This window comes from Scyliorhinus canicula, chromosome 1 (genome assembly GCF_902713615.1).
Source record: "Scyliorhinus canicula chromosome 1, sScyCan1.1, whole genome shotgun sequence".
NCBI classification, from domain to species: domain Eukaryota; kingdom Metazoa; phylum Chordata; class Chondrichthyes; order Carcharhiniformes; family Scyliorhinidae; genus Scyliorhinus; species Scyliorhinus canicula.
In genome coordinates this window covers 117,814,201-117,886,110 of record NC_052146.1, presented here as the reverse complement: position 1 = coordinate 117,886,110, position 71,910 = coordinate 117,814,201, and the positions used below count along the sequence as shown (strand labels likewise).

Here is a 71,910-nt window from a genome sequence, read left to right as displayed (position 1 = left end):
GCTGCCTGGAAGAGGAGAGAGGGAGAAGGGGGAAGTTTGTGTGCCTGCCTGGGGTAAGAGTGTTTGTCTCACTGTCTGCCTGGAGGAAGAGAGAGAGAGAGAGTGAGGGGTGAGTGCTGTCTCCCCGTTACTGCTTGTCTCCCAGACTACCTGTCTGGGGAAGGAAGGGGAGCGAGGAATGGAAGGGTGCCCTGCCCTCCTGAGTCCCCTCATTTTCTTCCCTTAGTAATATCTCTCCTTCCGGCGCCAGGTCATAATCCGCCAGGTCCAGGAGGATGAATTGGAGCAGTCCGCTATCAAGGGGAGACCCTTTGCGCCTTCTGGTCCGCGGATGACGTGCGGTGCCACGGTGCAAAGGGGTGGGGCACATCTGTAAATGTTGCCCTGCCTCCATGACCGCCGCATCCACCAAAGTGGTTACAGATTGTGTCGCCACCCCTTCTCCCTCCACTGACCATGCAACTGCGCCACTGTTGGAAGGGGGCCACGCCAGCACCTACTGACACCTCAGCCTCCGGCATGGAGGTGAGGGAGCACACGCACGGCCAGAAGCTGTGGAAGAAGACACATAGGACAGTTAGACAGCGGTCAGGTCCAGATATCCCTGACCCCATCAGCCTGAAGGACCCAGGGCTCCTGAACATCAGCTCAAGTGCTGCCGTTACACCTTGTCCCACTGTCACCCTGCAACATCCCCAGCCTGTCGACGCCCTTTTGAGCAGGCCCCTGAGAGCGGCGTCAGTGAGGCCCATGACCCCGAACTGGAGGGAACTTTTTCCCGTCCACAAATTTGGGGGCAGAGCATCGAGGGGAAAGCCTGGGGAGGCTTCCAGAGACAGAGGTCATCCCGGTGCATGACCCTCTCCCCTGTAAATAACATGACTCCATGGAGTGGGGGGGGTGGGGGGGTGAGGGGAGAGATACATTCCCCCCCCCACCTGAGTGTGGGTGACGGCCCAATTCATTCCCCTCGATATCATGCCCAGCCCCCGAAGAAATGAGACAAGGGGATGGCGAGGAAAACCCGTACGCTGATCCACGAGCAGGGCAATTCGGGGCCGGGTGCGGACGGGGACGCCCGAGAGTTCGTTCTGACCGGAGACCCCAGACTTGTTCATTTTTTCAATACCAGGGGCAGGGGTGGCTCCCTGCTTCTAGGGTTCTGGGAAGGTAGTGGCATGGAAGGCCCCCTTCCCTCTTACCATCGACGTCGGGTGCCTCAGCCCACCATCCTGGAGCTGTTTCTGGAGTTGTTTCTGGGACCTTCTGATGACCTGCCATCGGGGAAGTAGCAGGGGTCTATGTCACCTCCTCACTGTGACCCGGGACTTCGGGAGGAGCCCGAGAACAACCTGCTTGCCAACGATCGTGGTGGTGGGATTGAGGCAGGCACAGGCCTAGTCGTCCGCCACACTCAATGTGATGGAGGACTGGGCCCAAATGGTGACTGCTTGGAGGAAGTCAGCTGCTCGGTGGCGGGAGCGGAGGATGCATTTGAGGCTCTCGGCAACATGGTAGAGGGCTCACTTGTGCCCGAAATCGGGTCTCCCCTCATCCCTTCTGGGGGATTCCAGGACACTACCACATTTTGATTTGAATATTTTTTAATGCTTCCGTAGATAATTCAGGCAGTGCCTTATTAAGGCCCCCAACGTCTTCATCCCCCCACCCCCTTTTTTGCTTTGTTCCCCCATTTACTTTCCTTTTGTTTGCTTGGTGACATTCCTGTACATTTGCAGGTAGCTGCAAGTGGTGATCACTGCTCATCCCCATTGGTGGCCATCGATGCCTGCAGGCCACGTGTGTGTTTGCTTCACCTGTTCTATTGCCGTGGCCTGGAATGAGGATCGAGTCGGGGTGAACTGACCTGATGACGGCGATGGGGCAGACTGACCGAACTGCGCAACGCGGCGGGGGCATTGGAGGAGTGTTTTTGCTGATTGTTACTGTCCTTTTGTATTGTTGCCTGTCCTATATCCTTGGCCTGGAGGTCAAAGGTTTGTTTGGTCCTCTGCTTCTGTAGCCTGGAATGTGGGAATTGGGGCAGTGCGATGTTTTGCCACTGACGTTGGAACAGAGGTGAGGATATCCGGTCTCTCCTCTGGGCACACCCTGCATCATGTGGCTGTCCAGTGTGTTTTTTTCCACTGGGAACTGCCGAGGGGGAGCAGGAGGCTGAGTGAACCAAAAGGACATCTTGATTTGGGGATTGCAGGCACGCCCTTGCGGTCTGCTGTTGACCTTGTGTTGTTGCTGACTGTTTACTGTTTAACATGTATTGGGTTTTCTTTGCAATGGTGCCTGTGTTTGAGTGGCACGGTGCCTCATCGGGTGCTGTAAATAGTTTGGTTTTGTCCACTTGTAATGCTCACCGTTTAATAAACAAAATATTCTCAGTCCATGAATCACTTTTCATTGATATATTTTGCAATTGGCTCAATTTAAATAAATCATGTGATCAAAATGTTTCTTGGCTAATTATGAAGGATTAACATCACCAGTGCTGAACCATGAGCCATGGGAGTCTTGGTAAATTATGGTCAGAGGCACACAGAACACTTCCCTCAGTCTCCCCTTTCTCCTACAATCCTCTGGCTTTTAAAACGTAAGCTTATCATTATCTGATCACTAATTCTTAATTAATTCTGATTTCATTTTAACTGAGTTATTCAAAATCACGAGGGCTGGACAGAGCAGATTGGGGAAATCACTCCCACTGAGAACAGGGTTAAGAACTAAAGGGCACACATTTAAGATAACTTGCAAAAGAAGCAACGGAGACATAAGGAGAATCTTTATCCTGCAGCGAGTAATTAAGGTCTGGAATGGCATTGCCTGAGAGTGCGGCGGAGACAAGTTCAATTGAAGCATTTCAGAGGGAATTGGATTATTATCTGAAAAAGAAGAATGTGCAGAGTCACGATGAGAAGGCAAGGGAACGGCACTCGGTGCACTGCTGATTCGGAGAGTCGGTGCAGACATGACAGGCTGAACAGCAATTTTCTGTGCCGTAATAATTCTGTGATCCTGTCATTCTTTTCAAACTTGTTGGTGTGCTGCAGTATGAAAATTGATCTTTCACCTGGGTTACTACTTTTTCCCTACTTTTGCCAAACTGTGCACAGGATTTCATAGAATTTCAAGCATTGACACAGGTCATGCAGCACCACTGGGCCAAGTGGTTTACACTCCGCACAAGTCTCCTTCACCCCCTTCATTCAACCCTAACTGTTCTATTCCTTCTATTCCATTATCTCTCATGTATTTACTTAATTCACAAGATTAATGACACAGAATATACTACCTGAAAGAGTGGTGGAGTCAGATTCAATGGTAGCATTGAAGATATTTAAATAAACACTCGAGGGCGAATACTTATAGGGCTATGGGGAAATAAAAGAGTGGGATTAATTGGATAGCTTTACCAAAAACTTAACAGACACAAGGGGCCAACCAGCTTCCTGTGCTTTATCATTCTGATATCCCTTAAATGCATCCATGTTATTTGTCTGAACTATTCGTTGTGTGGAGGGAAAATTGGACTTTCTGTTCTGAAACACTTTTGAAACTCATTTTGAATGTTTCTCTCAAAACAGGATTCGTGTTGATGTGATGCCTTGTTATATTACAAAAGGGCCATCTGTGTTGAGTTATTTCAAGGTCATTCTTCAGTAAGCGAGGGGAGAATCTAGGCATAAAATAATCTTTTATAATTAGTTCAGCTTTCTGCCATCCTTCATTTTACATTCAGTTTGCCTCATGGGATATTGTCCAGGAAATCCTTTTTAATGTAATAAAACCATTATAAGCTCCATCACTATACCAATCTCCGTCTAAATATAATTACTTTGTGTCTAGGCACTGGAAAAGACAACAGCAAAACCAGCCCTATCGATCCTGCAAAGTCCTCCTTACTAGCATCTGGGGGCTTATGCTGTAGCCATCGAAGAAGGCCACCTGCAAACGACCATGAGAATTATGGCCAACCCAGGACTCAGACAGATACAGAGCTTCTGTGTATTTGAAACGCAGGTAGCTAGACCCGATTGAAACTCCCGCTCGTTTGCATTTTAATGGCCTGTTCCCCAGAACAATAGGGCTCCAATCAAGAAACCGGTACAGCCACAGACTGATCGGCGCCACTCCCTTTACTCAGAGAGCCCAACTGCCAAGGTCAGTGACCGCTAAGGACCCGCCCAGCTACCAAGGATCCCGCCTCTTTATTGGCTGAAATTGAAGGCATTGATCAGAGACCTGTTGAACTATTGGGTCTATGGTTAAGGACTGCCCCAAAGAGCGCAAAATCCCAGAGGGATAAAAGGGGGACGCAGCCATGTGTTCTGCTTCTTTTGGGCCCAGCCTGTGCCAGCCTCCTTTGAATCCGGCCTGTGCCAACTGCAGCATAACGACCAGACAGCCAAGTTCAAGACCAACGATCGCTACCTGACAGATGAGCCCAGCAGAGACAGAGCCACTTCTTCAAACCAGCCATGTGAGATCAGGATAAAGGCTTTATCCACTTGCCAGTCGCCTGAAGTTAAGTATAGGTTATTGTAGTTGATTGGTTAGGGTTAGGGTTAGGTTTAGGTTTAACTTGTAGTACATTGTGCTTGCATGTCGAAGTAAACCTTGTATGCGAATAAACCATCTTTGAACTTGAACTGACTAACTGGTTGTGTGGTCATTTGACCGATATACGGGAAAGCTTTGTGGTTCAGTAAGAGAAATAGAAATACCCACAGTATTGGCGATGCTTTTGGGACATAACATCATATCATAAAGAGCAACAGTGCCTAAATTGGGAGAGCTGTCTCACATACTCGTCAAGCAACAGCCTGACATAGTCACACTCACAAAAACATACCTTACAGACAATGTCCCAGACACCATCATCATAATTCCTGGGTATGTCCTGTCTCACCGGCTGACAGATCCAGCAGAGGTGGCGGCTCAGTGCTATACAGTCAAGAGGGAGTTGCCCTGGGAGTCCTCAACGTCGACCCAAAAGAGGCTGAAGAAGGTGGAGGATCTGGAGAAATGCTCCAGAAGGGAAAATCTGCAGATCGTGGGGATGCCCGAAGGCATTAAAGGAGCGGATGTCGGCAAGTATGTGACCAAAATGCTGGAAAAGCTGATGGAGGATGGACCTTTGACTGGCTGCTGGAGGTCAACCGAGTGCACAGGGTGCTGATGAGGAGGCCGCAGGTGGATGTGCCGCTGAGGGCGATGGTGGTGTGGTTGCACCGATTTTTGGACAAAGAGAGGATTCTGGGGGGCGAGGCAGATGAGGAAGTGCACCTGGGAGGGGAACAAGCTGCATATGTACCAAGACCTGGGCACTGAACTGGTGAAGAGGAGGGCTGGGTTTAACCGGGTCAAGGCTGCCCTCTTCAAGAATGGGCTGAAGTTTGGAGTGCTGTAACCGACCCACCTCTGGGTGACTTTCCAGAATTGAGAATACTAGTTTGGTACGCCAGAGACGGCGACGGAATTTTTGAGAGATGATAGACTGGCAGGAGAAGGAGAACATTGAACTTTTGAGGAGGTGTTTTCTTTTGGTGGTTGCTGGAGGGCTTTTTCTCCTTTGAAATGTTTGGTTGGGTTTGGTGGCGGGGTGCTTGGAGAGCTTCATGGGTGAATGCACCTTTTTCTGTTTCTTTCTTACTTGAGGAAGTGCGGATGTGGGGAGGGGAATCTGGGGGTAGGAGGCTTGGAGGCCTTGTATGGGGGCTGCCATGCTAGTTGGGCAGGCTAGTTAAAGGGAGCGCAGTGGGAGGTGGCCAGGTGATTGGTACAGGGTTGGGAAGTGGGGTTTTTGTTTTGTTTGGGGGAGGGGTGAGGGGCGGATTGCTGACAAGGGTGTGGGCATGGTGGCACAGTTCGAATGGGGCGATGGTGGTGGACATCTGAAGGTGTACTGGAGGGTCACGTGACACGGGCTGTGGCAGGCTCAAGAAGGGATATGGTTGATCGGCAGGGGAGGGGGCGGGGAGCCCCCCAACCAGGCTGATCACGTGAAACGTGAGGGTGCTGAATGGGCCAGTCAGACGGTCACATGTTTTCACGCACCTGAAGAGTCTGAAGGCGGGATGTGGCTTTTTTTACAAGAGACGCATTGAAAGAGAGGGGAATCAGATAAAGTTAATCAAAGGATGTGTAGGGCAGATGTTCCATTCGGAACTGGGCATGAAGACGAGAAGGGTGGCAGTGCTGATAAACAAGTGGATGGTGTTCGAGGTGGGGAACACAGTCGCAGATTCGGGGGGAGGGTTGGTGGGGTTTGTGATAGTGAATATTTATGCCCCAATCTGGGATGATGTGGAGTTTATGAAACAGGTGCTGGGGAGGATTCCTGACCTGGACTTGCACCAATTAATCATGGGGTGGATTTTAATCTGGTCATCGAGCCAAGGTTGGACTGGTCGAGCCCGAGATCGGGGAATGTGTCTGTGGTGGTGAAGGGGCTGAAGGGGTTTATGGAGCGGATGGGTGAGGGGGCGGACCCTTGGCGTTTTGGGAGGCTGAGGGCAAATGAGTTTTTGTATTTTTCCCATGTACAAATGGTGTACTCCTGGATTGACTTTTCGTGCTGGACAAGGCGCTGTTGGCGGGGGTGGTCGACTTGGAGTATTTGGCGATTTTGGTCTCATACCATGCTCCACATTGGGTGGATTTGTGAATGGACTGGGATGTTGTGGGGCAGCGCCCAGAGTGGAGGCTGGATGGGTGTTGTTGGCGAATAAGGAGGTGTGCGAGCGGGTGTGGGCCACCATCCGGGGGTATGTGGAGGTCAACAATACGGGGGAGGTCACAGTCACCACTCTGTGGGAGACACTCAAGGCAGTGGTTATGGGGGAGTTTATTTTGATTTGGGCACACAGGGAAAAGCCGTAACGAGCAGAGATGGCAAAGTTATGGAAGAGATTCTGAGGCTGGACCGGATGCATTCGAAGGCCGTGGAAGCGGGGTTGTTGAGGGAGAGGCAAAGGCTCCAGATGGAGTTTGGGTTGGTGTCCACGGGGAAGGGCAGTTGCGGAGGGCCAGGGGGACAATGTACGAGTACAGGGAAAAGATGAGCAGGATGCTGGCCCATAAATGTAGGAAACAGGAGGCGGCGAGGGAGATTGGTACAGTGAAGGAGGGGAAGGGGGGTATTGGACCTGGTGGGGGTGAATGGGGTGTTTGAGGAGTTTTATAGGAGGTTATATGAGTCAGAGCCACCGGCCAGATGGGAAGGAATGAGGCGGTTCCTGGGAGGATTGCAGTTTCCCAGGGTGGACGTGGAGCTGGTGAAGGGACTGGGGGCCCCCATTGGGTTGAGAGAGGTGTTGGAGAGTATGGGGGTGATGCTGCAGGGAAGGCCGTCGGCCCAGATGGGTTCCTGGTGGAGTTTTATAAAGGTTTGGGGGGATCTGAGACCACTGCAGGTGAGGCCATACAACGAAGCAAGGGAGAGGGGGATCCCCCCTACACTATTGCAGATGTCCATCTCCCTGAAACAAGAAAGATAAGGGTCCGAAGCAGTGTGGATCGTACCTCCCGAAATCGTTGTTAAATGTAGATGCTAATTTGCTGGCAAAGATGTTGGCGTCACGAATTAAAGATGTGCCTGGGGGTGATAGGCGAGGACCAAATGGGGTTTGTGAAGGGGAGGCAGTTGTCGGCAAATGTGAGGAGGCTACTGAACATGATTATGATGCCCCCAAATGGGCAGGAAATGGAGGTGGCAGTGGCAATGATTGCGGAGAAGGCTTTCGACCGGGAACATTAGTGGAGTGGGAATATCTGTGGGAGGTGTTGGGATGGTTTGGGTTTGGGCAGAGATTTGTGGATTGGGTCCAGTTGCTGTATAAGGCACTGGTTGCAAGTGTGCGGACTAATCGGGTGAGTTTGGGATATTTCAGGCTGCTCAGTGGATCAAGGCAGGGATGCCCACTCTCCCCGTTGCTTTTTGCCTTGACGATAGAGCCATTGGCAATGGCACTTAGAACATTGAGAGGTTGGAAAGGGATTGTGCGGGGAAGGCCGAGCACAAGGTTTCGCTGCATGCGGATGACTTGTTGCTAAATATTTCAGACCCATTGGGGGGCATTGGCAGAGTTATGGGAATTTTGGTGGAATTCGGTCGGTTCTCCAGATACAAGCTGAACATGGGAAAGAGCGAGGTGATCCTGATTGAGACTAGAGGGCAGGAGAGGAGGTTGGGGGAGTTGCCGTTCAAGGTGGTGGGGGCAGGTTTCAGGTACTTGGGCATCCAGATGGCACGGGGCTGGGCACAGCTACATAAGTTAAATTTGATTTGGTTGGTGGAACAGGTGAAGAGGAATTTTAAGAGGTGGGATGTGCTGCCATTGTCGTTGGCGGGACGGGTGCAGACAGTGAAGTTGATGGTGCTGCCAAGGTTCTTGTTTATATTTCAGAACCTCTCAATCTTGGTTTTGAAGTCATTCTTTAAAAAGATCAATGCATTGATCTTGGGATTTGTGTGGGTAGGGAAGAGCCCGCGGGTCAAGAGGGCTTTTTTGGAGCGTGGGCAAGGAGGAGGGCGGGGGGTTGGATTTCCCGAATATAATGAATCACCACTGGGCAGTTAACATCACTCTGGTTAGGAAATGGGTAGTGGGGGAGGGGTTGGTATGGGGACGGATGGAGGTGGCTTCTTGCAGGGGAACGGGTTTTGGGGCATATTTTATTATAAATTTAGAGTACCCAATTTTTCTTCCCAATTAAGGGGCAATTTAGCATGGCCAATCCACCTACGCTGCACATCTTTGGGTTGCGGGGGTGAAACCCACATAGACACGGGGAGAATGTGCAAACTCCACACGGACAGTGACCCAGAGCCTCGAACCCAGGTCCTCGGCACCGTGAGGCAGCGGTGCTAACCACTGCTCCACCCTTGGGTTTAGGGACAGCCGTTCTCGCCGGCGAAGTGGTGGTGTCGGCCTTAAGGGTATGGGGGGGGCAGTACGTGAGACTGGAGTGCGCCTCGGTGTGGGCACCAATTTGTGATAACCATAGGTGAGCACCAGGGGAGCTGGATGCAAAGTTTCGGGGGTGGCGGCAGACAGGGATTGAGCGGTTTGGGGATCTGTTCATGGGGGGGCAGCTTTGCGAGCTTACAGGACCCGGAGGAGGAATATGACCTGCCCTGGGGAAATGGTTTTCGGTAATTACAGGTCCAGGATTTTGTGAGGAGGGAGGTGCCGTCCATTCCTGGGTTGGTGCCCTTGGGGCTGCGGGGTCAGGTGTTGTTGAGGGAGGGAGTTGGGGAGGGGGAAGGTGTCCAAGACTTACAAGGAGCTGAAGGACCGGTAGAGTGCCCCGATAGGAGATGTTAAACAGAAGTGGGACGAGGAGCTAGGGGGTGGGGGGCTGGAGGCCGGGACGTGCGAGGAGGCTCTGCGGAAGGAGGGGTGAATGTTTCCTCGTTATGTGCAAGCCTCAGCCTTATTCAGTTTAAAGTAGTTCACTGGGTGCACATGACGGTGGCAAGGATGAGTAGGTTCTTTGAGGGGGTGGAGGATTGGTGTGGGCAGTGTGCGGGAAGGCCCGCAAACCATGTCCACATGTTTTGCGCATGTCCAAAACTGAAGGGGATCTGGCAGATGTTTGCAGATTTTTTTTTAAAAGTAATTTTTACTGAAATTTTTACAAAATATAAACATCTTAACTCTATGAACAAAACAACCGCGGTAACACCCCAAGAACAATACCCCCTCAACTTCAAAAGCAACTGCAAACAAAATGACCAAAAAAAACAAAAGAGCACCCAAACAACAAAAGGGAAAGAGATAGCACCCGCCACATCCCACAAACCCATGTACACAGTTCTCCCCCCCCCCCCGATCACAACCCCCCCTCCCTCCCCCTCCCTCCCCCCCCCCCCCCCCCCCCCCGCCCCCCCCCCCCCCCCCCCCCCCGCCCCCCCCCCCCCCCCCCCGGGTTGCTGCTGCTGCCGGCCTATTTCCCTATCATTCGCCAGGAAGTCCAGGAAGGGCTGCCACCGCCTGAAAAACCCTTGTACTGATCCCCTCAGGGTAAATTTCACCCTCTCCAATTTAATAAACCCCGCCATATCATTGATCCAGGCCTCCACGCTTGGGGGCCTCGCATCCTTCCATTGGAGCAAGATCCTCCGCCGGGCTACTAGGGACGCAAAGGCCAGAACCCCGGCCTCTATCGCCTCCTGCACTCCCGGCTCCACTGCAACCCCAAAAATTGCGAGTCCCCAGCCTGGCTTGACACTGGATCCCACCACCCTCGACACCGTCCTTGCTACCCTCTTCCAAAACTCCCCCAGCTCTGGGCACGCCCAAAACATATGGGCGTGGTTCGCTGGGCTCCCCGAGCACCTAGCACACCTGTCCTCGCCCCCGAAAAAAACCTACTCATCCTCGTCCCAGTCATGTGGGCCCTATGCAGCACCTTGAACTGTATGAGGCTAAGCCTCGCACAGGAAGAGGAGGAATTCACTCTCTCCAGGGCACCCACCCACATCCCCTCCTCGATCTCCTCACCCAGCTCCTCTTCCCATTTACCCTTCAGTTCCTCCACCGAGGCCTCGTCTACCTCCTGCATTACCCGGTACATGTCCGAAATCCTCCCTCCTCCAACCCACACCCCCGAGAGCAACCGATCCCCCACCCCTCGTGGGGGCAGCAAGGGGAACCCCTCCACCTGCTGCCTGGCAAACGCCCTCACCTGCATGTACCTAAACATGTTCCCCGGGGGGAGCCCAAACTTCCCCTCTAACTCCCCCAAGCTCGCGAACCTCCCCTCCACAAACAGGTCCCTCAACCTCCTAACCCCTGCCCTGTGCCAGCCCAGAAATCCGACATCAATGCTCCCTGGGACGAACCGATGGTTTCCCCTTATCGGGGCCTCCATCGAGCCCCCTACTTCTCCCCTGTGCCGTCTCCATTGCCCCCAAATTTTGAGGGTAGCCGCCACCACCGGGCTCGTGGTATACCTCGTTGGAGGGAGCGGCAACGGTGCCGTTACCAGCGCCTCCAGGCTCGTGCCCACACAAGACGCCGCCTCCATCCTCTTCCATGCTGCCCCTTCCTCGTCCATTACCCACTTATGCACCATCGCTGCATTGGCAGCCCAATAGTACCCACAGAGGTTGGGCAACGCCAGCCCCCCCTATCCCTGCCTCGTTCCAGGAACACTCTTCTCGTCCTCGGAGTCCCATGCGCCCACACAAATCCCGTGATACTCCTGTTGACCCTCCTAAAAAAGGCCTTTGGGATAAGGATGGGAAGGCACTGGAACAGGAACAAAAACCTCGGGAGCACCGTCATCTTAACGGACTGCACCCTCCCCGCCAGTGACAGCAGTAACATATCCCACCTCTTAAACTCCTCCTCCATCTGCTCCTCCAACCTTGTGAGGCGGGGGGGTGGGGGGCGGAGGGGGGGGAGGAGGGGAGGCGGGGGGGGCCCCGAGGGGGGGGAGACCGGAGTGACCACCGGCGAGCCTGGATCCATCCACCATGTTTGTGCGGGGCGGCCTGAGGGAGGGCGGCCACCGCGCATGCGCTGGTTGGCACCGGCCCAACTGCGCATGCGCGGGACCCGCACTCCTTGATGGCGCCCCCTAGCACATGGCCCCCCGGGCGACTGCCCGAGTTGCCGGTACCTTGAGCCGGCCCTGACTCTTGCCCAGGTTCAACTTATACCCCGAGAAACCCCCGAATTCACTAAGAATCCTCATCACCTCCGGCATCCCCCCCACCGGGTCCGCCACATACAGCAACAATTGTCCGCATACAGCGACACTCGATGCTCCTCCCCACCCCGCACCAGGCCCCTCCAGTTCCCTGACTCCCTCAATGCCATGGCCAAGGGCTCAATCACCAACGCGAAGAGCAAGGGGGACAGGGGGCACCCCTGTGTCGTCCCCCGGTACAGCCGAAAGTACTCCGACCTCCTCCTATTCGTGGCTACACTCGCCATCGGGGCCTCATAGAGCAGCCTCACCCACCGGATGAACCCCTCCCCAAACCCAAATCTCTCCAACACCTCCCACAAATACTCCCACTCAACCCTATCAAAGGCCTTCTCCGCATCTAATGCCACCACTATCTCCGCCTCCCCTTCCACAGCCGGCATCATGATAACGTTGAGGAGCCTTCGTACGTTTGTATTCAACTGCCTTCCCTTCACAAACCCCGTCTGGTCCTCATGAATGACCCCGGGCACGCAATCCTCTATTCTAGTGGCCAGAATCTTTGCCAGCAGCTTAGCATCGGCGTTCAGCAGCGAAATCGGCCTATATGATCCGCACTGCAGAGGGTCCTTGTCCCGCTACAGGATCAAGGAAATCAGTGCCCGTGACATAGTTGGGGGCAAAGCCCCCCCCACCCCCCCCGCCTCGTTAAAGGTCCGGACCAACAGGGGGCCCATCATGTCCAAATACCTTTTATAAAATTCCGCCGGAAACCCGTCTGGCCCCGGCGCCTTCCCCGACTGCATGCTCCCTATCCCTTTCACCACCTCCTCCAGCTCGATCGGCGCCCCCAGTCCCTCCACCTGCTCCTCCTCCACCCTCGGGAATCGCAGCTTGTCCAAGAAGCGGCCCATTCCACCCCCCTCCACCGGGGGCTCCGACCGGTACAGTTCCCCATAGAAGTCTCTGAAGACCCCATTAACATCTACTTCCCTCCGCACCACCTTCCCAGCCCCATCCATTACTCCCCCAATCTCCCTGGCCGCATCTCGCTTCCGGAGCTGGTGCGCCAGCATCCTGCTCGCCTTCTCCCCGTATTCATACACCGCCCCCTGTGCTTTCCTCCACTGAGCTTCCACCTTTCTGGTGGTCAATAGGTTGAATCTGGCCTGAAGGCTACGCCTCTCCCCCAGCAATCCCTCCTCTGGGGCCTCCGCATATCTCCTATCCACCTGCACCATTTCCCCTATCAGTCTCCCCCTCTCCCTCTGCTCCCCCCTCTCCCTATGGGTTCGGATGGAGATCAATTCCCCCCTCATCACCGCCTTCAATGCCTCCCAGACCGTCCCCACTCGGACCTCCCCGTTATCATTGGCCTCAAGGTACCTCTCGATACACCCCCGAACCCTCCCGGCCACCTCCTCATCTGCCAGCAGCCCCACCTCCAAGCGCCAGAGCGGACGTTGGTCCCTCTCTCCCCCCAGCCCGAGGTCCACCCAGTGCGGGGCATGATCTGAAATGGCAATGGTGGAGTATTCCACATCCTCCACCCTCGACACCAACCCCCTGCTCAGGACAAAAAAATCGATCCTCGAGTAGGCCTTATGCACGTGGGAGAAAAACGAGTATTCCCTGGCCCTTGGCCTCGCAAACCTCCAGGGATCCACCCCCCCCCATCTGGTCCATGAATCCCCTCAGCACCTTGGCCGCCGCTGGCCTCCGATCCGTCCGGGACTTGGATCGATCCAATGGGAGATCCAGTACTGTGTTGAAGTCCCCCCCCATGATCAGGCCCCCCACCTCCAGGTCCGGAATGCGGCCCAACATACGCCGCATAAATCCTGCATCGTCCCAATTTGGGGCATAAACATTCACCAACACCACCCGCTCCCCCTGCAGCTTGCCACTCACCATCACATATCTCCCGCCACTGTCAGCCACCACATTTAACGCCTCAAACGTCACCTTCTTCCCCACCAGGATCGCCACCCCCCTACTCTTCTCATCCAGCCCCGAGTGAAATACTTGGCCCACCCATCCTTTCCTCAGCCGAACCTGGTCCACCACTTTCAGGTGTGTCTCCTGGAGCATGGCCACGTCCGCCTTCAGCCCCTTCAGGTGCGCAATTACCCGGGCCCGTTTGACCGGCCCATTCAGCCCCCTCACATTCCAGGTTATCAGCCGGATCAGAGGGCTCCCTGCCCCCCTCCCCTGCCGATTAGCCATAACCCATCCCCTGCCCACCACTGGCCAGCGTCCCACGCTCTGCCAGTTTCCCACGGCGGCAACTCCCCCCCTCCAGCACCCCCTGCGTCCTCCAGCTCCTTCCTGACCGTTTCAGCAGCAACCCGGTACCCACCCCCCCTCCCCCAGGCTAGGACCCCTCCTAGCCGCGCCCCTCCCTCCACAGCACTCCCGTGAGCCATCTAACTTCTGCTGACCCCGGCGACTCCCGCCCTACCTTCGACTCCTCCCCACGTGGGACTGCCCCTCCTCCATTGTGCCCGTCAACAGGCCCCCCCCCCCCCCCCCCCGCTCTTGCGCGGGAAAAGATAACAGCCAGCAACGACCCGCGCTTCTCAGCCCCTGCCCCGCCCCCACCATCTCCCAGCGCGGGAAACCCGCAGAGAGTCCGCACTTTCGCCCTGCCCGGCTCCGCCTCCTCCAGGGCTACTCCCATTGTCAGTCCCCCCCACCAGCTCCCCAAACTCCCCGTTTACCCCTCTGCCCGAACCCGTCCACCAGACCCCTACAGAAAAACCCAGATGGAAAAAACAAAACGACATCCCTCCACCCTCCCTAAGGCCAACCCACATCTTACACTAAACCAAGCAAATACAAATACAAATACAGTATTATACAGCATCCCCCATCCTAGACCCTCAGTTTGAGTCCAATTTCTCGGTGCCGATCCTTATAGGTGACCCACAGACGCGCCGGCTGCAACATGCCAAACTTCACACTCCGTCTGTGGAGCACCGCCTTCGTCCGGTTAAACCCGGCCCTCCGCCTCGCCACCTCCGCACTCCAGTCCTGGAAGATCCGCACCTCCGTGTTCTCCCACTTGCTGCTCCGCTCCTTCTTGGCCCACCGGAGCACACATTCACGATCCACGAACCGATGAAACCTCACCAGCACCGCCCGCGGCGGCTCGTTCGGCTTGGGCCTCCTAGCCAGAATTCTGTGGGCCCCCTCTAACTCCAGGGGCCCCTGGAAGGACCCAGCCCCCATCAGCGAGTTTAGCATAGTCACCACATAGGCCGCTAGGTCCGACCCCTCCAGCACCTCCGTGAGGCCCAGGATCCGCAAATTCTTCCTCCTCGACCGGTTGTCCAGCTCCTCGAACCGCTCCTGCCATCTTTTATGGAGCGCCTCGTGCATCTCCACCTTCCCCGCCACGGCCACGGCCTCATCCTCCCTTTCGGAGGCCTGCTGCTGCAGCTCCCGGATCGCAGCCCCCTAGGCTGTCTGGGTCTCCATGTTGGTTACCTTCAGCGACTCCAGCAGCTCCAACTTAAGCTCCTGGAAGCAGCGCAGCAGAATCGCCTGCTGTTCCTGAGCCCACTTCCTCAGCTCCTCGAGGCCTCCGTCAGCCGCCATTTTGTCTTCCTTCCCCCATTTTTTCAGGGGTGCTGACTCCTGTTTCTTCCTTACCCCACTCCTGGTCCGGACCATAGGACCGTTTGGGTCGACTCCTGACCTCTTCCCCCGTCGGGATTTGCCGCTACAGCTCCGTTGGGGGCCCTGAAAAGAGCCCCAAAGTCCGTTCTCAGCGGGAGCTGCCGAATGTGCAGCTTAGCTCCTCATTGCCGTCACCGGAAGTCCGCCAGATGTTTGCAGATGTAATGTCCGAGGTGCTGAGGGTGAAGGTGCTCCTAAGCCTAGAGGTAACGATATTTGGGGTGTCGGAAGACCTGGGAGTCCAAGGAACGAGAGAGGCCGATGTCTTGGCTTTTGCCTCCCCGACAGCCCTGAGATGGGTTTTGCTTAGAGGGACTCGGAGCCGCCGAATGCGGGGGTGTGAGGTTGGAAAAGATCAAGTTCGTCTTGAGTCAGTTGATGGGTTCGCTCAGAGGTGGAAGCTGCCCATTGACTTCTTTAAGGAGGATTGAAGTGTCAGCAGAGGGGAAAAATGGAGGAGGCAGGACAGGAGGAGGGGAAGGGCAGGGGGCTGTGCATGCTGGCAATTTATTATTTTGTCCAATTTTGCTTATGCTCTTATTTGTTTTGCTTATTGTTTATGTAAATGCCTTAATAAAATATTTAAAAAAAACATTGGTACGTAAACTTCCTGCTGATTACAACGTACTGTCCCCCCTCAGCTGATAAATCAGTACTCCTCCATGTTGAACACCACTTGGAGGAAGGATTGAGGGTGGCAAGTATGTACTCTGGGTGGGGGACTTCAGTGTCCATCACCAAGATTGGCCTGGTAGTACCACCACAGACTGAGATGGCTTGGTCCTAAAGGACATAGCTGCTAGACTGGGACAGCAGCAGGTGATGAGGGCACCAACAGGATAAAACGCATTTGACCTCATCCTCACCAGCCTGCCTCCCACCGATGCATCTGTCCTTGACAGTGTCAGTAGGAATGGCCACTTCACAGTCCTTGTGGAGTTGAAGTCCTGTCTTCACATTGAGAATACCATTGTACTGGGTGGTACAACCACTGTGCTAAATGGGATAGACTTCAAACAGCTCTTGCAGCGCCAAACTGGGCATCCATGAGGCACTGTGGGCCATCAGGAGCAGCAGAATTGTACTCAATCACAATCTGCAACTTCATGGCCCAGCATATCTCCCACTCTACCATTACCACCAAGCCAGGGGATCAACCCTGGTGGAAGCAGAGTTCAGGAGAGCACGTCTGGAGCAACACAGGTCTGCCTAAAAATGAGATGTCAATCTGGTGAAGCTACAAAACAGGACTACCTGCGTGGCAAACAGCATAAACAGCAAGTAAAAGACAAAGCTCAGCTATCCCACAACCAACGGAGGAGATCCAAGCTCTGCAGTTCTACCACATCCAGCTGTGAATGGTGGTAGAAAATTAAACAACTCACCGGAGGAGGAGGCTCCACAAACAATCCCAGTGTCAATGATGGAGGAGCCCAGCACATCAGTGCAAAGATCAAGGCTGAGGCATTCGCAACAATCTTCAACCAGAGGTGCCGAGTGGATGATCCATCTCGGTCTCCTCCAGAGGTCCCCAGCATCACAGATGCCAGTCTTCAGCCAATATGATTCACTCCATGTGATATCAAGAAATGGCGGAAGGCACTGGATACTGCAAAGGCTCTGGGTTCTGACAGTACTGAAGACTTGTGCTCCAGAACTTGCCGCACCCTAGCCCAGTTGCTCCAGGATAGCTACAACACTGGCATCTTCCCGGCAATGTAGAAAATTGCCCAGGTGTGTCCTGTACTAAGAAACCGGTAAAATCCAACTCAGCCAATTACTGCCCCATCAGTCCATCTCGATCATCAGTAAAGTGATGGAAAGGGTAATCAACAGTGCTATCAAGCGGCACTTACTCAGCAATAACCTGTGCACGGACACCTTAGTTTGGATTACACTAGGTCACTCAGCTCTTGACCTCATTAAGCCTTGGTTCAAACATAGAGAAAAGAGCTGAATGCCAGAGGTGAGGTGAGAGTGACTGCCCTTGACATCAATGCAGCATTTGATCGAGTAGGCATCAAAGAGCCTGAGCAAAACTGGACTCAATGGGATTCAGGGGGGAAACTCTCCGCTGGTTGGAGTCACACCTGGCACAAAAGAAGATGTTTGTTGTGGTGGTTGGAGGTCAATCATCTCAGCTCCAGGATATCACTGCAGGGGTTCCTTGGGGTAGAGTCCTAGGCCCAACCATCTTCAACTGTTTCATCATTGACCTGCCTTCCATCATAAGGTCAGAAGTCGGGATATTTGCTGATGACTGCACAATGTTCAGTATTATTTTGAACTCCTCAGAAGCTGAAGCAGTCCATGTCCAAAATCAGCAAGACCAGGATCATATCCAGGCTTGGGCTGACCGGAAGCAAGTAACACTCCCATCACAGAGGTGCCAGGCACTAACCATCTCCAACAAGAGAGAATCAATCTAACCATCACTGTATCCCCTACAATTAACACCCTGGGGGTTACCATTGACCATGAACTGAACTAGCCATATAAATACTGTGGCTCCCAGAGCAGGTTAAAAGCCAGGAATTCTGTGGCATGTAACTCACCCCCTGATCCCGCAAAGCCTGTCCACCATCTACAAGGCACAAGTCAGGAGTGTATTGAAATACTCTCCACTTACCTGGGTGAGTGCAGCTCCAACAACACAAGAAGCTTGACACCATACAGGACAAAGCAGCCCGCTTGATTGCTCCCCCTGCCATAAACATTCAAACCTCCACCACCGATGAACAGTGGCAGACGTGTGTACCATCTACAAAAAAGCACTGCAGTAACTCACCAAAGTTCCTGGGACAGCACCTTCCAAACCTACGACCACTACCATCTAGAAAGACAAGAGTAGCAGATACCTGGGGACCCCAGTACCTGGAGGTTCCCCTGCAAATGACTCACCATCCTGACTTGGAAATATTTTGCCATTCCTTCACCGTCGCTGGGGCAAATTCCTGGAACTCCTCCCCCCCCCTCCTTCAAAGTACTGTTGGTGTACCTACACCTCAGGGACTCCAAGGGTTCAAGGAGGAAGCTCACCACCACCTTTCCAAGGGCATTAGGAATAAATGCTGATCTAGTCAGTGATATCCACATCCCATAAATTATTTTTTTTAATGAGTCCTTCCCTCCTGTATGGGCCCCGTAAGGTTGAGTACTGAGCCCCCTTTTATCCTCCCTATACACATCACGACTGCGTGGCTAAATTTGGCTCCAACTCCATCTACAAGTCTGCTGATGACATAACCATAGTGGGTCGGATCTCAAACAGTGACGAGTCAGAATATAGGAGGGAGATAGAGAACCTCGAGGAGTGGTGCAACAACAACAACCTCTCCCTCAATGCCAGCAAAACTAAAGAGCTGGTCATTGACTTTAGGAAGCAAAGTACTGTACACACCCATGTCTGTATCAACGGGGCCAAGGTGGAGATGGTTGACAGCTTCAAATTCTTACATGTGCATATCACCAAAACTCTGTCCTGGTTCACCCACATCGACGTTACAACCAAGAAACCCCAACAGCATCTATGCTTCCTCAGGAAACTAAGGAAATTCGGCATGTCCACATTAACTCTTACCAACTTTTACAGATGCACCATAGAAAGCATCCTATCTGGCTGCATCACAGCTTGGTATGGGAACTGCTCGGCCCAAGACCGCAATAAACTACAGAGAGTTGTGAACACCGCCCAGTCCATCATCCGAACCTGCCTCCCATCCATTGACTCTACCTACATCTCCCACTGCCTTGGGAAAGCGGGCAGCATAATCAAAGACCCCTCCCACCCAGCTTACTCACTCTTCCAACTTCTTCCATCGGGCAGGAGATACAAAAGTCTGAGAACACACACAAACAGATTCAAAAACAGCTTCTGCCCCGCTATTACCAGACTCTTAAACGATCCTCTTATTTTTCATAGAATTTACAGTGCAGAAGGAGGCCATTCGGCCCATCGAGTCTGCACCAGCCCTTGGAAAGAGCACCCTACCCAAGGTCAACACCTCCACCCTATCCCCATAACCCAGTAACCCCACCCAACACTAAGGGCAATTTTGGACACTAAGGGCAATTTATCATGGCCAATCCACCTAACCTGCACATCTTTGGAATGTGGGAGGAAACCGGAGCATCCGGAGGAAACCCATGCACACACGGGGAGGATGTGCAGACTCCGCACAGACAGTGACCCAAGCCAGAATCGAACCTGGGACCCTGGAGCTGTGAAGCCATTGTGCTATCCACAATGCTACCATGCTGCCCTGTGCTATGGACTGATCTGATTAATACTACACTCCTGGATGCTTCACCCGATGCCGGTGTCTATGTATTTACATTGTGTACCTTGTGTTACCCTATTACGTATTTTCTTTTCATGTACTAAGTCACCTGTTTGAGCTGCATGCAGAAAAATACCTCGGTACATGTGACAATAAAGAAATTCAATCCAAATCTAAGTAAAATAAAGACCAATAATTTTAATGTGACATGAACAAGTTGATGATATATAGTCTTCATTGTGGTGCTCATCAGTCCCTTCCACTGTTTATGTCCTAAACACACACAGTTCAAATATTCAATCCATCACACATCCGGCCTTAACCGGCTTCCTCCTACTCGAGGCCTCCTATTGCTTTTTTCCGAGCCTGTTTCCTCTTCCTGTTGTTTGCAATGAAAACTGCTGTCTGGAATTGAACGCTGTTTTTTGTAACAAATTTATTTTTGCTCTTTATTTTCCCATCTGGCTAGGTGTAGATTTTAGCTAATTAAAATTCCAACGAATTTCCTTCAGATGCAAACCGTAATCATTAAGTCGCACCCTCACTCTCCCCTCTGGTGAAATGTGGTCTGTGCTAATTTTATAATCTGTGTTTTGAAGCAGCGTGCAAAGACAGCACACAAAGGAACTGCTTGTCGCTGTCTCTGTGTTGGCTTGCCTGCTGCCGTCTCCTGGTGCTGCACATTCACACCAATTACATACCCAACAGTATGTTGCCATGGTGACTAAGGGGTCAGTCACAACTCTGAAAGCTTCACAGTAAGTAAGCGGCACGTGTAAACCTCTTGTATGTCTGCTGCATGTTAATCACCTGCACATTCGCGTGTGTGTGAATGTCTGAACAGGTGTGAATATGAGTGTGAGCACGTCTTTCACTGAATGCATCTGCCTGAATACCCTGCTGTGTGTTTGTGTGCCTGACTGTCCACGTGATCAATTTTTCCAACCCCGTTGTGGCAAGCTTGAAGATGGGAGGGGTAGTCTGGAAAAATAAAGGTGAGCCACATTAGGATAGCTCCCCAATGCATTCCCGCCCCTGCGGAATCTTCTCAAGGGTGGGCTGGGAAATGGATCTGCCACACAATCTCCGGAGGCAGGCAGCCAAATATCATTGTTAAGGCAACACTTAAGGACGATTTTGCAACTGTGCCAACATCTTGACATTTGCAGCGCCAACCTCCTCACCACACGCAGAGGCCAACACTTCAATGAAGACCTCCTCCCTGCCGCAGACTTGGGGTTGTTATCAGAGCTAGAGGCTCACTGCCCCTGTAATGAGACTGTGGGCAGATCCATACGAGAAACCATCCACCAGAGTGCTTTCCCCTCCACTGCAAGGTGCCCAACAGCTTTACACTCATAATTAGTTAAATATGCACCTCTGAGGGTGCCTCCGTGTTGAGGTGTTCTAGCAATCACTGCCTTGCCTCAGCAATTCATATCTTTCCCAGTGGGACTGCAGAGACTCTAATACTGCCCACCCTCTGGCATGACTGGCAGCATTGAACGCCCACCCACAGTACTTTATAGGATCGTGATCACAAAGGCAGCCAGTTAAGAAACCACCTCTGGAAAAACTGCGCTGCCAGTAAATGCAGGTTCGGAACTCCCATTTATCCTAATGTTCGGTCCCAAAGCCTGTGGGGAAATCAGCCCCATCTCTCTGTGCATCTCTCAGTTAATGCCCCTTCTGTGACTAGTCAGTGCATCTCTCCTGTGCATCTGTCTAAGTTTGAGTCTCTCTTGGCCTGGTGTGTCTTGGGGTGTGCATGAATTTGTATCTGTTGAAAAGTTAATGGCACTAGTATATTCAGCAGCTCATAAATGGGCACAACATCAGGAATCAGAGACCAAATGGGTTGTATTCTGGTTTGACAGATCTAGCCCAGAGCGACAGGATTGACCGAGAGAACTATTACATTTTATACTTTTAACCCTTTGGGAACTTAAAGCTAATTAGCTTTCTGACAGCTGTAGAAAGAACTATTAATATTTTCATTTTGCTTCCCAAAAATAGCAATTAAAAATGCAAATTACAAAAATGTAAAGATCATGTGCAATAAATTTCAAATCAAATTAAGACCAGTGTTACATTATTTGCAGTTGCAAAGTAAAGGTTTAATAAAGGTTTATTTTTTTGTTGAGTTAAAATGATACTTCACCTTCACTACTTCTTCTGATAGCTCGCTCTGTCACTTGGAAGAGGCTGGCGTCATGCTGGAGTACAGTTCAATGGATATGCTTTTGTACCTCACCCAAAAGTAGCTAGTCTTTAGATATAAATTGAGGCGACGTCTCTGCAAGCTATTCAACCATGGGTGACATCACCTCAGAGCCTGAACTGCCCTCAAACTTAATCCACACTTGAGCACTTTATATTCATCCATTCATGGGTTGTGGGCATCGCTGGCTAAGTCAGAACTTATTGTCCATTCTGAATAGTCCTTGAGCAGGTGGTGGCATGCTGACTTCTTGAACCACTGCGGTCCATCGGAACACCCAGAGTGCTGTTAGGAAGGGAGTTCCAGGATGTTGACTCAGCGACAGTGAAGGAATGGCAATATATTTATCGTGGAGAAGGCCTATAGTGTGTTAGCGTTTATTAACAGGGGGCTTGAGCCGCAGGGTTATGCTGCAACTGTACATGACCCTGCTGAGACCACATTTGGAGTATTGTGTGCAGTTCTGGTCACCTCACTATAGGAAGGATGTGGAAGCATTGGAAAGGGTGCAAAGGAGATTTACCAGGATGCTGCCTGGTTTGCAGGATAGGTCTTATGAGGACAGGTTGAGGGAGCAAGGGCTTTTCTCTTTGGAGCGGAGGTGGATGAGAGGCGACTTAATAGAGGTTTATAAGATGATGAGGGAGATAGATAGAGTGGACGTTCAGAGACTATTTCCTCGGGTGGATGTAGCTATTACAAGGTGGCATAACTATAAGATTCAGGGTGGGAGATATAGGAGGTATGTCCAAGGTAGGTTCCTTACTCAGAGAGTGGTTAGTGTGTGGAATGAACTGCCTGCTGTAATAGTGGAGTCGGACACTTTAGGAACTTTCAAGCGGTTATTGGATAGGCACATGGAGCACACCAGAATGACAGGGAGTGGGATAGCTTGATCTTGGTTTCGGACAATGCTCGGCACAACATCAAGGGCCGAGGACCTGTTCTGTGCTGTACTGTTCTATGTTCTATTTTCAAGTCAGGATGGTGTGTAACTTGGAGAATTTGCAGGTGGTGGAGTTCCTATGCATCTGCTATCCGTGTGTTTCTATTGGTAGAGGTCACAGGTTTGCAAGGTGCTGTTGAAAGTGCCTTTCTATGGAGAGCAGCCAGTCTGGTCATGAAGCCTGCTAGCTTAAAGATGTAAGCAGTCATGGAAAAGGTCATGGAAACTGCCAGAGAGTGAAAGCTTTGAAAAAGGATTCTGTAAGAGATGTTTGAACAAAAGGAAGATTGCTTCTTAAATCAACGTGTTGCCTTTGCCTGGATGTGTAAATGGAAAAAGAGCTGTATTTTAATTCCAAATGTTGTTTAATGGAACCTTGTATGTTAAAGTTAAGAAACCTCATATAATGTTATTGTAAAACTGTGACGTTAGCACTGCTGCCTTACGGCACCGAGGACCCGGGTTCAATCCTGGCCCCGGGTCATTGTCCATGTGGAGTTTGCACATTCTCCCAATGTCTGCGTTGGTCCCACTCCCACCATCCAAAAAGATGTGTAGGATAGTTGGATTGACCACACTAAATTGTCCCTTAATTGGACAAAAATAATTGGGTACTCTTTAAAAAAAAATGGAATGATGATGTCTTATTATTTATATATAAACCATCCAAAGCCTTCGATTAGATTCCAGTCTATAATTCAAGCCTGGTTACTTGTTATTTCACGTTTATATCTTAGTTAAAGTTTGGAGTAGATTTACAATGAATTCCAGCAGAACTCAGAAAGCAGAATTGCCAAATTGTGTTGCTAAATAACCAACCTATTCACTGCTGTTTCACATTACCCAACTTCAATTTATAAATAGGTAGCAGATGGGCTATCAGGAGGTAATGGTGACTGGAGACAGAAACAGAAACAACCCTGCCCAGTAATTATAAGCTCATCTCCATGTTAGTATTGCAACGGGAGTCTGCCATTAAGCTCAAGTCTTCTGCCATTCAACAAGATCAGTTGATCTGCAGCCTAACTCCTTGTCTTTGCCATCAAGTCCCTTAACATCTTTGGTTAACAAAAATCTATATCATGTATCTAAAAGTAACAATTAATCTAGCATCAATTGTCTTTTAAGATAGATTTTTACCTTTTGTATCCAGAAGTGCTTTCTAGGGCCTGATGTTTGCCATTATGGCAGGAAGCAAGTGAATTTTCCAACTTGGCAGACCATATAAATGCCCCCCCACACCACCTTATTTCTGTTACATGGAGGTGGGGGCAGGATCGAGCCAGGCCCACTGAGCCTAGAAGCAATTTGAATGTGGCCAGAGGCAGTAAGTGCCTTAAGTGCCAAATTGAGCTGGTTGGCAGGCCCACCTCAGTTCCCTGTATTAAAAGCTGTTCAGTCCTCTAGCCCTCACCAACTCCCCATGCCACCGCCATGCCCACTAACTCAGGATACACTTTACAATGGCAAGTCTTGAAATGCCGATAATAAAAACACACATTCCAAAATCTGCTTTGAAAAAAACCCTGCTGCTTGTCCTTTGATCCATTCTTTTAAATATCTGTATGTTTATTTCGGCAAGATTAAGAGGTGCAAAGTGAGATAACATTTCTGTTATTGATACTTTAATGGCTCAGTCTGATGCCAGATTTATAGGGTGTAAATGCAAATTTTTTTCAAGGCATTTTTCTGAATGGGTGTTCTTCTCTATACCAATCAGTATTTCAAGGCTTGCCATTGTTATATGGTATTGTATGTAGTGTATACTGGGTGAACGGCCATGGAGGTAACTTTGGCACATTGGAAGGGGAATGAAGGTGGCATGGAGCCATGGAAGGGTCTTGGGTAAGACTTTTTAAAACTTACTTTTCAAAGGTTCCTGAATCCAGACACTGAACCACATGCCCTCAAGAAACTCAAATTCCAACATTAAAATAGTCAGTCTGAGGAACATTTTGCAATTCTAATATATGAGCAGTGCACTGCATAACCCTGTACCAGTTACCGCTGGACACAGCAATGAAATGCCAAAGAGAAATTTTCAAAAATAACTTATATTTAAAAAATGGATTTTATTACCAACGTGTTTCAAAACAAGTTACAACACATACACCCCAGGAAACATACTTCCCAACAATCAACTCTACAGATTGTACAAATGTGTTCCCATTTTTCACCCCTTAACTCATACTTTATCTTCTCCAACCGTTGGAAGTCGTACAGGTCACCCAACCCAAGGGCAATTTAGCATGGCCAATCCACCTAACCTGCACATCTTTGGACTGTGGGAGGAAACCCACGCAGACACAGGGAGAACGTGCAGACTCCGCACCCAGACAGTGACCCAAGCTGGGAATCGAACCTGGGACCCTGGACTGTGAAGCAACTGTGCTAACCACTGTGCTGCTGTGCCATATACACTATCCTCCTGCATACACTATCCATCCCACACGGTTTAAACCCATGATTCTCGCACAGCGGCGTTAACACTAACATCCCTTCCACCCCAAAATGCCTCAACTGATTCCATATCTTCAGCATGGGCTGCACCACCGCACTCCCTTAATACCTGCTCGGAGCCATTAACAATGCTGCCGCTACCATAGCCCTCAAACTAGACCCCTTACAAGATTCCTCCCCATCCTACCCCTTCTCCTTCCCATTATTGCCGTACCTTATCCAAATTCGCCATCCAATAATAATGCAGTGCCGGCAACGCCAAACCCCCCCCCCCCCCCCCCCCTCTCCCCGCTCTGCAGCAGGATCCTCCAGACCTTTGCCACCTTCCCCATCCATACAAAGTTCACTCCTTCGATCTCCCGAATCTGCGACCTCTGCTCCTCCAAACACTTCTCCACCCGTTCCAACAAACTCTTCAGGGGTGCCACATCTCCTTCGATGGTCTTCAAATGATCCTCCCCCATTTCTTTCCTCTGCTAGCGGAATTCCTCCTTAATAAAAGTCATCAACTGCTCCATCTAGGGCCTTCCACCTTGCACCGGCCCTTCCCCCTCAGTCATCCTTACACTGGCTGCTGCAGCACAGGTTTCCTCTAACTCTTTGGCCAGGTCTCTCACCGTCTTCTGCCGGACATACCACTCCTGGGGAAACTATTCCTCCAACCTTCACCTACGCCTTTTCATCAAAATTCCACCCAGTATCAGGTAAAAAGCGCTCTTCTCTTGCTTTCAAGCAGGAGTTGCCCTGTGTGCAGCAGCTCACACCATGGCCGCCACCAGAAGTCCTAAAAATAACTTTAATATAAAACTGACGAGGGTCATATCACCCTACATTCCCGAAAGCAGAAGTTGCTGCCATTGTCCATTGAGAAACATTTCCATTTCCTGAGACTCATCAGAGGTTCTTTCTATAATTAGTTTGCACAACAATGAAAGCACGTGAATATTATGTTTTAAAAATGTATTCGTGGAATGTAGACATCGTTGGCTGTGCCTGCATTTATTGCCCATCCCTTATTGCCCTTGAACTGAGTGGTGTGTTAGGCACAGAGGTCATTTTTCAGAGGGCATTTAAGAGTCAACCACATTGCTGTGCGTCTAGAGTCACAAACAGGGCAGAGCAGGTGAGGATGCTCGGTCCTTAAAGGACCTTAGTGAACCAGATGGGTTTTCACGACCATTAACAAAGGTTTCACAGTCATCATTACTTCCAGATTTTTACTGAATTCAAATTTCACCATCTATCATTACCCTATGTCTCTAGATTACTAGTCCAGTGACAATACCACTACACCACCATCTCCTAGAGCACAGACTATTGCTGGGATTCAGATCTATGAATGCCTGCATCAGCCATATCTGAATGAGCTTAGATCCATGATGTCTGGTCTAGTCAACGCTAGCTCAGGCCCATGTCAGAGCACTGAAGGAGGACGATTGCAGGGTAAAGAGAATGATTTGATTATTCTATACCACTCAACCCAAGTGGCTTTACTTTGTGAGGGAGTTCAGACTGTAAGTGCAGGCAGACTATTCTACCACAGAGGACATCACAGCAGAGAATGTTCCCTTTGTCACCTAACTCAGGGGAACAAATTATCTCTGGTTCTCTATGGTTTGCTAACCTAGCACAGATCAGCGAATAATTCTGGGTCTGTATGATCTGTACCACTCAGTAAAATGCTGGGGGGGTGTAGCTATTCATTAAGTCTTTGGTGGGTTGCACCGTACTCATCCCAAACACTCATTCATTATCATTCAGGAAATAAAAGTGCTTTTTTCTTTTTATAAGTACGGATTGTTTTTTGCACGCTGAATATCTGTTTGCATGTTTACGAGGGAATGGATGGATTGGTCAGGATGCACGCTGAACACGGTCATATTAGTGCTGCATGATGTGTCATTTAGGATCCTCGACACAAGATTGGAGTATTTAACCTTTGGAAATCCAGCCACTGGGGCACAATTTCATCAGCCTCCGCGTTAAAAAGCAGTGAATTCAGTATCAAACATCAGGATAGTTTAAGTCTGAGGATAGGATTCACTTTACGAGAATCACATGATGGCCATCCCCTTCCAAAAGCGCATCCCACTGGTCGAAGTCCTTTTGTAGACCTAAAAAAGTGGACAGAAAACATAGAATAAGTTCCTAAGATTCTTTGAGCAGATTCTCTGGACAGACTGGGGATACCAGCCACTTGGCTCGAATTACCTGTTTTGGTTACTGCCCATTAGAAATCACTGGACAGGAACCCAAAGTAGATAATTCGGGGTAAATCTTTTTGGCTGTACTCCGTGATCCCACAATTACTGGGAAGAATGGTGTTGGTTGGGTTATTTCCCCTACCAATTATACCTGGAAACTGCATTTCCTCAAGTGACTGGAATTGATTTTACGCACATTTGTATTATGTAATGATCCTCCAGTCACTGCATTTTGTTGGGGAAATAACTCTGCTATTACCACAAGATACTGCTGCATCATGAGACCAGATTGCTGCATTTATAAAGGTTATTTTTAAAGAGACAGTTTTCTGATTAAATAGACTTTTCTGTGAAATAGACTGTTTGCCGCAAGTCCTGCCCATCCCCTACCCTTTGGCTCACACTGGTGTTGGGTTGCCCCTTCCCAGCCTAAAAAGTGCTGTGGCCAAATGCAGCACTCCAACAAGGCTGAGATCAACTGACTACACACCCAAGCCCCAGGGGCAATATTGGCATAGCAGCTACCAGAGTCACGAGACTTAAATAGCATTGTTTAATTGTGTGGTGTGTTGTGAGGGTTAATCAGTTCTGAGGATATGAACATTATTGGCAATGCCAGCCTTTACGGCCCATCCCAGTTGCTCTTGGGAAGGTGTTGGTGAGCCGTGATGTTGTTAGGTAACATGTTTCAGGATTCTGACCCAGCAACGATGAAGGAACAGCTAATATATGTCCAAGCCAGGATGGTGAGAGACTTGGAATGTACCCAAGAGTGGATGGTTTCACATTGCATCTGATTCCTTTGTCCTTCTAGGTGCGAGATGTTGGGGGCTAGAAGGTGCAGTCAATAAAGATAGTTTGATTGAGTAAACAAGCAAAACTAAGTTTTTAATGATAGGAGGATTAGTAATCAGAGGACAGAGATTTAAGGTAATTGGCAAAAGGACCAGGGGGAGAAGAGAACATTTTTATGGAGTGAATTACAATGATCTGGAATGCATTGCCTGAAAGTTTCAACAATGGCTTTCAAAAAAAAGGATAAATAATTAAATAGAAGAATAATTGCCGGGCTACTCGGAAAGAACAGGGGGAGTGAGTGAATTAATTGGATTGCTCTCTCAAAGAGCCAGCATAGACACAAAGGACCGAATGGACTCTTCCTGCGTTATAAGATTCAAGGCAATGGTATTTCAGGGCTGTATTACCCAAATGTCTCTGCAGGAAGGCCAGAGAGGCCTTGTTGGTGATGTCGAGGCCTTCAACAGGATCTATGCTTCCCTTTGTTTCAAATGCCATGCCGAGCAACTGACCAGTTAGTAGTGTAAAATCCGTCTGGCTCTGATGTACCGACCCTCTATAACAAAACATTGATAGGAAAATTACTGAGAAGCTTTAATCACCCTTAAAAAAAAGGACTTGCATTTATGTAGCTTCTTTCACAACCACAAAATAGTGCAAAGCACTTAACAGCCAATATAGTACTAATGAAATGCTTTCAATGTTCCTTCCAATTTCACTTCGCTGTGAGCAATTTTCTGTCCCTCTAAGACTGCTGCATGGCTACATGCGCACAAGGGGCTGCTTCTTGTGTGTGGCCTGTTTGCCCCCTGCGCTCTTAAGTTCTCTACTGCTGCGCTGCTTCATACGATGCAGCTTCAAGGCAACATTGCTTCAAACCTCCAGCTTGTTCCCCAGGTACCTGGAACTCTTTCCTATGGTAAACTATTTGCCTAAATTATTTGTAAGAACATAATAGGTGCAGGAGTAGATCATTTGGCCCCTCAAAAACCCACACTGCCATTCAATAAGATGAGGCTGATCGGATATTGACCCAATTCCATTTTCCTGCCTGTCTCCTTATACCCCTCGACTCCCTTGGTTCAAAATGGATAAAGTGCGAGATCAAAAATCTATCTAACTCAGCCCAGAATATATTCAATGACCCAGTCCCTTCTGCTTCTGTACAGAAGGTTAAAAAAAATTAATTTACTGGATGAGGGCATCATTGGCTAGACCAGCATGTATTGCCCATCCTTAGTTGCCCTTCAGAAGGTGGTGACGAGCGACCTTCTTGAACTGCTGCATTCCCTGAGTTGTAGGTATACCAACAGTGCTGTTAGGGAGGAGGTTCCAGGATTTTGAACCAGCAACATATTTCAAAGTCAGGACGGTGAGTAACTTGGAGGGGACCCTCCTGGTGGTGGTGCTCCCAATACCTGCTGCTCTCGTCCTTCTAGATGGTAGCGGCTGGGTTTAGAAGGTGCTGCCTAGGGAACCTTGGTGAGTTCCTGCAGTGCACTTTGTATATGGTAGACACTGCTGCCATTGTTCATTGGAGGGATTAACTGTTTGTGGAAGGGGGTCACAATTAAGCGGGCTGCTTTCTCCTCGATGGTGTCAAGCCTCTTGAATGTTATTGCAGCTGCACTCATCCAGGCAAGTGGAGTGTACTCTTGACTTGTGCCTTGTAGATGGCTTTGGGGAATCAGAAGGTGAGTTAGCAGGAATCCTAGCCTTTGACTGCTCTAGTAGCCTAGCCTTTGACCTGCTTGAGTAGCTTAGCCTTTGACCTGCTTTGGTAGCCACATATTTATATATGGCTAGTCCTTCCCTAAAGGACATTAATGAACCAGATTTTTTTTTTTTACTACAATCGACAATGGTTTCATGGGCATCATTAGACTTTTAATTCTTGATTTTTATTGAATTCAAATTTCACCATCTGCAGTGGCAGGATTGAACCTGGGTCCCCAGAGCATTACTATGGGTCTCTGGGTTAAGCAATCCAGTGACAATGCCATTATGCCACCGTCTCCCCATTCTGCGATGAATGTCAAGGGACGATGTGGTTAGATCCTCGCTTGTTGGAGATGGTCATTTCCTGGCACTTGTGGGGCACAAATGTTATTTGCCACTTGTCACCCCAAGCCTAAATACTGTACAGGTCTTTCTGCACTTGGACATGGACGGCTTCAGTATCTGAGGAGTTATGAATGGTCTGAATATTGTGCAGCTGAAGATGGTTGGGCCAAGGACACTACCTTGAGGAACTCCTGCAGTGATGTCTTGAACTGAGATGATTGCCCTCCAATCACCATAACCATCTTCCTTTGTGCCAGGTATGACTCCAATCAGTGGAGAGTTTTCCCCAATTCTCATTGATTCCAGTTTTGCTCAGGTTCCTTGATGCCATACTCCATCAAATGCTGCCTTGATATCAAGTTCAGTCACTATCACTTCACTTCCTGCATTTCGCACTTTATCCATTTTGAACCAAGGCTCAAATTTAAAAAAAATATTAATTTAGAGTGCTCAATTCATTTCTTCCAATAAAGGGGCAATTTAGCGTGGCCAATCCACCTACTCTGCATATCTTTGGGTTGTGGGGGCGAAACCCACACAAACACGGGGAGAATGTGCAAACTCCACTCGGATAGTGACCCAGAGCCGGGATCGAACCAGAGACCTCGGCGCCGTGAGGCAGCAGTGCAAACCACTTGCATCACCATGCTGCCCCAAACACAGGCTGAAAGGATGTCAGGAGCGGAGTGATGCTGACAGAACCCAAATTGAGCATCTATGGTCATTGCTGAGTAAGTGCCGCTTAAAAGCACTGTTGATGATGTCTTCCATCACTTTACTGAAGATAGAGAGTAGACTGATGGGGCAGTAATTGGCTGGGTTGTATTTGACCTGTTTCTTGTGTGCAGGACACACCTGGGCAATTTTCCACATTGCCGGGTAGATGCCAGTGTTGTAGCTGTCCTGGAACAGCTTGACTTGGCTTCAGTACTATTGCCGGAATATTGTCTTTGCAGTGTCAAATGCCTTTAACTATTTCTTGGTATCAGGTGGAGTGAACTGAATTGACTGAAGATCGACATCTGTGATGCTGGAGACTCTGGAGGAGGCAGAGATGGATCATCCACTCGGTACTGCTGGCTGAAGATTATTGTGAATGCTGCAGCCTTGTCTTTTGCAATGATGTGCTGAGCTCCTGCATCATTGAGGATGCACCATTTCAGACAATTGATATTAGGAATCTGGAAATCTCACCCCCAAAGCATGTTGATGATGGACAACTGGAGCTTTCAAGACCAATTTTTGGTTTTGTCGGAATCAAGGAATATAGAACCATAGAATCCTTACAGTGCAGAAGGAGGCCATTTAGTTCACTTGCGTCTGCCTAACCCCATCTAGGCCCACTCCTCTGCCCTATCCCCGTAACAGTAAGCCCACCTCACCTGCACATCGTTGGGCACTAAAGGGCAATTTTAGCAAGGCCAATCCACCTAACCTGCACATCATTGGACTGTGGGAGGAAACCCGAGCAGTGTTTAGCATTGCTGCTTCAGAGTGCCAGGGACCCGGTTAAATTCTGACCGTGGGTGACTGCTTCTGTGGAGTTTGCACGTTCTCCCAGCCCCTGCGTGGTTCCTTGCAGGTGCTCCGGTTTACTCCCACAGTCCAGTGATGTGCAGGTTAGGTGGGCTTCTAAACATTGTCTTCTATATGGGCATGTGGACGCTCTTCCCCTCCTCCCTTGGGTTGTGAAGGAATTCAGCTATAAAATTACTAAACATAAAATAAACTATCTAGAGAATGGTAATATTCTCTGGTGGTTCCTACTCTTTGGACAGAGTTAAGTCATTTCCTCAGACCCATTTAGGTTTCTATGAGACCTGTCTTTCTCAACCTTAAGTGAGGGCAATCATTGCCAGAGTATGCTCGATCCAGAATAGTCCCAAAAAGGAGCTAGGATTATAATCCACTTCTGGATGCCAGAATTCCCAGTCTGTGCTCATGTTCACATCCACACTCTCCCTTCTGATTTGCCTGAGCACACATCCACACCCACTCTCATCCTGTTGATCTCAGGTAGCCAGACACACATCCAGGGTCGCCCACAGATACCAGTCCTCCCAGTCCCAGCTTCTTCCACCCCCCCCTCCACCTACCTGTACTCACAGTCACCTCATAACCCTCTGCATGAAGAACTTTCACCTGCCCTTTGTTCTAAATGTCTCACATTTAATCTGGTATCACGAGCCCCGGATTATTAACTTTAAAAGCTTCTATTATATTGCCCTATAATCTGCATTGTTCTAATGGGGGAAAAAAAATCCTTTTTAAGAATTTAAGTATTTGTGTTTCCTCACTGCAGACGGCACACCAGAGAACCTACATTAGACTCTCTTTAAAGCCTCTGCTCATTCTTTAGTGCGCATTTCAATTAGGCCACTCCTCTCTTCACTTACACTATGGTGATGATTTTGATCTCATTGTCAGTGGAGTACAGCCTCTTCATCTTATTGATGCTGTCATCGGTCTGGAATTTCTGAGAGTTCACGAAGAACACAGGACGCAGCACGCTGGAATAAATATCATCGGTCAATGGAAACATCCAACTGTCCAGAGCTACCGCACACCTGCAGGGCAAGAATATACTTATAGTCAGCAAACCAGGCCAACTTGTGAAAGACGGGCAACACACATTCTCACAAATAAGGGAGGACTATTAGATCCCAAAGGGCAGATTTCTCAATGCTGCCACTGGTTGGATGTGAATGAACATCTCTTCTGGAGGGATGCTATAGGAGCAGCACACTCGCTTACCATGTACCCACTTGAGCTGGTTTATAAATCTGATTTGATGCATCCCCTGCTTTTTCACGATACTTTCCTCAATGGCTTCCCCCAAACTCAACCTCCATCATGGAATTTCTCCAGTGATGAAGACGGAATGGGTGATATGCACCCAAATCAGCTTGGGAGGTAAATCTGGAGTGAGTGTGTTTTCATCTACCTACTGCCCTTGTAGGTGGAAGAGGTTGCAGGTTTGCAAAGAAGCCTCAGCGAGTGGCTGCAGTGCATCCTGTTGATGGTACACATTGCAGCTATGGTGTTCTGGTACTGGAGGGAGTGGATGTTTAAGGTGGTGGATTGGGTGCTGATCGAGCAATTGTTTATTCCAGGATTGCTTTGAGCTTAAGAGTGTGGTTGCAACACATCTGTACAGGCAACTGAAGAATATTCCATCATATCCCTAACTTCTGTGAAGTAGTTGGCTCTGGGGAGTCAGGAAGTAAACTACCATCGAGTTTTCAAGGCCAATATGACATATGGTCATCTCAGGTTTTATTTAAGCTAACTTTTACATCTTTGCTCTTAGATGCTACATCTTATGAAACTACTGGCACCACAGAAATCAGTCTCTCTGGGTGTGAACACTCAGATTTGCATTTGAATCATTCCATGGCATTAAGTCAACATGCCTCGTCATGTTACTGCATTATCAGGATAAAGTATTCCTGCTGAAAAATTTCCTTGATTACATTTCCACTAATATGAATACTGGACTGAAGTGTTACATACCTGAACCGCTGGTCTTTAGCGACCGCCAAGATCGCTGTGGAGCCTCCAAATGAGTGACCCATCACCGCAACTTTCTGCAGGTCAAAGCAGCCCTGTGTGAATGAAGACCACCATCTCAGATTTAATACCATTCTGATCTTTTCCCACCCAATGCACCCCCAAGCTCACTAACTTAGACCACTGAGGTAGCTAGTCTCAGCTGAGGCTGTTTCCAGCTGCCATTGGTTGCCAGGATCATACTGTGGATATTTGCACTGAATGCCATTTGTCAACCTTGGGCCCACTTACCCAATAAGTCCAAATCCATTTGTAATCTATTGCCTCCTTCTAAAGTCAATGGTGCTCATTTTGCTAGAACAATAACAGTGTTAAACAGTGTTAAAAATAATGCTGTTAGTATAGAATTATAGAAGCAATGATGCAGCACAGGAAACCATTCAAGCCAACATGTTGGCTCCTTTGTAGACCTATTCAATTAATTACAACCTTGCAATCATTGTTCCTTCAAGTATTTAAGAAGTATTTAACCAATTCCTATTTTGCATCTATTTTCACCATCCTTTTAGCAGTATGGTAACCCTTTGGGCCGCAACTTCTGAGCTCCCGGACAGTGGAACTACCTGGTACACCAAAGATGTGCTGGGGAACCCCAAATATCTCCTCTCTATGCAACTCCCCCAATCCCAGCTACCCCTCTACCCAGGCCCAACCCGACATGATCTGTCCCCGACGCGCGCCTCGATCCCCTCCCTGTAACCGCCTTCGCCCCCCGACAACCGGACCCCCGACTTGACTGCCTAGATCCCCTGTCCCCACCCCAACCTCTCAGACACCCCCACTCTACTCTCCCAAACCTGGATCATTACCCCCAACCACCATGACCCCTCCTCTCCTCCGCTCCCCCTAACCCAACTGCCCAGAACCCCCGACCACTATGCCACACCTGACTGCCAAGAGCCCTGACCGCTGCCGCCCAAACTGCCTTAACCCCTGACTACTACCCCCCCCCCCCCCCACCCCCACCGGTGACTCTCCTGCATTGTCCTCCCAATGCAACACCTCCCCGCACATGTGGAAATGTACGCTCCTGTTGTTTGGGTGAATAGTGGCAGCACCAGGCTCAGGATTTAGTTGAGAGGGGGGCATCTAGCTCCCAATGTACCCACCTTCATAACGGAGAGGTGAAAGTCGCCAGGAAGGACGTTTTTGATGAGCATCCCATTGTTAATTTCTGCAAGCAGGTCCAAAGCCCGGCTACATTCCTCCACTCGCAGATGCAACTGGGAGAGAGAAGGGGCAACAAAACAAATATATCTATATATAAAACTTTGCCCAACTCATTTCTCTGCTGTACCTTATTTTCTTCTTAAAACTAGGGTGGCACAGTGGTGCAGTGGTTAGCACTGCTGCCACACAGTGCCGAGGACCGGGTTCGATCCTGGCCCCGGGTCACTGTCCATGTGGAGTTTGCACATTCTCCCCCCCTGTCTGCATAGGATAAATGGATTGGCCACACTAAATTGCCCCTTAATTGGAAAAAAAATGAATTGGGCACTTTAAATTTATATTTAAAATATTAATATTACATTTATATTTAAAAAAGTGAGAAACTAGAAACTGTGCAAAAACCAAGGAGGTTTATGTCTGCGGATAACTAAAAGCTGGCATACTGGTGCAGAAGTAATCAAAAAACTAGTGGAATTTGGGATTGTAGCTCGAGTGTGTTAGAATACAAAAAGGAATAAATTGTGCTTTAGTAGTACATATTCTTGGTGAAACTCCCCAGAGGTAGTGAGTTCAGTTTGGGCATCACACCTCAGGAAAGATTGGAACAGAGGAGCAGAAGTAGGAGTTTGGCTGTTCAGCCTTCTGCACTATTCAATAAGATCTGGCTGATCTGTTTTGGCCTCAACTCCCTTCCATAACCCCTTACCTAACAAGAACCTGTGTAACTCAGTCTTGAATCAATTCAGTGACCCAGCCTCCGATACTTTCTGGGGAAGAGAATTCCACACACCACTGACCATTTTGGAGGGAAAAAAAGATTTCCTCATCTCTGCCTTAAAAGGGAGTCAGTCCTCTTATTTCTAAACAATATCCCCAGACTAAAGATGTGTAGGTTAGGTGGATTGGCCATGGGGAAAGGCGGGGGAGTGGGCCTAGATAGAGTGCTCCTTCTGCACTGTTGGGATTCTACGGATTGTATAGTCTCCCCCACAAGAGGAAACAGCCTTCGGGTATCAACCCCATCAAGTCCCCTCAGAATCATTTTGGTTTCAATAAGATCACCTCTCATTCTTCTAAAATCTGATGGGGATAGGCTTGACCTGTTTATTCATAAGGCAACCCATACATACTAGGAATGATGTCCAGTGAACCTTCTCTAAACTGCAACTGATATTTTCCTTGAAAAATATTTAAGTGCCTGGAGAAGAAAGATTGTGGGATGAGGCTGCATGGCTCCTTTGAAGAATATATTGATGCAAACTTGACAGGCCAAATGACCACTTTCCATCCTGCAATATCCCATATCAGCTCCGCATTTCAGTATGCTGATACAGTACTGGGATCAGCCACCAGAGGTCAGGGATGCTGCATTTCTTGCAGATTCGTCTCCATTAATCTGCCCGGCCTCGAAGACTATTGTAATTTTTAAATTTTGGATCACATAAAGATCACCTCAGGGAGATAGATGGTCAAGTTTCCAGCTGTCCTAAATGTACGGTGCTTAGGATTCATCAAATTTTGTGTCACCAGTTAGACAAGATTCACCAAATGATATCAGGGCTTAAAAGGTTAAAATACGAAGACAGTTTGCTTTGTATTCACTGGAGTCCAGCATATTGTGTGCTTCAGTTGAGATAACTAAAACATTTAAAAAGTCCAAGGGTCAGTTACAGAGAAACTATTTCCTCAGGTGGAAGAATAGGACCAAGGGGTATAATTTTTAAAATCAAGGACATTTTCTTCACACAAAGAGCCGTGGAAATCTCAAACTCTCCCCCAAAATGCTGCGGATGTTGGGGGCCAAATTTCAAGACTTATAATGATGGATGTTTATTAGGTAAAGGTGCCATGGGGTATGTAGCAAAGGCAGGTGAAGTAGAAAAACAGAACAGGCTCACGGGGCTGAATGGTCTCCATGGGCAGAACGGTAGCACAATGGTTAGCACTGTTGCTTCACAGCGCCAGGGTCCAGGTTCGATTCCCAGCATGGTCACTGTCTATGTGGACAGACCACGTTCTCCCTGTGTCTGCGTGGGTTTCCTCCGGTTTCCTCACACAAGTCCCGAAAGATGTGCTGTCTGGGGCTGTTTAGCACAGGGCTAAATCGCTGGCTTTGAAAGCAGACCAAGCAGGCCAGCAGCACGGTTCGATTCCTGTAACAGCCTCCCCGGACAGGCGCCGGAATGTGGCGACTAGGGGCTTTTCACAGTAACTTCATTGAAGCCTACTCGTGACAATAAGCGATTTTCATTTCATTGTTAGGTAATTTGGACATTCTGAATTATTCCTGTGTAGCCGAGCAGGCGCCGGAGTGTGGCAACTAGGGGATTTTCACAGTAACTTCATTGCGGTGTTAATGTAAGCCTACTTGTGACAATAAAGATGCAACAGGCTTGTATTTTTTAAAATCAGAGCCAGCTTCTCACCAGATCCTTCAACCGTTTCTCTCTGCAGAAACAGGTGTCTTGAACCCATTTATTCTGTCAGCTTCCATAATCTTCTTGATTGATGCATTCCAATTCTCAATTAACCCTGGTGAAAACATTTCACCTGACTGCATATTCTTACTCTCAACTTCTTAATCGTTAACACCTCTGTCATTTGTTTTATAAACGCTCAATTATAATAGACAGAAAGTAAAGAAAGAGGAAATTAGCAAATCTCCTGTGGAATAGCTTACAGTAACTCGTACGAAGAACGAAAGAAACAGCAGCAGGAGTCTCCCATCCCAACTTCTCTAGCCTCCTCCACTATTCAGTAATGGCTAATCTTAGACTTCAACTTCACTTTTCTTTCCGCTCACCACATATCTTGATTCTCTTAATGTTCAAAATTATGTTGATTTCAGTCTTGAATATTCTCTGGTAACGGGAATTCTGAAGATTCACAACCCTCTTTCACCTCATTTCAGTCCTAACAGGGTTATGCTGCAGCTGTACAAAACCCTGGTTAGACCCCACTTGGGAGTATTGTGTGCAGTTTGGGCACCACACGTTAGGAAGGATATTTTGGTCTTGATGGGAGTGCAGCGTAGGTTTACAAAAATGATACCCGATCACAGGGGTTCAGTTCCAAGGAAAGGTTACTCAAATTAGACCTGCTTCCGATTCAATGTATAAGGTTATGGGGTGTTCTAATCAAAGTATTCAAGATATTAACAGGGAGAGACAGGATAGATAAGGATAAACTATTTCCACTGGTCGGAGATTCTAAAACTAAGGGGCACAGTCTAAAAATTAGGGCTAGACCATTCAGGAGAGATGTAGGATGGGCGTTTTCACTCGAAGGACGGTAGAGTTTGGTACCCTCTCCCACAAACATCAGTTGAAGCTAGATCAGTTAGTAATTTTAAATCTGGGATAGATAGATTTTTGTTCAGCAGAAATATTAAGGGATATGGGCCAAAGTCAGGTATGTGGAGTTAGGTCACAGATCAGCCATGATCTCATTGAATGGGGGGGACAGGCTCGAGGGACTGAATGGCCTCCACCTGTTCCTATTGTTCCTAAATGACTGACGCATTTGGCAGACTTTATTGCTCCTTTAGAGATTGTTTTATATCTGTAACAAAACACCTGTCTCTTTTTTCAAGTCTTCTTCAATTTGTAGTACGAGTTTTATTTATATATATCATCCTTAATGGAGCAAACTGTTCCAAGGTGCCTCACAAGGCCATTAAAAGACAAAATTTGGCACCAAGTCATAGAAGGTAATGTTTGGGCAGATGACCAAACATTTGATTGAAGACTTAGGTTTAAGGAGGAGAGGAAGCTCTAGAGACAGAGTACTTTAGGGAGAGAAATCAAGAGCTTTGGCACTTTGGAAGCTGACAGCCATGATAACCAATGGTGGAGTGAGTGAAGTCGAAGATGGTCAAGAGGTCAGAATTACCAGAGAGCAGCTATCTGAAGGTTGTGGGGTTGGAGGAGGTTAGAGATGCAGGGAGGGACAAGGCCACGGATGGTCTTGAAAATGAATATGAATTTTAAAATCAAGTCATTGCTTAACCAGGAGCCATTGTAGGTCAGTGAGCAATGGGGGAATGGAAGATTAAGTATATCAGTGTTACTTGTGTCTGAGAAGGTTTGCACTCTGACTTGAGTCAGAAGCTTGTGGATTCAAGTCTCATTCAAGAGACTGCAGCACAAACACCAGCTTGATACTTCATTAAGGTAGTGCTACACTGTTGGAAGCAAGGTCGTTAGGTTCAAAAGAACCTAGATCACTACTTCAAAGAAGGTAAGTTTTCCCTGGTATCATGAGCCACAATTTAATTCTCTATCATCATCAAAGATCAGTGGTTCCCAACCTGTGGTCCACGGGGGTCCTGCCGGTGGGCCAAGAGGCCAGTGAGGAAAAAAATAGTCAGTGGAGAAAAAATAACGAGTACCTCGTGTGTAGCATTATATTCCCTGTTAAACTAATTTTCACAATTATTGCCAGTATTATATTAATCTTTGCAATTAAAAAGTGTGGTCAGAGGCAGACTTTCAACGAAACACAGCGCTGTACTGCGGGGCCCTGGCCAATGGGGAGACGCCCATTTTGGGAGGTGCTGTTGTGCTGGGAACACCAATCAGAACCTTGGGAGCTCTAAATTTGCTGATATGCTTAAGAAATTCGAATGAGCCGACCAGCAGGCAATACAGAACAACATTGTGCTCTGATTGACGGACCCCCCCTTCAGAGTGGGGAAAACAGTTTGGCAGACATTGAGAGGTGGTGGAGATTAAAGGAGCTCAGACACGGATCTCCTGAATTGGTGTGAAGTTTCTCAACTTTCATTCAGTGCAAAGCAGCAGCCAGGTTTCTGGCATTTGGTCTGGCGAGCAGCCGGAGGCGAAAGGAGGTGGCGCTGGCTGGCCAACAGCCATCAAGGGGAGCAACAGGGCGATTCAGCGGCCAGCAATGTATTTGTGAGTGCTCATCATAAACTATTAGAAATAGCTGCGCTGGGGACTTCCGGTGACGGTCATGGTGTGAGTGGTTGCACATTTAGTGGCTGCTGCTCGTGGCGGTTTTTTCGGACCTCTTCCCCGGTTAACGGGTGGATGAGTGAAGGAAAAAAGGTGCAGTAGTACTGGTAGGAGAGCGTGACCCACCGGTGCATGGAGTCGAGGACCAGAAGCAGCCACAAAAGAGGGGAACAGATAGCAAAAGGTGGTGCAGTGCCTGCGACACACGTGGAGATGGCGGAGGGGTAGAGAGCGGCCCTGCCAGCTCAGTGGTCAATGAACCAGCTGATGAGCTTCCTGAATGGGAAGTTCACCCAGCAACGAAAGGAGAATCTGGAGGACCTGGCCAGGGCGGTGGACTCTATTAAGGCGGTGATCGACAGTGTGGTGACAAGGCTGGAGGCTCAGGGTCAGGCAATCCAGAAGGTGGAGGAGGTGGCGGGGGAACACGAGGAGCAGGTCGCCCCGATGGTAGCGGAGATGGGGTTGATGCGGGATCAGCAGAGGTGGCTGCTAGAGAAAGTTGAGGACCTGGAGAGCCAGTCATGCAGGCAGAATCTAAGGATCATGGGCCAGCCGGAGGGAAGCGAGGGAGCAGACGCCGGTACGTATGTGGGTAAGATGTTGGAGAAGCTGCTGGGAGGGAGCATTCGCACAACCTCTGGAAGTGAATCACGCGCACAGGGTGCTAATGAGGAAGCCGCAGGGGAAAGAGCCGCTGAGGGCCATAGTGGTGCCATTGCACCGATTCCTGGACAAGGAGCAGATCTTGAGATGGGCCAGGCAGACGAGAGCAGTGAAATCAGCATATATCAGGACCTGGGTGCCGAGCTGGCCAAGGGGAGAGCGAGCTTTAACAAGGTCAAGGGGGGGGGGGTGAAATTCGGTATGCTGCACCCATCATGGAGCTGGGACATTGTGTTTGGGGTCACTGTTTTGCTCTGGGTTTGTTTCTGTTCTTTGGTGGGGGCTGCGGGGTTGTTGTCTTCGAATGGGCTTGGGGTGGGGTTGTTTTGTTTGCACTAGCAGGATGGATGGGCGGAGGGGGAGAAAATCAGTGGGTGGTAGGATGCTAGGCGCCACAGGCTGGTTCACGAAAGCACAGTGGGGGGTGAGCAGGTGGTTAGTGGGGGATGGGGTCGGGGTTGTTGTTCTGGGGGCTGGGCGGGTGGGGTGATAAACTGCTGACAGGGGAAGGGCTTCTAAAAAGTGGTAGGAGGAGGATCGATGACGGTGGGCGCCCAAGGAGGTGCAAGACATGGGCTGGAGGTGAGCCCAAAAGGGGTTATGGTCATTCGCCGTGTGGTAGCGGGGGGGGCGGCAGAGTGACCCAACCAGGCTGATCACGTGCAATGTGCGAGGGTTGAATGGGCCGGTCAAGAGAGTCCGTGTGTTCGCACATTTAAAAAGATTGAAGGCAGATGTGGCTATGCTAAAAGAGACTCACCTGAAGGTGGGGGAACCAGACAAGACTGAGGAAGGGATGGGTAGGGCATTTATTTCACTCGGGATTGTATTCTAAAATGAGGGGGGTGGCGATTTTGATCAACAAGCGTGTGGAGTTTGAAGTGGGAAGTATAGTTGCTGACTCGGGGGGCGGTACTTTATGGTGAGTGGGAAATTGGAGGGCATGCTGGTGGTATTAGTGAACATCTATGCCCCAAACTGGGGTGACGTTGAATTTATGAGGCAGGTGATGGGGAGGATACCCAACATGGACTCCCATTGGTTAATTATTGGGGGGGGGGGGGGGGGGGGGGGGAGCGAAGTGGGTTCATGGAGCAGATGATTTGATTTTGATGGGGGTAGATCTATGGAGATTTGGGAGACTGACGGTGAAGGAATTTTCATTCTTCTGCCATGTGCACAAGTTGCACTTCGATAAGATGCTGCTGGTGGGGCTGGTGGATGTTGAGCACTCGGCAATGGTGGTGCCAGACCATGCCCTGCACTTGGTGGACCTGCAGGTGAGTAAGGGGGTGGTGGGGGGGGGGGGGGGGGGGGGGGGCAGCGCCCGCAATAGAGGTTGGACATGGGGTTGTCCGTGGAGGGAGAGGTGTGAGAATGGGTGAGGAGGGCCATCCGGGAGTATGTGGTCCCAGGTTCGATTCCCGGCTTGGGTCACTGTCTGTGTGAAGTCTGCACGTTCTCCCCGTGTCTGCGTGGGTTTCCTCTGGGTGCTCCGGTTTCCTCCCACAAGTCCCGAAAGACATGCTATTAGGTAATTTAGACATTCTGAATTCTCCCTCTTTGTACCTGAACAGGCTCCGGAATGTGGTGACTAGGGGCGTTTCACAGTAACTTCATTGCAGTGTTAAGTAAGCCTACTTGTGATAATAAAGATTATTTTAAAAAAGATTAATGATACAGGGGATGTCTTGGTGGGTACGTTGTGGGAGGCACTGAAGGCAGTGGTCAGGGGAGGAGTTTATATCAATTCAGTCACATAGGGAGAAGGTGGTGCGGGCGGAGATAGAAAGGCTGGTGGAGGAAATTCTGCAGGTGGATAGGAGGTACGCAGATCTCCCAGAGGCGGGGTTGCTAAAGGAGCGGCAGAGACTGCAGATAGTATTTGTGCTTCTATCTACGGGAAAGGCTGTGAGGCAGTTGAGAAGGACCAGAGGGACGGTGTTCGAGTATGGGGAAAAGGTGAGCAGGATGCTAGCGCACCAGCTGAGCAAGCAGGAGGCTGCGAGGGAGATCCAGGAAGTGAAGGACGCAGGAGGGAATACGGTCTTGTACCTGAAGGGGGTGCATGGGGTGTTATGGGACTTTTACAGCACGTTAGATGAGTCGGAACCCCTAGCTGGGGCGTAGGCAATTTTTAGAGCGGTTGGAGTTCCTGAAGGTGGATGAGGAGTTGGTGGAGGGCCTGGGGGCCCCAATTGGGCTGGTAGAAGTGGTGGAGGGGCTGGAGGCGATCACTTGGAATGTCAGAGGACTAAACGGGCCAGTCAAGAGGGCGCGTGTGTTCGCACATTTGCGGGCTCTAAAGGTGGACGTAATCATGCTGCAGGAGACACATCTGAAAGTGACTGACCAGACCAGACGAAGGAAGGGCTGGATTAGCCAGGTCTTCCACTCGGGCTTGGACTCTAAGTCCAGGGGGGTGGCAATCATGATCAATAAACGGGTTCAATTTGAGGCGGAGGGCACATTTGCAGACGGAGGTGGTAGATTTCTTATGGTCCGGAGTACGCTTGAGGGAGTGAGGGTAGTCCTGGTGAATGTATATGCTCCAAATTGGGACGACGCTGACTTCATTAAAAGGGTGCTGGGGAAATTCCCAGACTTAGATTCACGCAAACTGATCATGGATGGGGACTTCAACACGGTCCTCGACCCCGGACTAGACAGGTCATGCTCCAGAACGGGTAGGCTCCCAGCGATGGCAAGGGAATTAAGGGGGTTCATGGAGCAGATGGTGGGGGGGGTAGACCCATGGAGAGCCAGACAGCCGACGGGAAGAGAACATTTGTTCTACTCGCATGTGCATAAAGTACACTCTAGAATCGATTTTTTTCATCATGAGCAGGAACTGTGTAGGCAGGGTAAAAAATACGGAGTACTCGGCGATCACCATCTCGGATCATGCCCCACACTGGGTTGATCTGCAGGTCTGCCAAGGGAGCTACCAGCGCCCACAATGGAGGTTGGGCGTAGGATTGCTAGTGGAGGAGGGGGTGTGCGGGAGACTGCGGAAGTGGATACAGGACTACCTGCAGGTTAATGACACAGAGGAAGTCTCAGCAGCGACCCTGTGGTAAGGGGGGGAGCTGATTTCAATTCGGGCCCACAGAGATAGAACGGACAGAGCGGAGATGGACAGACTGGTCAAGGAGATCCACCGGACAGATAGGGAATACGCAGAGGCCCCGAGGGAGGACCTACTTAGAGATAGACGGAGATTGCAGGCCGAGCTGGGGGTGTTGTCCACAAGCAAAGCAGTGGAACAACTCAGGAAGGCAAAGGGTGTGGTCTATGAGCATGGGGAGAAAGCTAGTAGAATGCTTGCGCAGCAACTCGGGAGGAAGGAGGCGGCCAGAGAAATAGGCAGGGCTGTGGACGGTATGGGGAACAGAATGGATGACCTGTCAGGACTGAACAAGGTGTTTCAGGAGTTTTACAGCAAGCTCTAAACCTCGGAATCCCCTGGGGAGTCGGAGGAGATGAAGTGTTTCTTAGACGGACTGACCTTCCCAAAAGTGGGTAGGGGGCTGGTAGACGGACTGGGGCCCCGATCAGAGCTGAGGAAGTACTGGGGGGCTTGAAGGCTATGCAGTCGGGTAAATCCCCAGGGCCGGATGGATACCCAGTGGAGTTCTACAAAAAGTTCTCGGAGATAGTGGGGCCAGTGATGACTAGGGTATTTAACGAGGCGAGGGACAGAGGGATTCTACCCCTGACGATGTCACAGGCTACCGTCTCGCTGATATTAAAACGGGATAAAGACCCGGAAGCGTGTGGGTCATACAGACCAATCTCCCTGATCAACATCGACGCCAAGCTCCTGGCTAAGGTCTTGACGCTTAGAATTGAGGACTGTGTCCCGGAGGTGATTGGGGAAGACCAAGCAGGGTTTGTGAAAGGCAGACAGCTGGTAGCCAACTTGAGAAGACTACTCAACGTGATCATGATGCCCCCGGAGGGCAGAGAGGTAGAGGCAGTGGTGGAAATTGATGCCGAGAAGGCCTTTGACTGGGTTTAGTGGGACTATTTGTGGGAGGTACTCGGACGGTTTGGGTTTGGGGAGGGCTTTGTTGACTGGGTTAGACTATTGTACCAGTCCCCAAAAGCTGGCGTGAGGACGAATAGGACAACATCAGAGTACTTTAGACTACACCGGGGGACCAGATAGGGATGCCCACTCTCCCTGTTGCTGTTCGCACTGGCCATAGAACCGTTGCCAATTGCCCTGAGAGCTGCGAGGGGGTGGAAGGGAATGATTAGGGGAGGGGTGGAACACAGGGTATTGCTGTACGCGGACGACCTGCTCCTGTACATGTCGGACCCGCTGGCTGGGATGGACAGTATACTCGGCATATTGAGAGAATTTGACAGGTTTTCAGGGTACAAACTGAACATGGCCAAGAGGAGATGTTTGTAGTACAGGCGAGGGGCCAGGAGAACAGGTCGAAGGGGCTGACATTTAGGATGGTCGGAGAAAGTTTCCGATACTTAGGGATACAGGTGGCACGAGAATGGGGCAAGCTGCATAAGCTAAATTACTAGAGTGGTGCAACAAATGAAGAGCGAGTTCAGGAAATGGGATGCACTCCTGCTATCACTTGCGGGGAGAGTGCAGACGGTAAAAATGACAATCCTCCCAAGATTCCTGTTTATTTTTCAGTGCCTCACGATTTTCATCCCGCGGTCCTTCTTCAAAAGGGTCAACAAGATTATTATGGGCTTTGTCTGGGCGGGGTGAAGAAAGCGGTGCTTGAAAGGAACCGTAGTGAGGGGGGGCTGGCGCTGCCGAACCTCAGCAACTACTACTGGGCGGCCAACATAGCCATGGTAAGGGGTTGGATGGTGGGTACAGGGTTTATTTGGGGGCGAGTGGAGGCGGCTTCATTCAGGGGCACCAGTTTGGCAGCCCTGGTCACGGCCCCCCTACCGCTCCCGCCGGCCAGGTACTCCACCAGCCCGGTAGTGGTGGCAGCCCTGCGGATCTAGGGCCAGTGGTGGAAGCACGTAGGGGAGGTGGGAGCATCGGTCTGGTCTCCAATATGTGACAACCACCGATTCGCCCCTGGGAGTATGGATGGTGGATACCGAGCGTGTCGGTGGGTGGGGGTGGGGAGGATGGGCGATTAAGTTCTTGATGGGGGGGGTGGGGGGGGGGGGAGCTTCTCGAGCATGAGGGCCTTGGAGGAGAAATTTGGACTAGTAAGAGGGAATGACATCCGGTACTTGCAAGTACTTCATACGTAGATAGGTCCCATTCTTCCCACGCCTCCCGCCAAATGGGATCCAGGACAGAGTAGTGTCTAGGGGAGAGGTGAAAGTCTTGGATATTTACCGTGAACTTATGAAAGGGGAGGAGTCCCAGACAGAGGAACTGAAGCTCAAGTGGGAGGAGGAACTCGGCGAGGAGATGGAGGAGGGGGTATGGGCGGAAGCCCTGAGTAGGGTAAATTCAACTGCAACATGTGCTAGGCTCAGCCTGATTCAGTTCAAGGTCATCCACTGGGCCCACATGATGGTGGCCCAGATGAGTAAATTTTTTGGGGTGGAGGACAAATGCGCTAGGTGTGCGGGAGGGCCAGCGAAACATGTCCACATGTTCTGGGCATGCCCAAAACTTAGGAGATACTGGGAGGGATTTGCGGACGTCATGTCCCAGGTACTGAAAACTAGGATGGTGATGAGTCCAGTGGTGGCAATTTTTGGGGTCTCGGAAGACCCTGGGCTCCAGGAGGAGAGGGAGGCCGATGTCCTGGTCTTTGCTTCCCTGGTAGCCCAGCGACGTATACTGCTGGCACGGAGGGACTCAAAGCTCCCAAAGACCGAAGCATGGCTCTCGGACATGTTGAGCTTATTAGGGCTGGAAAAAATTAAGTTTGCTTTAAGAGGATCTGTATTCGGGTGGCAGCCATTCATCGACTTCTTTGCGGGGATTAAATGTCAGCCGGCGGGGGGGGATTAGAGTAGAATAGGAGGGATAAATAGGCGGGTACTGTTTATGAGAGCGGAGTGGTCTTTTGCACTATGTTTCTGCTCTATGTTGATATTTGCACATTACTGTACACTGTAACTGTTTGCAATGCCAAAAATACCTCAATAAAATTGTTCATTAAAAAAAAAATCAACTGAATCATACAGACCGATTTCCCTGCTAAATGTAGATGCCAAACTATTGGCTGAGATCTTGGCCTCGAGAACAGAGGATCGTGTGCCGGGGTGATAGATGAAGACCACACGGGGTTCGTTAAGGCGAGGCATCTGGCGGCCAACATCAGGAAGCCCTTCCGATTGGTGCCCAGAGGGCCCTGCGGACGGAGGGGCAGCTGGTTCGAGCCCTGGCTGCCCCTGCATCATCTGGCTCTGCCAACCCTGGCGGTTCCCCAATGTTTGTACCATTGTGTCAACGGCCTCAGCGATGCTCCTCAGTGACTGGGACAGGCTCTGCAGTGCCTTGGCAATGCCCAACTGTGACTGGAACAAACCCCGTAGTGCCTCGGCAATTTCCATCTGAGACTGGGACATGTCACACAGCACCTCATCAAGGTCAGCCTGGCACTGGGTCATGTCCTTCAGCGAGTCGGACATTCTGCCGAGGCCCTCAGCCATGGCCATCTCCGGCTGCGCCACACTTTGGACACCTCCATTAATGCTGCTGACATCGTGCACCAGGCTCTCCACTGTGGTCACCACCCTAGCAGTGTTGGCCTCAGTGCCAGGCATTGCTGGCAACATCTGCTGCACCCGCAGCCTCTGGGACTCCTCTAAGCAGCTATGGACCTGCTAGAGTGTCGCTGACATCTCCTTTTGAATGTTCCGGCTGCTCCATAACATCTCCATCTGTTCCAGGATAGCCTGGTCCATAGGCTCAGCATCTGGTTGGGACCCAGCTGGTTACTGGTATCCCGCAGACTTCCGACTGCTGTTTCGCCTGGGCATCACTGCCTCCACCTGATGTGCATCAGCAACTGTGTGGTGCTCACCAGACTGTGCCCCAGAAGCCTGACCTAATGTTGCCCACCGAGCTGTGTCTCTGCGCTGGTGGAGGGTGGAGATGAGAGTTGTGATGTGTTGATTGTGGCACTCTCAGAACTCTCTTCTGAGGTGATCTCATGGAAGGCAGGGTAGTGGGACACCCCGAATGGGCTGGCGCCGTCGGCTGGAGGACCTGCAAGCGAATGGACATGTGATCAGGGGGAGTCTGTATTGCATTAACAATTCGCGTTTGACAGGTCCTCCACATGGGCCTGGTGGATCCGTACCTCTGTGGCGTGCACCACCCTCCACATTGGTGACCGCTCTGTCCTCGGCCACCCCAGTCACCTCCAGGGCCAATTCTCGAAGGTCGAGAGGATTCTTATGTCTAGCACCCCTCTGTCAGTCTGGACCCTCCCCCGGCGATTGTGAGAGTTTCTCTTGTGGAGACACAGAGGGTGTCGTTAGCCACACGCGTGTTTCAGGACGGGACTGGTGAAGGAAGGGTGTGGGGAGGTGGTTGAAGGGAGAGGGGGTTGAAGGGAGAGCAAGGTTGAAGTGAGGGTTGGAGGGCACATGAAGTGTTGGGGATGGGGGAGGGGAAAGAGATGCTCATGTGGGAGCAGAAAGCTCTGGGGGAGAGGGGTGATGTCAACTGTAGGTCTAGTGGCACTGGAGGCCTTTCCTCCTGGTCACGCTGCCCAAGCTGACGGCCGCTGCCCCTTCGTCCCAGGTGGCATTGGGATGCCCTGTGGCTCACCCTCCGGGACCCTCGGGGGAACAGGACATCCCTCCTGGCCTCGACCGCATCCAGAAGCCTCCCCAGTTCTGTGTCTTCAAACGTTGGGGCAGGCATTTTGGCACCATGGCTGCGAGCTGAGTGGGGCTGGCTGTGCAAGTGCTGTCCAAGTGCTGCTCGACCTTGGTAACAGGGCTGGCGAGCGACGTCCCGGCGAATGGATTGGCGAGACTTCATTTGCGGCATGAAGCCAGTGGGGCCTTGTTAGGTGGACCAATTAACATTGTATTGCGTTGGTGGCTTCGCCAGGCCAAGCATTAAGAAGCTTGCAGCAGTCCCTGTTCGCTACCACACTTACAAAATCTTTCCGGAGAATCGCGCCCAATGTTTGAAACTGCTGGTGTATGTGGTGGTCTGTGAAAGCTTTTCATGACAATCAGTGGTCCCCATAAAGGAAACCACTGGTTTCAAACCATTGCCATAGATTATCTAGTCATTATTGCATTGCTGTGAGATTCTGCTGTGTCCAAGTGGAGGGCTGTATTTTACATTACATTACAACAGTGACTACACTTCAGGAAAACACTTCAACACACTTTCAGATGTTCCCAGGTTGTGAAAGGTGTTGTATAAGTGCATGTACATCTTCTTTTTAACCTCTGGCAATAAGGTGAAGGAACAGTGTTTTATAAGCTGCATTTAAACGGAATGAATAATTCTTCTGCAAAAGTCTAGTCATGTGGCCCTTTGAATTCCAAAAGCCTAATTTGCTGACAGATATCAATTGAGGCACTGAAGGCATTCTGTCTCTGTCGACTAAAATTAGTTGATAACTGCATGGAAACGGAACCAGGGAGTCTAGGAGCATATTTCCTGACACATTCAGTACCTCTCCCCAATACCAAATCAGGAATATTCATGTGAACAAATCTGCGGAACCTCCATTTAATTCCTGCATTTTAGACACACCTGTTGATTCCGGAGGGGGAAATCGTCCTCGGCCACATCTATTTTCCTGTAGGGGAGCCATTCTTCCTCCAGTATAGGTGGGGAGGCTTGGGGTGATCCAGGTCCCTCAGGAGGGTGTTCTATTGAGGTTGTTGTTCCAATTGGCTGCCGCAAATCTTCAGCAGGAGACTTGAAGAAAAAGGTAGCGCAAGCCGACTCATCTCTGATTCAAAATAAAATGAGAAGAAGTGAAGGGACCTCAGAAATTATTGCAGCAAACTCTTATGAACAGAAATCCTGCCTTTACACATTTCAAACACTCCCAGGACAGGAACAGCAGAGGCTGGATACAGAGTAAAGCTGCCTTCAAACTGGGTGGCACAGTAACAGTGGGTAGTACTGTTGCTTCAGAGCGCCAGGGTCCCAGTTCGATTCCCGGCTTGGGTCACTGTCTGTGCGGAGTCTGCACGTTCTCCCCGTGTCTGCGTGGGTTTCCTCTGGGTGCTCCGCTTTCCTCCCACAAGTCCCGAAAGACTTGGATAATTTGGACATTCTGAATTCTCCCTCTGTGTACCCGAACAGGCGCCGGAGTATGGCGACTAGGGGCTTTTCACAGTAACTTCATTGCAGTGTTAATGTAAGCCTACTTGTGACAAAAATTATTAAATTGTAATTTGTTTTTAAATTTAAAATAAATCTCAATCTGAGAGCTAGTGGTTATTCTTATTAAACTGGAAGGAGCACAATTTAAAGCTCGAGTCACAGATCAGGAAGTATGAAATAGAAGTTGTGGATCTGGTTTCGCAAGACATCAAGTCTGTGTTACTCAACTCCAATCACAGGTATTGCAAGGCCAAAGCTTAAATCCACTTACACAATCCACAAACCCATTCTAGCCTTGCTAGAATTTCAAAATTCCCACTTGACAGGCAAACAGCACGTTGCACTATCCCAAACACTTCAGGTTTAGCACAGATTAGAAACAATGTAAAACTCCATTTATCTAAACTGTTTAAAGGGCATTCACATGGTGCACAGCGGAGGTGTCACATAATGCACGGCCCTGCATTGTAACAATCCTTTGACAGCCTCTTTAGAATGGTGGTGGGCTCCTCGAAAGATCTGAATAATGCAGAAGTGCTGGAGACTCTGCTCAGAGTCACTGACCTGTGCTCCACAGCAGCGACGACAAACCCCTGAGATGCCATCTCGATGCAGACAGCAGAGTATACGGTCCTGTCATAACAAACAGAATGTAACAGTAAGATGCTTCAGCACTTATGATCCTCCTCCGTGGTCAGTTTAGTTAAGTTGACTGGACAGCTGGTTTGTGATGCAGAACAAGGCCAACAGTACGGGTTCAATTCCCATAACGGCTGAGGTTATTCATGAAGGCCCCGCCTTCTCAACCTTGCCCCTCGCCCGAGGTGTGGTGACTGTCAGGTTAAACCACCACCAGTCAGCTCTTCCCCTCAAAGGGGAAAGCTGCCGATGTCATGTGAGACTATGGCGACTTTACTTACTTTGCCTCCTCCCAGATCCTAACATCTGGCTGCTCTTTCTTTGTCAATCAAGGCTTTTGAGAACAGTAATACAGAAAGAAGGGAGCAGTACAGAGGCCACATCCATCGTGTATGAAGAATGAGCAGAAGATGCAGTGCCCTTAATTCAGGAAATGAGTGACTGAGGCTGACGGACCAGAAACATTCTGGAGGGCAGAGGGGGTGTATGATGTGGATATGTCGTCAGAGAGGAAACAGTGGAAGACAGTGAGAAAAAGTACAAACGTGAATGACAAAAAAAGTGAGAAGAAAAGGAAACAAAGATGGATAAAGAGAAGAAAGACCAAAGATGGATCCCTCATCAGTCCTGGAACATAGACTAGAACATAGAACTAAACAAGGTAGGGCAGTGGTGGTTGTCAGTGGGATCGACACTCTACCTGAAAGCCCCAAGACCGTGAGAAAATATGATGAGTGGATACTTCTCTGCAGCTCTGAAAGGAGCGTCCCATCCAACCGGGATTTCGTGATAACCTAAAGGGTTATAAAAGCGATGCATGAAAACTTTATGCTGGTTACCAAAATGGAAAATTCAGTTATTTATGTTTGTTTCTCTTCTAGTTTTCCACAATATCTTATGACTGGTGGAATGAATAGATTCCATAAAATCCCTACCGTACAGAAGGAGGCCATGTGGCCCATCGAGTCTGCAGACCCTCTGAAAGAGCACCCTACCTCGGCCCAGTCCCCCGTCCTACCCTGCACATCTTTGAACTGCGGGAGAAAACCGAAGCACCCAGAGGAAACCCACGCAGACACAAACAGAAAGTGCAAACTCCACATAGTCACACAAAGCTGGAATTGAACCCAGGTCCATGACACCATGAGGCAGGAGTGCTAACTACTGTGCCACCGTGCCGCCCAATACTCTGGTTTCAACTTACAATCACAAAGACTTGAAATGTATCTTAATTGAATCTAAATGATCATTTTTAGCATTATAATGAGGCTTCAAAGCCCTGGTCAGTCACTATACAGGAGCATTTCTTGCAGATGGACTAGCTTCCTTTACTCTCCAGTAAAGGTTCTCCCGACCCCCATCCATGACCTACCCACCTGTTCAAATTTCCTAGATCATGCCTAGTGTTTCTTTCTCTCCACATTTAGCTGTCCAGTGAGAGAAAGTTGCCCATTCTCAGCATCTCTGCTGCAGCTTTGTGATTTGAATGGAAAGATCAACCCTTTGAGGTTAGGTGAGCTTTGTTCATTGACTGCTGAAACTCTCACCCATGCTGTATTATTTCTACTATGCCGGTGTTCTCCCACATTGCATCCTCCGCAAACTTCAGTTCTTCCAAATCTCTGCTGCCTATATCCTAACTCACTCCAGGTCCTATTTACTCTTGACGCCTGCACTCACTAATCAGCATTGGCTCTTGGACCAACAACACCTCAATTTTAAAATGAACATCCTGGTGTTCAAATTATTGTGTGGCTGGACACCTCCTCATCTCTACAACCCTGTCAAGACATCTCCAGTCTTTGCGCACCCCATTTTCAACACTCCACCATTGGTAACCATGCCTTTAGCTGCCTAGCCTTAATCTCTGGAATTACCACCTTAAACATTTCTGTCTCATTTTCTTCTCTGTTAAAGAGGTCCTTAAAATTGGTCTCTGACTATTGGTATCCTGTCATAATAACTCATTCCCTGGTTCACGTGAAATTTGGTTTGTTAACGCACCTGTGAAATGTTTTGGGGTGTTTGACTACATTGAAGGCACTGTACAAAAACCCAAGACCAAGGGAAAGAAAACAAAAATTGGAAAAGTGACTTTCTGATTTACTCAGGTGATTGAAACCCTTCCAGGAGATCACGGGCCGCACTTATCTTAACCAATCAAGTTTTTATCTATGTTTTATAATATAGACCCCCAAGTCCCATTATTCCACATTAAAAAAAAAGCCTCTGGGCATTCCAAAGTGTTTTACAGCCATTGAAGTACTTTAGTAGTCAAGTCAGTGCTGTGATGTGCAGGAAATGTGACAGCCAATTTGTTCACAGCAAACAATGAAATAATGGCCAGATAATCTGTTTTAATGATGTTGGTCAGGGTTCTTGGATGCACCTCATCACTTTGTTAGGCAGCTTGGGAACTTCTGCTCTAATCTCTTGGTTATGTAGCTCACCAGCCCAGTCATTCTGTTGAACCATTCTCACCGAATGCTAAATGAAGTACAGGGGCGCACCACCTCTTGCTCCTCTCCAGGTAATCTGCAAGGCCTCCGCAGTACTCGTATCGGGGGATCCAAAGTGGGTGCTTCACCTGCCCACTGGCCTCACAGGGATAATATAAACGGAAGAAGCTTCCCTGAAAATTAAATGATTTTCTGCTTAAATAATTTATTGATTGTAAGGAGAGCAAGTGACATAAAGAAAAGCCTTGAATTTTGACAGCACCTTCTCACAACCTCATATCATTCCAAAACACTCTATAACCAAATGAGGTACTTTTGAAGTATACTTCCTATTGTAGGAAGTGTAGCAACTGGTATGTGCTCAGCAAGCTTCCATAAACAGCAATGTAATAATGATCAAATGATTTGTTTCTCATGATGTTGGATTAGGGTAAATACTGGCCAGGACTCTAGGCTCTTCTTCAATATTGTGGCAAAGGATCGCAGACAGGGCCTTGGTCACTTCAAATCAGGCCACCAAATACACCCAGAGGAATGACCAGCTCTCAGATTGAGATTTATTTTAAATTTAAAAACAAATTCCAATTTAATAATAATTTTTGTCACAAGTAGGCTTACATTAACAATGCAATGAAGTTAACAATTTAGAGTGGCCAATCCACCTACCCTGCGCATCTACGTGTTGCGGGGGTGAGACCCATGCAGACACGGGGAGAATGTGCAAACTCCACACAGACAGTGACCCGGGACCACAATTGAACCCGGGCCAGGGCAGCATGGTAGCATGGTGGTTAGCATAAATGCTTCACAGCTCCAGGGTCCCAGGTTCGATTCCCGGCTGGGTCACTGTCTGTGCGGAGTCTGCACGTCCTCCCTGTGTGTGCGTGGGTTTCCTCCGGGTGCTCCGGTTTCCTCCCACAGTCCAAAGATGTGCGGGTTAGGTGGATTGGCCATGATAAATTGCCCGTAGTGTCCTAAAAAGTAAGGTTAAGGGGGGGTTGTTGGGTTACGGGTATAGGGTGGATACGTGGGTTTGAGTAGGGTGATCATTGCTCGGCACAACATCGAGGGCCGAAGGGCCTGTTCTGTGCTGTGCTGTTCTATGATTCTATGATTCTATGAACCCGGGTCCTCAGCACCGTGAGGCAGCAGTGCTAACCACTGTGCCACCCCGATTGTGAGTTTGTTAGACAACGGATTCTCATCTTATCCAATTGGTGCGCTTTCCCAGTTAGTATTCTGAATTGTGTATTTCTCCAGTTCTAAAAGAACAGGATCTTTGTGCACATAATTTCTTTCAACTGTGGCAAAACTAAGACCCAATCCTACAAGATGCCTTCAGAACATCAAAGCCAACAACTTCCTTCATATTTTTCTTGAATGTTCTGTCAAAATCTGCACTAATCTGCGGTATCTGGCGCAGTGATTAGCACTGGGTCTGCGGCATTGAGGACCCACGCTCGAAACCCTGCCCTGGGTCACTGTCTGTGTGGAGTTTGCACATTCTCCCAGTGTCTCGTGGGTTTCACCCCACAACCCAAAGATGTGCAGGGTAGGTGGATTGGCCATTAATTGGGAAAAAAAAATTATTGGGGACTCTAAATTTAAAAAAAAAATCTGCACTGAGTAAGAGACGATTGCTTAACAAGTTATATTAAGGACATGAAATGGGCATCATTCAGAGTTTGGCAGTGGTGGGCGGGGCATGTCCCTTTGCAACATGTGCCTTTTGCAATACTTCACATTTCTTTGCACAACTTAAGGACAAAATTTTTCGAAGCTGATGTTTATTTTAGATACAACTATCAGCATAAAAAGCACATTAGATTATAACACAGGAGAGCAAAATAATCTCCAAACTGTTCCACAAAACATTCCCAGAGCAGGTACAACACAGGTTACTTATACATCAAAATTCCCTCTGCATTGTCTCATCTGCACTGATGACACAACCTTTTACACCAGCACTTCAGATATGTCCATATTTTTCCTCAAGCTAGGGTTACCCACACTCACTGTAGTTGAGGGACCTCAACCATGTCGGACCCATTTCCCATACTTCTGTTCTCACCCCATACCCTTCCATTCCCCATTGTCTTCACTTTCCACTCCACCAGCTTCCAGATTAAATGCATTGTTCCCCACCATTTCCACCACCACCACCATCATCATGATGCCACCACCAAACATACCTACCCATCCCTACACCCATCAGCATTCCACTGGAACCATTCTCTCTGCAACACCCTGGTCTACTCCTCAATCACCACCACCTTGCCCCCTTCCTATGCAATCACACTAGGTGTAACACCTGCCTTTTTAACTCCCCTCCATCCTCACTGTCCAAGGCCCCACACACTTCTTTCAAGTGAAGCAGTGATTTACATTGTACGTCTTTCAGTTTAGCCTACTGTATTTGCTGCTCACAATGTTGTCTCCTCTACATTGGGGAGACAGGTGCAGATTAGGTGTCTGCCTTATGGAACACCTCCGCTCAGTCTGCAAGCATGTTCCCAAGCTTCCCGATGCCTCCTATTTTAATTCACGACCTGTGATTTACCTTGACCTGTGGCTGTGTTCCATTGATGCTCAATGGAAGCTCAAGACATAGTACTTCATCTTCCGCATCAGCAATTCACAGCCTTTTAGACTCAACATTGAGTTCAACAATTTCAAACCATGAACAATGGGCGAAATTCTCCCCCCCCCCCACGACGGGTGGGAGAATAGCGGGAGGGCCTTCCCGACTTTTTTGACGCCCTCCCGCTATTCTCCCCCCCCCCCCCCGCCGAAATCCCGACACGAATCGCTGCCGCCGTTTTTTTACGGCCGGCAGCGATTCACAGCTGTTAGAAGGGCCGAAGTCCCAGCCCTTTACGACCTTTTTACGAACGGCAAACACACCTGGTCCTGCCATTCGTAAAAACGTCGTGACCACCTGGAAAAAAATAACCATGGCACCGATTGGCACGGCAGTACCACGGCCGTGCCAAGGGTGCCATGGGCCCGCGATCGGTGCCCACCGATCGCGGGCAGCGGGCCCGATGCCCGCGCACTATTTGTCCTTCCGCCGCCCCGCAGTATCAATACGCGGGGCGGCTGAGGGGCAACCCGGACCGCGCATGCGCGGGTTTCGCGCAAAAACGCGATGACGTCACCCGCGCATGCGCGGGTGGAGTCTTCCCACCTGCGCATGCGCGGCTGACGTCATATGACGCGTCAGCCGGCGCTAAATCCGACAAGCGGGCTTAACGATTTTCGTTAAGCCCGACTTGTCGGGGCCTCCGACGTCGGGCTGCTAGCCCCGACGGGGGACCAGAATCGGTCCCCCGTCGGGAAGGGGCGCGATGCCGTAAAACCCGGGCGGGTTTTACGGCAGTTTGACGATTTCTCCCGTTTTGGGAGAATTTCGCCCTCTGTGTCCCATTTGATTCTGTTTTTTTTTGCCGGGTACTGATCTGAATCTTGTTTTCGTGTTTTTGCTTTCTGTCAGAGTTGTTTATTAGTCTGCCATTCATACCGACTCTGGACAAATGCTTTGTTTCTTTATGCATACATTATCATTTCCTTTGCATTTTATTTGATTATATCTTTATTATTTAATCTACTCTTTTGTTCTTCCTTCCTTCACCCTTTTTTTAACAGAATAGAACCCATTACATTTCTATCTTCCTTCATGACTGAAGAATCACATTTGATTGTCATCCATAGATGCTGCCAGACCTGCTGAGTATTTCTAGAACCATCTGTTTTTATTACAAGTAAAGTTCCTTCTGAACTACCTGATCAATCAAGAAACATACAACACACATTAGATACAGAGCAAAGCCCCTTTTACCCTTCCCAAAAATGCTTTACACTTTTCCAAACAATCCTTGGCAGGTAGAGCACAGATTAGATTAGATACAGAGTAAATCCCTCTACACTACCCTTCACATTCCCAGGCAGATACACCATGCGTTAGATACAGGAAGGAGCACAGTTTGAGTGTCGAGTCGAGGATCTTGTGGTACAGCCTGGGGGTAAAAGAAGTTGTGGATAAAGTCAAGCATGTCATCAAGTTTTGGTGAGTCAGCTCTACCCACAGGTATTATAAGAATGCTGCGTGAATCTCCTGACACAGCCCAGAAAACCACTCCAGTTCCTGTCAAATGGCGTTTTCAGCAAACTGCATGTTTCATTTCCCTCATCAAGTTTCCCTGCCAGCCCCAAGGTGCTGACTTGTCTATGAGCTTCAACTGCTTCCCTGTAACTTGATCATACCTCATGTGAAAATATAGGAAGCGACCATCAGCAGATCAACTCGCAAGGATCCACCCACTCCTTTTCACATGCTCTTTCCAGCAGGGTCCCTCAATAGTAATCAGAGTCCTTGGCTGATATCCCCATCCCTAACACAGGAAACTGAGACCAACTTTATGTCCCGATTGAATCATAGAAATGGACAATTCAATCCACTGAGTCCGTTCTATCACTCTGAAATAACTATTTACTCCCATTTCTCTTTCCAATTATTAATTCAGCTCATCAGAAAGTATTTTCTGATCTTTCATGTTATGCGATACAATCTAAATATATACCATCAGCAATGTTTTTAAAAAGCAACAGCTTTATTGACATTTCCTTCCACTTCTGAGCATTGTGTGTGTATCAGACCTTAGATGTCTTCCCTTTTTTCTACTTTTGGAAGTTTTCCATGTAGTTATGTTCCCTTTCTTTATTTCCCCTCAAATAAACTACTCCACTTTCCTCCCCATGAGAATGAGACTGTCACCCAGTTGAGATCTGGCAACTAGGAAGCCTCAGGAAACTGAAAGCAAGCCTAATAGAATTTACAGTGCAGAAGGAGGGCATTTGGCCCATCGAGTCTGCACCGGCTCTTGGAAAGAGCACCCTACCCAAGGTCAACACCTCCACATTATCCCCATAACCCAGTAACACAACCCAACACTAAGAGCAATTTTGGACAGTAAGGGCAATTTATCATGGCCAATCCACCTAACCTGCACATCTTTGGACTGTGGGAGGAAACCGGAGCACCCGGAGGAAACCCACGCACACACGGGGAGGATGTACAGACTCCGCACAGACAGTGACCCAAGCCAGAATCGAACCTGGGACCCTGGAGCTGTGAAGCAATTGTGCTATCCACAATGCTACCGTGCTGCCCCGACCTTCAGTTGGTCTATCCTGAGGTGTGGTGATCCTCAGGTTAAAATCACCACCAGTCAGCTGTCCCCTTTAAAGGGGAAAGCAGTTTATGGTTGCCTGGGACTATGGTGACTTTACCTTTATGGAAAACACATGAAACTCAGCAATTTCATTTACATAAAACGCAGAGTCATCAGCCAGCAGAAAATAACTTGTTCAAGCCAACCAAAATGGCCAAGATAACAAGCTTACAAACCTCAGAGCAACAAGATTGCAATCTGGTGTTTCATCCTCACTTGTTTCAAGACATGACTGCTGCAAACATTAGCTTTGTTGTTCCAGAAATATATTTGGGGAGGGGGTGGGTGTTCCCCTTGTTCACCGTATCTGCACTTTTCCTTAAGTTTACACAAGGCTTTTAAATAATCAGATGTCACCTACTTACATTCCTTCCTATTATCATAGTAATCAAATTGTAGACCAATAAAATTTATAAGCATTAAACAGCATTCTGTGCCTTCACATAAATAGTCTTTAAAAAAAAGTTAGGACATTCGTATTTCAGGTCAGTCATGATCTCTTGAATGGCAGAACAGGCTTGAGGAACTGAATAGGTTTGATGGGAAAAAAACATATCCATCAGTTCCTATATTCTTTGAGTGCAGAGATTAAAAAGAGTATACAGCTTATTCCAGGCCCCAATTTGACTACATCACTTGTGTTGGCTCCATACACCACCCTTACCCTCCCTGTACATCAACAGTCTTGAAAAGATTGTGTTTTTAATTTTTTTATTGTTTATAAAGCAGGAAGCAGAATTGGGTTAGTGGTTGCACCAACCAAAAACTGCATCCTTTTTTACTCCTCAGAAAGGACACATGGAAGCAAGTTCACTAGCGCTTGCTGGGCCTTCTGAATCCAACATACCATCCACATTGCTGAGATAGCCAAGTAGTGATGGCGGTGAAATCGGCCTCACTGAGCAACGAGAAAGGGGTGAGAAACTAAACCAGATATCTCATGGATTCTGGTCTGTTAATCAATTAGGTACAAGGAGGATACAAGAGGTGGCTCACCATCAACTTCTCAAGGACAATTAAGATTGGGCAATAAAGGCTGGCTTTCCCAGTGATGTCCACATCCCATAAATATAATATTTTGTAAAATTACGAGACAACAAAAACACAATTCCCTCAAAGGTTTGTTAAATATAATCTCCCACTGAAATACATAGATGCATCTTACCTGCTTTGTGTGATCCGCCATGATGTCTGTGCAGCCCACTTTATGGGGTCCTTTCGCAGGAGGCAGTTCTAGTGATTGCACCCCCCCCATGCTCCGTTGGACTACAGTGTCAGATCCACTATCTATAACACATGAATAAAAAATGTTTACTGTCTTGCCTGGTCATCAAGTGTTCTCAACTGAGCATTCCTGACTCAAAAAGCTAACCTTTATCCTATTCCATGTGCCTGCTGCAACATGTAATTTTGTCCTTGTACAGACACATATGCACACAGACAGATCCAGACACGCACAAACAGATCTTCCTTTTTGCCTCCTGGTTCTCTCCATCACTTCCCTCCCAGACATGCCTTTTTTCATTGATGATCAGGCCGCTGCTCCTCTACATCCTCCAAATTTTTGAATGCAACTCAAGAGCAACTCAAGATGGACCATAATTTATGCCACTCTTCCTCAGAGACTTTAATCTCTGCCTTTGGCAGACAATCCACAGTTTACTGTTTATCCACACGTATCATGTGTAACCTGCGAGTCGACACGACAAAGACCAATGGAATAGTCGGCTGTGGAAGAAATTAAGTGTAATCTCCCTCCAACATCCAGAACTCACCCACTCCGTCCAGTAGTGAGAACTGTGAGCAACCCGCCCCTTCCTAACCTAGTGATTCTGAAAAATGCAGCAACTCGAGCCTCAAAGATCACATAGCTTAATACCAACCAGGCACCAAACCTGGAGTGTGGGTTCAAAGGATTACTGGATAAAGCTGGCAAGCAAGAGTTTGAATACAATGGAATACATCTTCAGACCAATCGCCCATCTCAGGAAGCCCATTGCCCAGAAATTTTCAGGGTCAAGCCTCGCACTGAACACCCTAAATTTGATAGTTTCTTTGGTTCTCTATATTACAGCAAAAACACCGAATACATTCCCACAAACTAAGTTGTAGACCCACCAGTAAACTGGCAGAGAGAAGATTTTCAGCAAGTATGATTCACTCAGTTGACTGCGTTCACTGCTCTAACCACAATACCCAGTGAAACAAGCAGTCGCCAGGGACTCCTGATATTGCAAAAACACTCTTCTATATAAGAACATAAGAACTAGGAGCAGGAGTAGGCCATCTGGCCCCTCGAGCCTGCTCCACCATTCAATGAGATCATGGCTGATCTTTTGTGGACTCAGCTCCCCGAACACCATAACCCTTAATCCTTCAAAAAACTATCTTTACCGTAAAAACATGTAATGAAGGAGCCTCAACTGCTTCACTGGGCAAGGAATTCCATAGATTCACAACCCTTTGGGTGAAGACGTTCCTCCTAAACTCAGTCCTAAATCTACTTCCCCTTATTTTGAGGCTATGCTCCCTAGTTCTGCTTTCACCCGCCAGTGGAAACAACCTGCCCGCATCTATCCTATCTATTCCCTTCATAAATTTATATGTTTCTATAAGATCCCCCCTCATCTTTCTAAATTCCAACGAATACAGTCCCAGTCTACTCAACCTCTCCTCGTAATCCAACCCCTTCAGCTCTGGGATTAACCTAGTGAATCTCCTCTGCACACCCTCCAGTGCCAGTACGTCCTTTCTCAAGTAAGGAGACGAAAACTGAACACAATACTCCAGGTGTGGCCTCACTAACACCTTATACAATTGCAGCATAACCTCCCTAGTCTTAAACGGTATCCCTCTAGCAATGAAGGACAACATTCCATTTGCCTTCTTAATCACCTGTTGCAGCTGTAAACCAACTTTCTGTGACTCATGCACTAGCACACCCAGGTCTCTCTGCACAGCAGCATGCTTTAATATTTTATCGTTTAAATAATAATCCCGTTTTCTGTTATTCCTACCAAAATGGATAACCTCACATTTGTCAACATTGTATTCCATCTGCCAGACCCTAGCCCATTCACTTAACCTATCCAAATCCCTCTGCAGACTTCCAGTATCCTCTGCACTTTTCACTTTACCACTCACCTTAGTGTCATCTGCAAACTTGGACACTTGGTCCCCAACTCCAAATCATCTATGTAAATTGTGAACAATTGTGGGCCCAACACGGATCCCTGAGGGACACCACTAGCTGCTGATTGCCAACCAGAGAAACACCGATTAATCCCCACTCTTTGCTTTCTATTAATTAACCAATCCTCTATGCCATGCATCTTTATCTTATGCAGCAACCTTTTGTGTGGCACCTTGTCAAAGGCTTTCTGGAAATCCAGGTATACCACATCCATTGGTTCCCCGTTATCTACTGCACTGGTAATGTCCTCAAAAAATTCCACTAAATTTGTTAGGCATGACCTTTATGAACCCATGCTGCATCTGCCCAATGGGACAATTTCTATCCAGATGCCTCGCTATTTCTTCCTTGATGATAGATTCCAGCATCTTCCCTACTACTGAAGTTAAGCTCACTGGCCTATAATTTCCCGCTCTCTGCCTACCTCCTTTTTTAAACAGTGGTGTCAGGTTTGCTAATTTCCAATCCACCGGGACCAACCCAGAGTCTAGTGAATTTTGGTAAATCATCACTAGTGCATCTGCAATTTCCCTAGCCATCTCTTTTAGCACTCTGGGGTGCATTCCATCAGGGCCAGGAGACTTGTCTACCTTTAGCCCCATTAGCTTGCCCATCACTACCTCCTTAGTGATAACAATCCTCACAAGGTCCTCACCTGTCATAACCTCATTTCTATCAGTCACTGGCATGTTATTTGTGTCTTCCACTGTGAAGACCGACCCAAAAAACCTGTTCAGTTCCTCAGCCATTTCCTCATCTCCCATGATTAAAACTCCCTTCTCATCCTCTAAAGGACCAATATTTACCTTAACCACTCTTTTTTGTTTTATATATTTGTAAAAACTTTTACTGTCTGTTTTTATATTCTGAGCAAGTTTATTCTCATACTCTATCTTACTCTTCTTTATAGCTTTTTTAGTAGCTTTCTGTTGCCCCCTAAAGATTTCCCAGTCCTCTAGTCTCCCACCAATCTTTGCGACTTTGTATGCTTTTTCCTTCAATTTGATACTCTCCCTTATTTCCTTAGAAATCCATGGTCGATTTTCCCTCTTTCTACCGTCCTTCCTTTTTGTCGGTATAAACCTTTGCTGAGCACTGTGAAAAATCGCTTGGAAGGTTCTCCGCTGTTCCTCAACTGTTCCACCATAAAGTCTTTGCTCCCAGTCTACCTTAGCTAGTTCTTCTCTCATCCCATTGTAATCTCCTTTGTTTAAACACAAAACACTAGTATTTGATTTTACCTTCTCACCCTCCATCTGTATTTTAAATTCCACCATATTGTGATCGCTCCTTCTGAGAGGATCCCTAACTATGAGGTCATGAATCAATCCTGTCTCATTACACAGGACAAGATCTAGGACCGCTTGTTCCCTCGTAGGTTCCATTACATACTGTTCTAGGAAACTATCGCGGATACATTCTATAAACTGCTCCTCAAGGTTGCCTTGACAGACCTGGTTAAACCAATTGACATGTAGATTAAAATCCCCCATGATAACTGGGGCCTCACGGTAGCATGGTGGTTAGCATCAATGCTTCACAGCTCCAGGGTCCCAGGTTCGATTCCCGGCTGGGTCACTGTCTGTGTGGAGTCTGCACGTCTGCACGTCCTCCCCGTGTGCGCGTGGGTTTCCTCCGGGTGCTCCGGTTTCCTCCCACAGTCCAAAGATGTGCGGGTTAGGTGGATTGGCCATGATAAATTGCCCATAGTGTAAGGTTAATGGGGGGATTGTTGGGTTACGGGTTACGTGGGTTTAAGTGGGGTGATCATTGCTCGGCACAACATCGAGGGCCGAAGGGCCTGTTCTGTGCTGTACTGTTCTATGTTCTATAACTGTTGTATCATTTCTACATGCATCAGTTATTTCTTTGTTTATTGCCTGCCCCACCATAACGTTACTATTTGGTGGCCGATAGACTACACCTATCAGTGACTTTTTCGCCTTACTATTCCTGATTTCCACCAAAATGGATTCAACCTTATCCTCTATAGCACCAATGTCATCCCTTACTATTGCCCGGATGTCATCCTTAAATAACAGAGCTACACCACCTCCCTTACCATCCACTCTGTCCTTCCGAATAGTTTGATACCCTTGGTTATTTAACTCCCAGTCGTGACCATCCTTTAACCATGTTTCAGTAATGGCCACTAAATCATAGTCATTCACGATGATTTGCGCCATCAACTCATTTACTTTATTCCGAATACTACGAGCATTCAACTAAAGTACTCTTATGTTGGTTTTTTTTAACCTCTGTTTTGAATCTTAACATCTCCAGTTTTATTCCTTTTAGTATTACTGGGCCTATTCACTGAGCTCCCCTCAGTCACTGTACCTTGTACTGTCGCCCTTTTTGATTTTTGACTATGTCTTCTCTGCCTTGCACTTTCCCCCTTACTTCCTTTTGCATCTGTCCCTGTTTTACTACCTTCCCACTTCCTGCATCGGTTCCCACCCCCCTGCCACCTTAGTTTAAACCCTCCCCAACAGCTCTAGCAAACACTAGGGCATCGGTTCCAGTCCCAGTTCCAGTCCTGCCCAGGTGCAGACCGTCCGGTTTGTACTGGTCCCACCTCCCCCAGAACCGGTCCCAATGCCCCAGGAATTTGAATCCCTCCCTCTTGCACCATCTCTCAAGCCACGCATTCATCCTATCTATCCTGACATTCCTACTCTGACTAGCTCGTGGCACTGGTAGCAATCCTGAGATTACTACCTTTGAGGTCCTACTTTTTAGTTTAACTCCTAACTCCCTGAATTCAGCTTGTAGGACCTCATCCCGTTTTTTACCTATATCGTTGGTGCCTATGTGCACCACGACAGCTGGCTGTTCACCCTCCTCCCCCAGAATGTCCTGCAGCCGCTCCGAGACATCCTTGTACAAATAGTACAAATATATTCATGACTTTTTTTAAGCGAAGATTAATAATAAGGGATACAAGTGTGGGGATGAACCAGCTTCTCACACTTTCATTCTCTTTTTAAAAAAGAGAAACCATAATCACAATAGTTCAAGATGTAATATTCCTGCAACACAAAGAGACGTCTTCAAAGTAAATAACAATTGTGCTTAAAAGCAATCAACGGCGATAAAGAAAAAAATGGCCAATACTTAGAACTATTTATTTGAGTAGAGGATAAAGCAACAAAGGTCAGGCTGGTGGACTGTCCTTATGTTCCTCACAGAATTTAGTGTAGAAGGAGGCCATTCGGCCCGTTGAGTCTACACCAGCCCTTGAAAGAGTACCCTACCCAAGCAACCCCACCAGTCCACCTAACCCGCACATCTGTCGGAGGAAACCGGAACACCCGGAGGAAACCCACGCAGACACGGGTAGAACGTGCAGACTCCGCACAGACAGTGACCCAAGCCGGGAATTGAACCTGGGACCCTGGAGCTGTGAAGCAACAGTGCTAACTACTGTGCTACCACGCTGTCCCCAAACTTCTCTGCGCACTACACTTGTGTTTGGGCTGCACTGGAGCAGCGTCAATGTTGAACACAAGTCAGTAAAACAAATATTTTGGGGTTTGGATTCACAGACACACGGCAGAATCCTGGTCACAACTGGCAAAATATACGCTTAGATGGTAACTCTTGCTGCAAAGCTTTTGGGCGAATTCCGCCATTCTCCCGATCCGGGAAAGTGGATATGCTCCCTTACCTCCCCACTCTTGCCTTTCAAGCTTCTCTCCTCTCCTCCCCACAATGGTCTCTTCAGTTCTTGCAAACAACCAAAGAATTTTTGATCAAATATATTCTTCCTGAAGTCACTATCCCTTCAGGGCACAAAATAGCATTGTTCTCAAATATGTGCGACGCATTTACATTAGGTTGAGTTTGTGACAGTCCCCCTTGAAAGGAGAAAGTAAGTTTCCTCGAACTCCGGAAAACTTCAGGCAGCTTTCCCCAGAATCAACTTTTTGGAAGTAGTTGCTAGGAAACCCTCTCCTCTCCCCTCCTGCCCTGTTGGTGTTGACGCTGCAGCCCGAACCAACCTGCAGCCTGCCTGGTGTCAGTGCCCCCGCAGAAAGCGCTCTGTCTGTCACAACAGCCTGGGCTCTGCCTCGCTCCGGACTGAGCCTGGCCTCCCCACGCGGAGCACGCCGGGCGTTGTAGTTTCCAATCACCGCCTCGTTTCTGCCTCTGCGGACATTGGACTACTGATCCCATAGTGCATTGCGTCTCCTCCGAGCCCCCCCTTCTCCCACCGAGGGGAAAGGAGCGTAACAGCGCCCTCCATAGCCAATCTTACGAGAACTGCCTTCTTCCTAATTCTTGCATTTTTGCACTTTAAAGTTTGTTGTTTCAGGGATATAAAAACGCAATTAACATTATAAAAGGCGTTCAGGAGGTGAACAATGTAACATCACGTAGAATGTACAGCGCCAGAGACAGTGCAACTGGTTCATGCACTCATTGTTTAAGCTAGATTACCTTCCTTTCAGCTTTCTTGGTCTAACGCTGACAGCTGAACGTTTTAAAAATGATCTATGGTCGATCATTAGCAGACGAGAGCTCTTTTGCCAACTGGCCATACCAAGGATCAGGCTCCCACTCTATCCCCATTAACCAGTATCCCTACCTAACCTGGATGTGGAGATGCCGGCGTTGGACTGGGGTGAGCACAGTAAGAAGTCTTACAACACCAGGTTAAAGTCCAACAGGTTTGTTTCAAACACCAGCTTTCGGAGCACTGCTCCTTCCTCAGGTGAATGAAGAGATATGTTCCAGAAACATATATATAGACAGTCAAACAGGTACCTCTCCATTCACCTGAGGAAGGAGCAGTGCTCCGTGTGGTGAATGTAACTCCGTAATTCACACTATTGTAGATACATGAGACCATGCATTTGTAAGCACAGTTGCGTTGCCCGACCACTAGGGGGAGTAGCGCTGGGAATGGAGTTTGTACAGGGCTCCACCCTTGGCTCCGCCCATGACTCCTCCCCCTGGACTGCTGTATAAGTGCCAATGCTCAGAGCCAGTCGTTCAGTTCATCGAGAGTTCAACGCGGAACAGGCTGGCTCTGGTGTAAGTAGATTAAAACCACTGTTCATATCTTAAAGCACATGTCTAGTGAATTGATGGTTCCATCAATTTAATCTACTTAAGAAACAGTCAGGATCAATCATGGAATCAGCCCTCAAGTCTGAGCGACTGGAACTCGACCCGCAGGATGCAGAGGCAAAATAAATTTTCTCTCATTGGCTGCGGTGTTTTAAAGCCTACCTGGCGGAAGCAAGCACAGCCGAAACAATGGTGGAGCAGAAAATGAGCCTACTGCACGCGGGTGAGCCACAGAATCTCTACTCAACTAAACTGTGCCGGTTCGTATACTGAAGCCCTAGCGTTACTCGACAAAATGTATGTGAGGCCTGTTAATGAAGTCTATGCACGACACGTGTTCACTACTCGCCGCCAGCGGCCTACGGAATCGCTCGCAGAATTCCTGAGAGAGCTTAAAACTTTATCTAGTGACTGTAATTACCAGGCGGTTACCGCGGCAGAACATAGAGAACTTGCTGTACGCGATGCCTTTGTTGCGGGCCTTAGGTCAAATTACGTGCGCCAGCGACTGCTGGAAAAGGGGGCCCTAAATCTTGAAGCGACTGTTGAACTTGCTACAACTATGGAGGTCTCCTTCCGCAGCCTCACCTCGTTCCCGCGGACCCCGCGACCCCGTCATGGGCCCCCGACCAGCGACTCCCCCAGGCCTGCGCCGTGCGGCCGCCCAGCCACAATGCTGCCCCAGCCTGCCACTTTTGCGGCCAGAATCAGCACTCGTGGCACCACTGCCCGGCCCGCAGTGCGATCCGCAGCAGCTGCGGGCGAAAAGGACACTATGCCAGAGTGTGCCTGGCGAAGAAAGCCCCAGCCTCTAACCCTCCCACGGCTCAAAGCACTCGTTCCCTGAATTCACAGGCCCGCAGGCCCCGAAATGTTGCAGCCTCTATGCCGACTCCGCCCCCACCCGACATGTGCGACTCATGGGGGCGGCCATCTTGGCAATCCTCCTCCATGCGGCCGGCCATGTGCGACTCATGGGGGCGGCCATCTTGGCAATCCTCCTCCATGCGGCCGGCCATGTGCGACTCATGGGGGCAGCCATCTTGGCAATCCTCCTCCATGCGGCCGGCCATGTTTGACTCATGGGGGCGGCCATCTTGGGATCCATCCCCTTCAAACTCTGAAACTCACCTCGACGACTATGAACTCAGAGGGCAGTCATCATGGGGCCACTCCAGTACAGCTGATCGAGCCGCCGACGACCCGCAACTCAGCGCAGTCACTCTGGACCAATCGCACCTGAAGCATCTGCGAAACCCGATGACAGAGGTCCAAATCAACGGGTACAGCACGCCATGCCTTTCCGACTCCGGGAGTACTGAGAGCTTCATACACCCAGATCTGGTAAGACGCTGTTCGCTCCCCGTTTTCCCCGTGCGGCAAACTATCTCTCTCGCTTCAGGCTCCCACTCTGTCCCGATCCAGGGGCGCACCGCCGCCACACTCACAATCCGAGGAGCTAGCTACTCAAAATTTCAACTCCACGTCTTGCCCGAACTCTGCGCGCCACTCTTATTAGGCCTAGATTTTCAATGTAACCTTAAGAGTCTCACCCTCAGCTTCGGCGGGCCCCTGCCCCCACTCACTATCTGCAGCCTCGCCACGCTGCGAATCTCCCCCCCCCTCCCCTGTTTCCCAATCTCACACAGGACTGTAGACCCGTAGCCACTCGCAGCAGGTGGTACAGCCTGCAGGATAGGGTGTTCATCAGATCAGAGGTCCGAAGGCTTCTCAGTGAGGGGATTGTAGAGGCCAGCAATAGTTCCTGGAGAGCTCAGGTGGTGGTCGCGAAACCGGGGAAAAATTCCATATGGTTGTCGACTATAGTCAGACCATAAATAAATTTACGCTCCTTGACGCGTATCCCCTCCCCAGGATTGCAGATATGGTAAACCAGATCGCCCAGTATCGGCTCTTTTCCACGGTGCATCTGAAGTCTGCATACCACCAGCTCCCAATCCACCCGGAGGACCGCCACTACACGTCATTCGAGGCCGATGGCCGCCTCTTCCATTTCCTCCGGGTCCCCTTCGGCGTCACTAACGGGGTTTCGGTGTTCCAACGAGCAATGGACCGAATGGTAGACCAGTATGGGCTGCGGGCCACATTTCCGTACTTGGACAATGTCACCATCTGCGGCTATGACCAGCAGGACCACGACGCCAACCTCTACCGTTTTCTCCAGACGGCTCAGAAATTAAACCTCACTTATAACAAGGAGACATGCGTTTTCCGCACAACCAGAGTAGCCATCCTCGGCTATGTCGTGGAAAACGGAGTCCTGGGCCCAGACCCGGACCTCTTAGAACTCCCCCTCCCTCATTGTCCCAAGGCCCTCAAATGGTGCTTGGGTTTCTTTTCCTACTACGCCCAGTGGGTCCCTCAATATGCGGACAAAGCCCGCCCACTCTTTAAGGCCACACTATTTCCCCTGTCAGCTGAGACGCGCCAGGCCTTCAACTGCATCAAGGAGGACATCGCCAAGGCGGCCCTGCGGGAAGTGGATGAATCCACTCCATTTCAGGTTGAGAGCGACGCCTCAGAGGTAGCTCTAGCAGCCACCTTAAATCCGGCAGAAAGGCCAGTTGCATTTTTCTCCCGTACCCTCTCCGCTTCGGAACTCCGACACTCGGCAGTCGAAAAAGAAGCACAAGCCATTGTGGAGGCTATTCGTCACTGGAGGCACTACCTCGCAGGTAGGAGGTTCACCCTCATCACTGACCAACGATCGGTTGCCTTTATGTTTGACAACTCGCAAAGGGGCAAAATTAAAAACGATAAAATCCTTCGGTGGAGGATCGAACTCTCCACCTGTAGCTACGATATTAAGTATCGACCGGGGAAGCTCAACGAGCCCCCAGATGCCCTATCCCACGGGACATGCGACAGCGCGCAGATCGACCGCCTGAAAGTCATCCACAATGACCTCTGCCACCCGGGGGTCACCCGGCTCGCCCGCTACATCAAAGCCCGAGATCTGCCTTTCTCCACTGAGGAGGTAAAAGTCGTCACCAGAGACTGCCCGATCTGTGCGGAGTGAAAACCGCACTTCTATAGACCAGACAGGGCCCACCTGGTCAAGGCTTCTAGGCCCTTTGAACGCCTCGCGATCGATTTCAAAGGGCCACTCCCCTCAACTAACAGGAACGTTTACTTCTTAAACGTCATAGATGAGTTCTCCCGCTTCCCATTTGCTATCCCGTGCCCTTGTCGAACAGGTACTGACGCAGCTCGTCGCTCATGAAGGACGAACCCCGGTCGCTGTGCACGTAGCACGTGCCCCGATATGATCTCTCACACAGTCATTAGGGCCCTGCATAGTATCTTTACCCTGTTTGGTTTCCCCAGCTACGTGCACAGCGACCGGGGTTCGTCCTTCATGAGCGACGAGCTGCGTCAGTACCTGTTCGACAAGGGCATCGCCTCGAGCAGGACTACCAGCTACAACCCCAGGGGGAACGGGCAGGTGGAGAGGGAGAATGCGACGGTCTGGAAGACTGTCCTACTGACCCTCCGGTCTAGATAGCTCCAAGTCTCCCAGTGGCAGGAAGTCCTCCCAGACGCGCTCCACGCTATTAGTTCCCTTTTGTGCACAGCAACCAATCAGACCCCTCACGAGAGGCTCTTCATTTTTTCCAGGGGCACTACCACGGGGGTCTCACTCCCGGCATGGCTGAAGACACCGGGCCCTGTACTCCTGAGGAAGCACGTCAGGGCGCACAAAACCGACCCCTTTGTTGAGAAGGTGCGCCTACTCCACTCCAACCCCCAGTACGCCTTCGTCGAGTTCCCCGACGACCGTCAGGACACCGTATCCCTCCGGGACCTTGCACCCGCCGGGTCCAGCATCCCCTCTATCACTACAAATGCACCCCTCACCCTACACCCCATCCTGCCGCCCCCTCGGGCTCCCGGGCCCACTAGCTCGCTGCATCGGTTTCGCGCAACCCAGCTGCTCCCGAGCCCACTGAGCCCACTAGCTCGCTCCACCTGTTCCGCGCGCCCGCACCGGCTAACCCCCAGCGCCCTCAGTCCCCAGTCGAACCAGACGGGTATGGAGCTCGGATGAAATCTTCCCTGGAGTCCGCCATCGTACCCCAACCTACAACACCCATCCAGCCACCGCAAGAGGCTGCAACACCGGTGCTTCGCAGATCGCAGCAGATAGTCCGACCACCGGACAGACTCAATTTATGAACCACCACCCCCGCCGGACTTGATTTTGTTGTAGGGGGTGAATGTGGTGAATGTAACTCCGTAATTCACACTGTATTGTAGATACATGAGACCATGCATTTGTAAGCACAGTTGCGTTGCCCGATCATTAGGGGGAGTAGCGCTGGGAATGCTTAGGAGTTTGTACAGGGCTCCACCCTTGGCTCAGTCCATGACTCCTCCCCTGGACTGCTGTATAAATATAAATGCTCAGAGCCAGTCGTTCAGTTCATCGAGAGTTCAACGCGGAACAGGCTGGCTCTGTTGTAAGTAGATTAAAACCACTGTTCACATCTTAAAGCATGTGTCTAGTGAATTGATGGTTCCATCACTCCGAAAGCTCGTGTTTGAAACAAACCTGTTGGACTTTAACCTGGTGTTGTAAGACTTCTTACTGTGCTAACCTTCTGGACACCATTATGGCCAATCCACCGAACCTGCACCCCTTTGGACTGTGGGAGGAATCCAGAGAACCCGGGAGAAATCCACGCAGACATGGGGAGAAAGTGCAAAGCCCACACAGTCACCGACGCCGGAATTGAACCCGGGTCCCTGGTGCTGTGAGGCAGCTGTGCTAACCACTGTACCACCCTGCCGCCCTTCTGGTGATCTAGTGCAGCGTTTTTCAAAGTGACTCGGAGTGGGTTGTGGGCGGGTGTCAGAAGGGTCGCAGAGCTGAGGGTCACAGCAGTATTCCTGAAAGATCCCAGCGCTATTGCTGCAGATTAAAGCTCTACATTTCACCGCAGTCCCGGCCAAGCTGTTCTAAAACCGCCGGAACACTGTAATCTACCCAGAACTGCAAACATTGATGCCCACGTACCAGAGAGAAAGTAACCCCTTTTTGCGAGTGACGTGTGTGAGTTGTGGAGCCTTGTTACAACGATTTGTGATTCATATGAATTCAGGTTCTGTTTCCACTCACATCGCCGAGCAATACTGCAGTCTCTTTGGTTTCAGAAGCATAGGTTCTGATTATTTTCTCAAAATCGATGAATGACTAGGCACTTGAGGCAACGGCTTAATTTCCCTTTTACTGCACTGGATGACACCGGACAAAGAGTCTTAATTTTAAATCCGCAGCCTTACCATAAAAAACTATTGTGAATCTGTCCAACGCTGAACA

General features: G+C 49.3%; 1 protein-coding gene across 6 annotated transcripts; it reads right to left on the bottom strand.

Moving 5' to 3' along the window:
- Positions 1 to 26,909: 26,909 nt before the first annotated feature.
- Positions 26,910 to 65,955, bottom strand: LOC119966603 (platelet-activating factor acetylhydrolase 2, cytoplasmic-like). 6 transcript variants are annotated; one of them, XM_038798605.1, is made up of 11 exons: positions 65,937 to 65,955; positions 59,466 to 59,587; positions 53,092 to 53,242; positions 51,311 to 51,404; positions 50,536 to 50,604; positions 49,390 to 49,591; positions 35,007 to 35,120; positions 33,841 to 33,932; positions 32,724 to 32,894; positions 28,671 to 28,819; positions 26,910 to 27,375 (listed from the first exon to the last, which is right to left on the bottom strand). In XM_038798605.1, the coding sequence occupies exons 2-11, from the start codon at positions 59,553 to 59,555 to the stop codon at positions 27,302 to 27,304; spliced, it is 1,206 nt and encodes a 401-aa protein (XP_038654533.1). In that variant the 5' UTR covers positions 59,556 to 59,587; positions 65,937 to 65,955; the 3' UTR covers positions 26,910 to 27,301. The 6 variants fall into 6 exon arrangements, with proteins under 6 accessions (XP_038654533.1, XP_038654515.1, XP_038654506.1 ...); XM_038798587.1 differs by lacking the exon at positions 65,937 to 65,955 and adding an exon at positions 65,498 to 65,563; XM_038798578.1 differs by lacking the exon at positions 65,937 to 65,955 and adding an exon at positions 65,164 to 65,491.
- Positions 65,956 to 71,910: the final 5,955 nt, after the last annotated feature.

Coding starts and splice junctions, on each gene's coding strand:
- LOC119966603 (XM_038798605.1), bottom strand. CDS start 59,555: ATGGGGGGGGTGCAATCACTAGAACTGCCTCCTGCGAAAGGACCCCAT. Junction 33,933..35,006: donor TTCACCTCTCCGTTATGAAG/GTGGGTACATTG, acceptor TCATTCACACAG/GGCTGCTTTGACCTGCAGAA. Junction 28,820..32,723: donor ATCAAAATCATCACCATAGT/GTAAGTGAAGAG, acceptor GTTTTGTTATAG/AGGGTCGGTACATCAGAGCC.